Here is a 69,705-nt window from a genome sequence, read left to right on the forward strand (position 1 = left end):
TGAAAAAGGACCACGATAATTTTATGTCTGATAAACTCAAAGATATCAGTTTGGGGCACAAGAAATCACACTATGACACTATGCTGGGAAAACTGGTAGAAACAGGTACAGACCAACATGTCCCACCATATACCAAGATAAGGTCAAAAATTGGAGCATGATATGGACATAAAGGGCAAAGGGAGCATGAAACCTTTTATCCATCACATCCAGAGATGAGGGAAGAACTGATGACCAAAGAGGAGATAGCAAGTGTTACAAGGTGTAAAATGTATGCTTTTGATGACATTAGATTAAAAAGGATTTGCACAAACAAAACCAATCCAGCCAAAATTAGAAGAAAAGCAGAAAGCTGGGGAACAATCTTGGGAGTCCGTGCCTCTGATAAAGCCTCATTTATCTAATAGAAAAGTGGGTCACCCCCCCATGCTAGATGCTGCTTCGCATGGTGTCTTTCTCACTGAGAGCATGAGCTCCTTGAGAGCTATCTCCCCATTAATAATCCCAGCACTTCATCAGTCTACAAGTATTAATTGAGCCCACTGCACTGTGCTGATCACTGAAGATATAAAGAAAAAAGGAGGAACAGTGTGCCCCAGGAGAAGACAACTGGGCAGTAGAGATAGAGACAGTGGAGAGCAATATTAGAGGAGGGATGGGCTGCAAGGTTTCTTATCAGTGCTTGTGCCTCTATGTTCTCTGCATGGGCATCCTATGCTGAACTCATTTCACAATTGCTCCTCATCAGTTGGACGATCTCTCTTAGAATTTGGTGACTGCCCCTCCATCCCAAGATTGATTGCAGGTTCCACCTGAGGGAATCTGGCTTGGTTCTTGACTTTGGCAGATGCCCCTCTCTCCTCTGCAGGTGGCTAGAAGAGTAGGAGGTCCTTCAGCCACAGACAGGATCCTACTGGACACCCTCTCCTGACCCCAGATGGCAGGGCCACCACTGCAGGGCTAATGGTCCCTCCCACTCAGGGAGAAGCCTCAAGAGAGGTACCCTGACCCCTTATTCCCTGTGGACCTGACATCTGCAGAACTGGGGCCTGGGAGTTGGCCCCAGAGAGTTCCACCTGCTTAATGAGGGAGATGGGGGAGAATCCTGGCAGGAAGATCAAAGCCAATGAAGTCAGGGTCTAGGGGAAAGGTTGCTTGACCACACCCAAGTGAGTGGGAATGCATTTCTGTCTAAAACCAAGAGTTTTCTTGTGTCTGCACCAGGTAAGAGAGACCCATCCTCGTGGAGCTGATCAGCCTGGTCTTTGGAGGTCATGACTGTGAAACTCGGATATCATACTGGAAAATAGTTTCAAAAATTATGCTGTACTACAACAGAAGGTGTAGTCATTGTCACTGCACAAACCTGGAGTTAGATTTGAACCCATGAAGAGAAGAGCAATAAATGGGCAGCTAGAGGAGCCCTTCTGCCCTGGAATCAGGGCCCAGCCTGGATCTCTGGTACCAAACCAGAACAGACTGGATGAAATGATGAAAGAACTCCACTCAAAGGCAATCTGACTGAAGGGAAAAGCAAGAAGACCCAGATGCTCTCCAAGGTAAACAGCCCACTTTCCTGGGACAAGGTTGTAGGTCAGAAACTTTGAGGGGAGATGGAGATGTTTTGGCAGGAGGAACTCTAGGTATGGGGAGCCTGAGGAGGAAGGAAGGGACCTTGGCTCAAAATCCACAAGAAAGCAGAAATTACTGAACCTAGTTAATAATTACTATTAATTACTAAACTAAAGCCCTGAGGTGAGAATGAAAAAGAAAGTTCCATGGAATAGATGAAATAGGCAAGAGCTGTTTGTTTCTGATTATTTTCCCTGAATTCTCCCCTTTGCCATTCCTTACTTCACTCCAGTCCTGGATTCACTTTCAGGGATAGGGATCTCTTTGCTACGGTAGAAAACAAATGGCCCTGGCCCCATCTCCTTGCCCCTCCATCCCTCCCTGCTTGTTTTTGAAGGAGAGGAAAGAGGAAGAAGAGAGAAAAAAATCGGAGAAGCTAATTCATGTATCCCCAAATGCACCTATCCCCAGGGCAGCTTTTCAGGCTGTGGCTTCCGCTCTCCAAAGAACAGGGAAAGTTGTATCTCTATCAAGGAGATAAATCATCATGGGACACCCTCAGCCTTCAGAAAGCCACTGGGCTGGGGTCGGCTCCCCATTCTCTTCTGGGGACCAGGTGCAGTGTTCTTTGGGTTTTTCCTGTCCCAGTCCAAGTCAGGCTTTGCTTTCTTCCCTCTGCCCCCATTTCAGGGCATCTCTCCAGGTTCTCCCTTTCTCCCCCCTGCTTGTTTCTTCTTACCATGAAGAAATATTCTATTACATTTAGGAACCTCTCGGGGTGGAGATGTTCCCAGACCACTAGACAGAGACTTCATGTTCAGCTGCCATTGAATGGGCCAAAGCCACAAATGGAGTACCCTCCCCCACCCCCACTACCCCATTGATGGAGAATAGAGAGCTAAGCCTTGGAAGGCAGCATCCCCTCAAGTCAGTTTCAAAGGAAGCCCTGGACATCAGAAAGGCCACTTCATCCCCATCTCACCAGCAAAGATGAGAGAAGGTGGAAATTTAGAGTTGGAACTGGGATGGGGTTCCAGGAAGCTGGTGGAGCTGGGAATACATCTGACAGCTTTGGAAAACAATGGGAAATTGTAAGCTATGTCACCTTTAACCCAGGTCCTCAGGTTCACAAAGCAGAACTGAAGTCCAACTTGACTTGCTCATTTTACAGATGAGGAAACTGAGGCCCTGAGGCAAAGCAGATGGGAGCCCCCCCAACTCCCATAGTCATGGGGAAGGGAGTGGTTGCAGGATCTTCCCTCCATTTTGCTGATTTCTAGAGAGATCCTAGTGGGTGGGCCTTGCCGACCTTTCCATGGAGTCAACAGATACCCACAGAGCTTGGAATCCAGACCACTGACCCCCCCCCAACCATGGGATTAACCAAGCAGCAAGATCCCCTGGATGTTTCTTTCCAAACCAAATTCAATCAACGGACAGAGCACGTGTATGATGCTGGTCCTGCCTGAACTGGAACTTCTGACTAGATGCAGAGTACTGGACTTGGAGTCCAAAGGCTTGGGCTAGACCCTCACTCTTACTGCAACCTTGGCTTCTTCCTCCATCAAGTGAGGAGCTTGGGCGGGATCCTTCCAGCTGCCCCAGTTCTTTCCAGGGTGCCCGTTGCCTCATCCACTAGAGGGCAACGTTGGTCCACGACTGGCCTCGGAGGCAGGGGCTAGCCTGCTCCCTGTGGGCTGGGCTGCTTGGGCCCATCTTGAGAACTGGAGATTTTCACAGATGTTCACTCACCCACCAGGACCCCGACCCAGATCAGGAGAAATTGGACAAGGCAGCTCCAAAGCACGAACCCTTGACTGCTAGCCCTGGCAGAACAAAGGTAGAGCATGGCAGGGCCTGCCCACAAGAGCTGCCCTGCTGCCAGGAAAGACAACCTGGCCAGCCTACGGACTCCCTTGGCAGCCTCTTGTCAGCTGGCGTGAGTATGTGGGGAGGAGAGGCTGAAATCTGGGGCTGGGGGATGCCAATGCTGATCACTGCCCCTCAGAGGGGATGTTTGGAAGTCACTTGGATTGAAATGCTCCACAAGCTTAGGAAGAGGTGCTAGGGCTGGTTTCCAGAGGCTCCGAAGTGGGGGAGGGGGTGGCAGCCACAAAATGATCACACTTGTTGCTGGCTCTTGGGGCAACCTTAAAGGATGGCCTCAGGAGTCCCAGAGAAGGCTCGGGACCTACACACAGGAATGCAACAGTCCTGGCAGGGGCAGCTACTAGAGGAAGGGTGGATCTGGTCAGAAGTTGTCTGGAGGATGCCGTCTTTGAGCTGAACTAAGGCCAGACAGAGATTGTGGTACTTGCTCCTAGGGCTAGTCATGAGCCCCTGAGGCCTGGCCTGCTCAGAGTGGCCCGCTCAGGCTCCCTGAACACTAAAAAAATCTTGCTGGCATCTGGGTGAAGGATGAAGGTGAGTGGAGAGGCAGAGAGAGCAAAGAGGCTGCTGCAGTGGTTCAGATGAGAAGCTGGAGGGAGCAAGCATTGATTAAACACCTACTGTATATCAGACACCATGGCACCAAGTGCCGAGGAGCGCCCGCTCGAATGAGGAGAAAACATGCACAAGAGAAAAGGAACAGTGGGGGTGGAGAGTAATGGTGACGCAGAAGGCTTCCTAGCCTGGCCCCATCCCCAGGGCAGGGCCCAGACTGGACAGGATGGACAGAGGAAGAAATGAGATCTGGCAGCTCTTGAGCTTCCAGAAGTAAGCAGGCCCAGGAGTTGGGGATTAGAAGCAGAGGGAAGGATAGTAGTGCCTTGACTGGAAGAAGGAAGACAGATGGGAGCCCTTCTCAGTCTCTCCTGTTCAGGCCCTCACGGCACCCTTTCCTCCCCAGCCTCCTGATCTCAGCCTCCCCCACCCAACTGCCCAAAGGTTAGGTGGGATCCTGTCAAGGTTCTCTATGGCCTGCCTTCAGGATCAAATAGCAAGTGGCCCCCAGGCTCCCTTTGGTCTCCCCCAGCACCCTTCAAAGCCAGACCACATTGCCTGGTCATTTGGTTGTATCCCCTAGGGAAAATGTAAGCACCAGGGAGGTCGCTATTGGCACTGCCCCCTTCAGTGGTAGAGACAGAAACAAGCTGGTCCCCAGGCAGACCCCTTCTGGTCTTCTGGTGTCCCAAAGGAAGTAGGGTGTGTGTGGGGAGGCGAATTATGGGGGTGGGTGGGTGTGATGTTCTGGTTATATGCTGATGGCCCAGGGGCAAGGCTTGGCTCATTTTCCTTTGTGGGCCCAGGATTGAGCTTTGGGTCTGGAAGGAGCATTGTAGAGGTCACACAAATGTTTGATCAACTCAAGTCAAGTGAAGCTCTTTGTGCCCCGCCTCCTCCTCCCCTCCCCCCCCCAGTCCCTGCAATGTGATTCCAGGCCCTGGGGGAAGCAGGGCCTTCCATCAGACTGATTTCAGGCGCCCCCAAAGTTCCTGGCAGACTCCCGAACTTCTATAGCAATGCCGGGCTGATTTCCTTCCAAAGCTGCTTCCTGGCAGGCCATCCTGACCCACCTGGGCCAGGCCATCCCTGGTCAAGGCCCTCCCCAATCCCCTACCTGAGCAAGCACCCCTTGGGGCATAAGTCCATGATGATCTCCCACTGGGACACTGGGGCCTGCCAGTCCTGCCCACCCCTAAAGGACTCTGTCCATGAGGACCTTTTATGGGCAAGCAGAGGGATCTGAAGAGGGGATGGGTTCATCCGGGGCCAGTATTCTCCTCTGACACGAGAGGGTGCCCTCAGCCACTTCCTCAGGGCTCATTCACCTTTTAGTCAGTCTGCTTGTTCTGTTGGACTAAGTCAATGGGCAACTCCATGAGGGGGTAGCCAACCCAGTGTCAGGAGGACTCGAGTTCAAATCCTGCCTCAGAAGCTTACTAGCTGTGTGACCCTGAGCTTCACCTCTGCCTCAGTTTCCTTCCCTCCCAGGTTCTGTGAGGATCCAATGAGATGTCACTGAAGTGCTCTGCATGTACCTAGCACACCGCAGGTGGTACAGACCTGAGAAGTATTGATAGTATTGCCCTAGAGAGAAGACAGGGTCATCTCCACACTGGTCATTTGGTTGTATCCCCTAGGAAAAATGTAAGCATCAGAGAGATTGCCCAAGGGCCAGGCAGGGAGCTTTGGCTCGGGGGAGGAAGAGGATGGTGGAAGCAGGGGCCTTCACAAGGAGCTCCATTTCAAGCTTTCTCTTCAAGCCTGCTGGATGACCAGGCTGGCAGGCTCGGGTTCTGGTCCTGCCCAGGGCGGTCCCACTTCCCCTCCCAAACAAAGAGTCACACCCAAAGGGAGTCTGGCCTAGCATCTTTTATGTACAAATGGGCATTGCCACGGGTGGAGTCACATTACCTTATAAATAGCTAAAGCAAGTTCTCTAAAAAGAGACCAGCCATCCCTGGAGGGAACTGAACCTGCCTGTCTGTGGCCCCCGGGGAGAATAGCCCGGTCACAGCTTGGGCACTCGGGGGAGGGGGGCTAGGCAGGGTGACTGCAGTCCCCGGTCCTCCCATCTGATTCAGTGAAGGCTCTTTATATTCAGTGACCCTGGGATGGCATTGGATGGGACCCTCCCAGGGAAGGACATGATCTCATAGCACCAATGTCTGCCTTCTTTCCCCGCCTGCCTGCTCCAATTCAGTCGCACTTCCTCATCATTACTGCCAAGGCCATCCCCATGTCTGAGAGGGGCTGCCCTGGGGGGCTCTGGCCTCTCCTTGGGCAGCCCAGGGGACCAGGATCGGGCTGTCACTCAAAGCGCCGAAGGTGGTTATACAGAGACTGCACATATGTGAAGACACACATGGGGTCGGGCTTGCGTCCCATCACCATCATGTCATCCACCTCGATGAGCCGCTCACACTGGGCCAGGTTCCTAGAATATATAACCAATCAGTTAGGAACAGCATTCACCATGGGCCTGGCTACCCCAGGAGTTAGGGAGTGCAGAGCTTAAAAGCTGTCACCGGGCTCAGCCCATTTCACAGAAGAGAAGACTGAGGAAGCCAGTCCATTGGAGCAGGATTCAAAGCAGGCCGTGGCCCTCCTCCAAAGCCAACTTTCACTTCCCATCAACATGCCCTATTTGTAGACACTTCCCACAGTCCTGTATTGGGGGTGCCCAGGAAAGGATGAGCTCCTGGGGCGGTGTGGGGGAAGGCCTGAGAAGCAGCCAAATGGGTGATGATGCCTCCTTCAAGGTGTCCCATAGATGTGGCTGCTGCTGGGCTGCTGCTCTGGGAGCTGGGGCCTGGGGTCCACTTAAACACCCCCCCCAGCCTGCCCTGAGACAAAGACTGTAACCTAATCCCCAGCGACGTGCTCGGCAGGCCCTGGCTGGGGCCCAGGATGCCACCAAAAACCAAAGGTCACAACGAAATTGAGCCATCTGTCACAGACTGTCCCCATGGCTCCTATTTGAGGCTCAGCTGCCCCCCACCCCCGGGGACTGCAAGTGACTCCGCAAGGAAATGGCTGGATCAGGGCCAGTGACCCCAGACCCCCTCCCCCCAGAGGCCCATGCCAAGTTCTGTCCCAAGGAACAAGAGCTCCCAGTCCATCTTGCAGTCCGGGCATCTTCTGTGGCAGCCCCGCCCCCTTGCCTGGAGTGCTCCACTCCTCCTTGTCCTCCTCCTCTCCATCTCTGGTTTCCTTCTAGTCCCCACTTCTCCAAAATCCAGACTTCCCTGAATGCCAAGGCCTTCTCCAGTTGACTATATCCAGTCTATGGGAACAAAGGTGTTTGCTTCTCCCCCCTCAGACTGGGGGGGGGGGGCTCCTTGAGGGTAGGAGTGCTTTTGCCTTTCTTTGTATTCCCAACATTTAGCACACAGCAGGTGCTTAATAAATGCTTAGAGCCTGATTCAGGTGCTGGTGTCTGTTGAAGGAACTTCAGCTCAGAGAGATTCCAGCCACCAGCACCCCATCTTTCCCAGATTCAGCAACCCTGGATTGGGGCTCCAGGGGTGTCCCAAGTCCATGACCCTGGGAGCCTCAGTTTGCTCACTGCAACAATAGGGAGGAGTCTCTCCTTCCAGTGCTGGGCCTCCTGGGGCAGTGGGGAGGGGGAAGGGCCTTGAGGGATCAGGCCAGCAGCTGGTGGCGGGGCAGGGGGGAGTGTTTCTTAGGAAGAATTTTCCAAGTGTGTTAGGAAACTTGACGAGCTCAGTTCAGTTTTCACCAGAGACACATGGAAACCACAAATAGCCATGCCCGGCAGCCGCTGCCCCCTTAGTTATTCCCGTTGTAACCAGAGAAACCGAAACACATTCCTGGCAGGGTGAGCATGAAGCTCCCTTCACTCAACCCCTCGCCCTGGAAGCTGCTCAGTGGGGGCTGGGGCTCCATTCTGGGCAAGGCTAGGCTGAACCCTGTCTCTTGGTGGGGAGGGGGGCTGCCCTGCCAGTGCTGCCCCCTGGCAGCCCCTACCTCTCCCCCAAGCAGACGTCTTCAGCCGCTCTCTCGTTTGTGCAAGGGTTTGTACAAGTGGTTCCCACTTCCTCTCTTCTCTCTTCCCAGTCCTCTGTCCTGCGGCCATCCTAGGGCTCCTCTCCTCCCTCTGAGCTCCCTTCGGCAACCCCAGCAACTCCCATAGATATGGTCACATCCATGGACACGATGCTCCCCTCCACCTCCAGCCTGCCCTCGCCACTTGCCACTGCCTTCTGAGACTACCCTCCATTAGCACCACATATTTCTAGGATGTACGGGTTGCTGGCTTCTGGTCTCCACCAGGAGAACGGATCTCCCCGAGAGCAGGACCTTGGAGCTGGGCCCAGCACCAACCTCAATGGCTGGCATACTCTAAACCCTAGGTTTGCTGACAGATTTCCCTTTTCATTCCAGGTCCCCATCCCCATCTGCTGTTGAAGGGCAGTGGCCTGAGGCCCAGGGGCCCTCTCCACCAGGGCCCAGGGAAGAGCTAGCTTCCATAGTCTCGGCTCCCATTCACAGAATAATGAGAACTAGCTTTCCTCACATCAGCTTTGGGATTCTCCCACACACAGATGAGGAAATTGAGGCACAACAGACTAATGTTTGCTCTCTGAAGAGTCATCAGTGCTTCCCACTGGACTGTCCTGGGAAAACCCATGGAGCTCCAGCTATAATCTAAAAAAATGTCCCCAAAGAGAGCACTCAGGTGACGACCAAAAGACCCTCTCCCCTTGGCAACCTGAAGGTGGTTTCAGATGTGGTAACTGATTCTGCCCTGGCTATTCCTCCTCCCCAGGCCCTCCAGGACAGTGGACAGGAGCAAGCCAAGCTTTGATTGGGAAGGAGAGGGGTGAGGTCAGGAACAGGAGAGAGGAAACCTCTGCTGGGTCCCATCTGTCTCTGAATGCCGGGGAGCTCTGATCTCCTAGGAGGGAGAGGCCGAGCACTCCTCTGCCATGAAACAAGGGGGGTTTTCTCATTTCTGTCTCAGGACCAACTGGTCACTCCTAGCTTGGGCTTGGGCAGGCCAGGGCCTCGTTGGGCTTACTTCACTTTCTATCGGTTCATATCACATGCACTGTTTCTTAGGATTAGGAAGTCATTACATAATGATCCTCAACATGGTCATTCCCCAATGAATGGGTGGGGACAGACTGGGGGGCCCCCAAGGCGTCTGGGATTCATGGGGACGGGATGAAATGGGGAGACTAATGATAATGAGCCAAGACCACAGGTCAGCTGGGACTCTCAGTTCATGTTCCTGCCCAGCTCACAGCATGAAGTCCCAGCCCTTGGGGTCCAGCCCCCAGCTAGGTTTCTGAACTGAATCGTCCACTATCTCGGCCAGTCCCCTTTAAGAGCAGGATACAGAGTGACTGTCCAGTAAAAGGGCATCGGGGGGAGGGACCAACCTATGACTAGAGACTAGGACCAAGAAAAGTGAGCCACCCAGGCACTATCCTTGACTTCACCTACTCTCTGATCTGACCCAAATAAGATTGCTGAGTCAAGGAAACTGAGTCAGTCCAGAGAGCACTGAGGGTCAGTGGGAACTATAGCAGGATTGTGTCTGCCCCTAGCCCCAGAAGCTTCTTCAGAAGACCATCTGGGGCAGCGCCCTGAGCCAATGCCCTGGTAGCCCTACTCCAGGAAAAGGCAACGGGTCAGACAGGACCCCTGAGGACAGTGTGAGGTGATCCTGCTCCCTGAGCAGCCCTAGCCCTTGGCAGTGAAGTTGGGGAGGCCTCCTACCCCAGGCAGCAGGATGGGGGCAGCAGTCAAAGTCAGCCTGGAGGAGTCAGAGCTTCTAGTCTGATCCCCTTCCCAGTCCTGACCCTCCTCCCTCTCACTGGCCTTCACACCCCACCCCCACCCATGCCCTTGGACTGGATAGCCCAAAGACAGACTGAAGAGGTCCCATGAAGGCCAAGTGGTTTGTCTAAAAAATTCAAAGATGGGCAGCATCACATTACTTTGAACACATAACCTTCCCCACCAGTCATCAACCTAGTGACCCCCTCCCCAGGATCTTGGGCTCTGGGCGGTGAACTCTCACCTCACTGTGCCACAAACAGGCCTCTGGGGTACCTTCTGACCACCCCACCCCCATTGTCTCTCTCTCTCTCACACACACACACACACACACACACACACACACACACACACACACAAACACACACACAATGGGCCCTCTGTCCAGTTTCTCCATATATATATGTATATATATATATATATATATATATATATATATATATATATATATATATATATATATATGAACTCCTTGAGCCCAGGACTTCCCTGCTTATCAATTTTGTCTCTGTCCCTCTACCCTCTTTGTTTCTCTGCCCCCACCACTAGCTCCCCAGACCCATGAGCACCTGTTCAAAGGGTGAGCAGACCAAATCTGACCCAAAGATGGCACCCCTCCTTAGTGCTTGGACACCACAGGCCAGACATTCTGGGAAAGAAAAAAGGGCCCAAAGGCCCAGCCACCCACCCCTCGAGTCAACAGCACAGGATAGTCAGCATTTCCACTGTGATTTGGAAATCGGAATCTGGCCCAGCCTCAGCCTGGCCTAGGCCCACCATCACCCATAGTGTTGCTCACATGGGCATGCAGGAAGGCGCTCTAGGCCAGCCCAGGACCTGTAGGACTTGGGCTCCCCTCATTCAGTACTCACTCGGCCATGGTGAAGGCCAACTCAAAATTCTTCTTCCGCTCACTGGGGTTCAAGGTCTTATAGTCAAAGGCTTCTGGGAAGAAGGAGTGGATGAGGGCACAGAAGGCCATGCCATCACTCCAGCTAGAGGAGAAGTTCTGAAGATCGACGTGCTGCCAAGTCCCAGAAAGAGAAGGAGAGAATGGTGAGGGCCTGTCCCAGCCCAGAACACAATGGGAAAGAAATGGGGTGGTCCCCCTCTCCCACCCCAGGGGCACTGCCTATTCCTCTTGGCCCTCGAATCAAATTCCACGCCAGTGCTTGGCACTTAATCTAAGCATCAGTTTTCCCACATGCAATAGGGGGGAGTCAAGTACTGCCTCTGACTGACCCTGGCTGTGTCACCCCGGCACCTCCTGAACCCACCTCCTCCAGACAACTCATTTAGAATGTGAGGTCTAGGCCTCACAACAGTGGGGGAATTTTCCTCACTAGACTGAGCAAGGCCGGCCTCCCCGATGAGGTGCTGTGGTCGGGTGATGCTCAGGACCCCAACCCTAAGTCCTGCCAGGAACCTTCTTCTTGACCCCCATTGCCTTGGTATCTCCCGCTCAGACAACTGCCCCCCCTTCCTCAGTGGCTGCCCTTCCCACTTGTCTGTACACACACTCAAAGCAGTAGCTCACCTGGTAGCCAATGGTCTTGGAGCGACACCACTCCAACAGAATCTGCTTGATGCTGCTTGCACTGGCCACACCAAAGCTCTGGGAGCGCTTCAGCTTGGCCCGGGACTCCCCTCGGCCCCTGGGAGACAGACCAGATGCGAGGGATGCAAGGCCAGCCTTTCCCTAGCAAGCAGGCATCTATTCCACCCTCTTCCTAAGGAGCCACCAAGAGCCAGAGAACCCAGGACCGGCTCCTCAACCACCAACCAACCAGGGCCTCTCCCCTGCCACCATCCGGCCATGACTGGGCTGCCCTGCCTCCAAGGCTCCAGAGCTAGACAATCACAAAAAGCCTCCGGAAGTCCCCCTGAGCCCACTGTGGTCCTGTCTGCCCGTACTTGCCAGCATCTTGTTCCCATTTCTCAAAAAGCGCTTTGCGAGCCTGTGCTCCTGAAGTCCGCGGCAGTGTCTGGGATCTCACCAGCTCCCTGCGCCGCTCCCCCTGCCGATGGCTGACCGATGGCGGAGGTGGGGATGGAGATTTTGGAGGTGTCGTCTGCTGGATGCTGGTAGACAGAAGGCTGCTCTGATCCAGGAGGGAAGGAAGTCCCCTCCCCACCTATGGGGAACCCCACACTCCCATGGTGAACCCCAGAAGGCCAGAGGGTCCCCTTGGGCAGGAACTTTGGGCCAAGGAAGGGGCCCTTGGCTCAAGTTTGTGACGGGTTGCCCAGTCTTTCCTTTGAGCAGCCAGAGGCCCAGGAGAAGCCGCCCATGTCTCCACCTGGGGCAGAGACCCCAAGGATGGGCCTGGGCTCTGAGAGGCCATTTGGAAGGAATAGCATCAGGGCAGGAACACATTCCCCACAAGACCTCCAACAAAGCTCCTCCCCTTTCCAGGAGAGGAAGTCAATTGAATCACCTCTTTTATTTAGCACCAGTAAAGCCCAGTCTAAGGTAGTCCTCACCCCTCCTTGGCTGGAAGGAATGGACTCCAGGGACCTGACCAGCCTACAGCAGATCAGCCCCAAAAGCAGTAGTTCCCCTGAACCACAGTAGGTACCTCAGGACCAAGAGGCCGAGACTACTGTTACAAACAGAAAACTAATTGCCTAAATGGGAAAGCAAGGGAAGCTGGGTCTCAGGCTACAGTGCAAGACTAGAGACCCTGGTGGCTAGGAACAGTTTAGGATGGCAGTGGGTGGTCCTGGTGGCTGTGGGTGACCCATGGGTTGCTGCGGGTGGTCATGGTGGCTGTGGGTGGTCATAGGTGACTTGGGGGGCCAACTTACCTTTCATTGTTGACAAAGACACTGGTCATCCCAAAGCTGGTGACTGAGGAGGACCTGGTGACCCTGAGACTTTTCTCTGAATGGCAGAAGACAAGACAGCACCCCAGAAGCCTCCCTTGATGACTGTGACTGCTTTGGGGCACCTGCCCAGCAGCCCAAGTTCATTTAGACACTCTCCCCATCCCAGGCACAGATTATCTTGCCACTGCTCATGCTTGAACAGGACCTGCCCCACCCCTGTTTCCCCAGGCCTCAGCCCAGGGGAGACCAAAGGGTCCCCAGAACTCTGAACTAAAAGGGACTGGGCAGGCAGACAGCACCAGAGATCTGAGGGAGAGCCAGCCGAACCAGGTAAGTTTTCTACCCCTGCCACCAACCAGCTCTCTCCCTGGGTGAGCCTGGGCAGGGCCAAAAAAATCTCTAGGCTCAGCTGAAGGGAGAGCTCAAGATCAGGGAAGGCACCAACCGGGCCTGAAGAGAGCTTACTACCATTCAAGTCAAAGAAAGGACACAGATAACCAGAATACAATTCTCCCCATTAAAAGGGAAAACTGAGCCTTGGGGACACGCAGTTAGTGTGTGCTGGAGGCATAGAACCCTTCTGTCTGACCCCAGGATCCCTGGTTATAAAATGAGAAGACCGAGCCAGACATGTCCAACACGGCCCCTCAGCCGAAATAATACTCAAAACGAAAATAACCATAACACCACAATGATAATATATTAAATTGTCAAATATTATTTTTAAAAAATTTTAAATGAAATACTTCTAACAATACCAACACTGATGCTCTAAGGTTTGCATTCTCCTTATTCCTCATATCTACCCTAGGAGTGAGCTTTGTCATGAGGAAGAAACTGAGGCAGGGGTTAAGTGACTTGTCCAGAGTACACAGCTGGATTTGAACTCAGTCTTCCTGACTCCAGGTCTGGCTCTCTGGCACTATGACAGCCACCTAGGATATTTGGGGAGGAGGGTGGATACACTGGGGGTTGGAGACCCTACAGGAGGGAGGACTCCACTCCATGAGGGCCTTCACCTTGTCTTACCTGGCTGACTAGACAGCTTGACCATCTCACTGGGGCTTGCGCCATGCCCCTGGCTGCCTGGGGAGACCAGAGTTGGGGACACGCTTTCCCCAGACACCTTCTCTGGGCCCCGGGTGATGGCAGTGACGGGCTGGTGGGGCATGCAGAGAGCTACACTCGGGGGGTGGGGTTCGAGGGTCTCAGAGACCTCTGGGGATTGGTGCCCTGGACCTGGAGAGAACAGAGAGGAGAAGAGTAGGGCTTCCGTGCAGCAGTGAGTCAGAAGCCAAGGCCTCACCTGGCCCAGATGAGCTCTGGGCTGCTCCCCGACCTGGGCCTCAACCTCACCAATCCAAGAGAGCTGAAGGAGCCATGGGGCCCAAACCAAGGCCCCCACAGTCTTCCTGGGCCAGCCAACTGAGCTTGTCATTGGGTCAACACTGACCAACCCCCTCCAAGTAAACAGAGGAGCAAGGTGCTCACTCACCTGCCATCACCTGATGCCCATTCTCCAAAGCTTGAGAGACTCTCTTAATATCTGAATTAGCCCATTCCTCCTGGTCCTGGCTCTGAAAAGACAAAGAACCATGTCTGTGTGTCCCAGCCCCTGCCAGTCTGTCCCAGCCTCTCTGGGCTCCCCTAGATCCAGTCCATGGAACTCCTTCTCTCAGTGGTTTCCTGCTGCCCACCACCTCCCCTGATCCTCATAACACTCCTTCTTGTCCTTTAGGGAGGACAAATGGGTTCAAAGAAGAAAGAATTCTGATTTCAGCTATGTAGGGAGTCAAAGGCAGAGCTAGAGATAGGACAGCACCAGGCTGCCCAGCTCCCAAGCCAGGATTCCGATCATAGACAACAGCTGATATCTAATATCCAAAGGCATCATATCTGTCTCCCCCCACCCCCACCCCAGGGTAAGTCAGCGTCTGCTGCCTCAGTGGGATGGACCAATTCCTCAAGGCCCAATGACTAAGAAACCTAAGAAGCCAAACTCCTGGGGAAGGGTCCCTCTTCCCCCAGAATCGAGGCTGAGACAAACCCCTCTATCACAGGCCAGACCTGGTTTTAAGCAACCAATACAAAAAGAAAGGGGAAAGGGCAAAGAAGGGATAGGGGTTGTCAAAGAAAAAAGAAAGATGGTATCAAATTCAAAAGACTTCACCCAAAGGACACCAGAGCAGTTCGAATGTACAGAAACTTTACAGGAGAAAGTCAGCTCTGATAACTGAGGCCACAGAAGCACCAAGGAAACTGGCTTTGACTTCTCTCTGGATCCCCAGCACTTTAATGTGTGTGTGTGTGGGGCGGGGTTCCTCAAGGCTTGTCAACTGATTAACAGATCTGAAAATCAATGCAAAGGACCCAGACAACAGGAGATGAAGCCACATGAGCCTCTTCTCTTTGCAAAGTCACTGAGTCTGCTGCCTTTCCTTCACAGCTTGGCAACAATCGAATCTAAAAGTAAAGACACATTTGCTGAATTGTGGGGAGAGGGCAGCATAGGGATACATTGTACATAGTCAGGTCTGGGTTCAGATGCTGCTTTAGAAGTTCCAACTGGGCATCATCAATTCCCAAGTAGGGATGACTCTTGGACTCCATCTTTCCCCAAGCCAGTGAGAGCCAAGGGCTTTGTAAGCTCTTATCCCCTCCTCAGAATCCCTGGACCTGATCAGAGCACGGCCAGTAGGAGTGGGTAGCCTCCTTGGTGTACAAGCTCACCACACTCATGGCTTTGGTGGTGAGTCTGGCAGGGTCCACCGCACATGTGCCATCCTAATGGCCCATGGCCCAGATTCTTTTGTCCTATAACAAGATACATTCAATTGGTGGCCCACATCTATTCTGGGGCCTGGGGGTCAACATATCTGTACCAGGTCATTAAAAACTCCCCCCTTCAACCCAAAGTTGGGGCACCCCCCCAAGATGCCCCCCACATAGTCTCATATCTCACAAAAGGGGCAGATGGGGATGCAAACTGTTTTGGACCATCCCCACATGAGAGACCACACCCAGAGACATGCTCCATACATGGGGCCCTGAGGACATCTTCTCTAATCTCCTGCAGGTCCCAGAAAAGGCAAATTCTCAGGCTACACCCCCTCTCAGGCTACATCCCCCTCCAATAAACCCCAAACATCTCCGTTTCCTTGGGATTGGGGTCATATCAAATGATGCTAGCAAGAATAGACTCACATGTGGTGCCAGTGGGACATGACCACCTATTTCTTGGCAGTTCCAGTTGGAAGCAGCTCAGTTCCTTCTTTAGCCCAGAGGCTGTCCAAATTCAGGGCTCAGATCACCCTCTCCCATCCCCCCTGGAAGTCAACTAGTTAAAATGGTGCCAAGTGAGGCTTATGCCAATGGAGGTAAAATCATAGAAGGGTATCATGGATGTGATCAGGGCATCAGTGATCAGGGCAAGCCAGCATGGGTTCACTAAGAACACGACGTCCCATCCTGGAGCCCGCAAAGTTCCAGTCAGAAACTTAGGCATTTAAAAAAAATAGAAAATAGGACCATATCTCAAAGGGAAAGGGGTGATATTTTCATCTTAAAAGTAGGCATTAGTGGAGGTATTTGATTGCATAAAAATGATCATTTTCTTTAGAAGAAAATATTATTCAAGATAAAGAGAAAAAGGTCAAGTATGAAATATGCTTATGACTCACAAACAAGAGATGCCTATTTGACCCCCATAGCCACAAACTGATTAAAAAAAACCCTCTGGGGCTGACCCACTCTGAGATACACAAACTCTCTGGGATAGAAGGCCATTGGTGGCAGTCTGATCCAACTTCACCCACAAAAAAAGATAAGCCCCTGACAAGATCCCTGATGTGCCTCTGCCAGAAAGGACCTGAAGAAAAAGGGGTCCCCCATATCCCACTGGCATGCTCACTGAAAAATTCTGTTCTCTGAATCATCCTGCCCTTACTATGACCATCCCCTTGCCCTGGGGAGTGGAATCATAAAGATATTGGTGCAGGAGCATCTGTTACAGAAAAAGCAATGGGAATGTCCAGAGGCTGAGGAACAAGGAAGAAATGGGGACCTGTCTGTCTGTCTGCAGAACAATTAATCTGTAAGAAAAGAAATGATCAATGTGAAGAAAGCAGAGCCCACTGGCTAGTGGATATACCCCAACTGGGGGGGCATCTGAGAGAATGCAGTTGACCCTCCAAAATCTGTTGAAAGACAGACAAGGGCAATCACATGGGAAATGAAGGGAGCATCTGAGAAGTTGTTGGGGAACATTTTCATTGTTGAAATTTTAGGACCCAGAATAAGCAGGTTTCAAATAAGGCTGAGAAGTTTTGCTGATGTTTAAATTTCCATTCACAACCTGTCAGAGTTTTTAAATGGCCCCAGGGACAACCCAGACGCTGGCTCAGCACCCTCTCTTCTTCCTCCCTTCCTTGAGTGGGCTAGTGCTGGGAAAGAGCCACAAGCTTTCACTGGGCCTGCCAGCCCCCCCCAGACCATCCTGGCAGAACCTGCCTCAGTCTATGCCCCCAGCAAGGCCTCATCACCATCCCATCTAAAGGTGAGATCCCAATACATATGACCACAAACAGGGGGCTGAGCCTCATATCTTCCCCCTCTCCCACCCCCAACCCACTGCAATGTTCTATCTGCAGAGCCTCTAAAGTGCCTTGTATACAATTAGTATTTAATAAATGCTGACTGGTTGAGCTTTTATATTTCAGTAAATGAGGTATGGCAGTCTTGTCTTGATGGGCAAATAGATATGCTAATATGATCCATTGGAGTTACTCAGATCCAGTCAGGCTGGAGGCCTGGCTTAGCCTGTGCTTGAATTGCCCCCAATTCTTCACAAACCCCTTAGCCCAGAAGGACCAGTCTGAGGAGAGCCCCTCCCCCCTTAATTTAGAGAAGTTCTTAGAACTGGTTAGGTCCACACAGCATGGGGCCCTATGGACTGTGGAATCTGGGTCCCCCAGGGCTGTCTTTGTCAATCTATGAGACTGGTATTTCTGGGTCAGCCACATTGACAGGTTGAGAGCAAGTTTCAGTAAGATTCTCAGCCACAACATTTCATTTTTCTTGTAAGAAAAAAAAGAAACAAGGGGGGGGGAGGAAGAGAGAGAGATAGAAAGAAAGAGAGAGAGAGAGAGAGAGAGAGAGAGAGAGAGAGAGATACAGAAGGGGGTGGAGAGAGAAACCAAGGTCTTTGTTCATATCCTTTCTACAAATACTTCAATTAAACCTTGAAAATAGGCAGACATGCCAAACCAACTAGCTACACTTTTTTTGCTTTTATAATCTAAGAAATCAGAGACACATTTATTATCTTCCCTTGTAATGTATATAGTTTAATGTTCTTGACTAGTGTTTTTTCCCCATTTCATTTACCTTTTTACGTATCACTTGAATCTTTTATTTGAAGACCAAATTTTCTGTTCAGTTCTGGTCTTTTTAATCAGAAAAATTTGGAAGTGCTCTATTTCATTGAAAATTCATCTTTTCCCCTGATAGAATATGCTGAATTTTGCAGGGTATTTAATTCTTGGGTGTAATCCAAGTCCTTTACCCTCCAGATCATCATATTCCAGGTCCTCTGATCCTTTAATATTGAAAATGATAAATCTGATTGTGGCTCCTTGGGATTTAAATTGCTTCTTTTTGGCTGCTTGCAGTATTTTCTCTTTTAGCTGAGAATTGTGAAATTTGACTACAATATTCCTAGGAGTATTTATTCTGGGGTCTCTTTCTGGAGGTGATCAATGGATTTTTTTGAGGGCTTTTGTCTTCTTCTTGTAGGATATTAGGACAGTATTTCATAACTTCCTGAAAGATGATTCCCAGGCTCTTTTTTTTGATAAAGGTAGACCAATAATTCATAAATTATCTCTCTCAGCTCTATTTTCCAGGTCATTTGTTCTTCCTAAAAGATATTTTACATTTTCTTCTATTTTTTCAGCCTTTTGATTTTCTTTGATGGAATTTTGGTGTCCCATAGATTTGTCCAATCCTAACTTTTAGGATTTTATTTTCTTCAGTTAGTTTTTATTTCTTTTTCCAGATGTTTAGTTTTACTTTTAAATGAGTTATCTTCCTTTTCTAGTTGGTTGGTTTTATTTATTTTTTATTTTTTTAGATTTTTTGCAAGGTAATGGGGTTAAGTGGCTTGCCCAAGACAACACAGGTTGATTTTATTTTTGATGAGTTATATTCTTTCTCTAGTTAGTCATTTTTACTTTTAAAGTTTATTTCTTCAGTCAATTTTTCATAATTCTCCTTCATGACTCATTTCCAGTTCTCTTCTTTCTCTCTTCTTTGGTTTGAGCTCTTCCAAGAAAATTGGGACTTCCTAAAATCCTTTGAGGCTTCACATATGGGCAAGTTGTCACTGCTTTCATCTTCTAAGATGGCATTTTTATCGACCCTATCAGAATAGTAGTTTTCTATGGTTAGCTTTTTGATTTTTGCATTTTTTTTTTGATAGTTGAGCTGTTCCTGAGGGACAGGGAATATAGTCCCAAGCTTTTTGTGCTGAGGCTGGGATTTGGTCCCTGGCTTATCGCATGCCAAGGTGTTAACTATGCAGCCTAGGCATTGCCTATGCAGAGGTTTGTCACTGTCTTTATGGCAAGGCTTTGCCTATGTAGTAGTCTGTTTCCAACTGAATCTTGTCTGTTGCCCAGTGTTTCCAGGACTCAGACTTTGTCTGGGCAGTCGCCACAGGCAAGGGGAAGGAAGCAGATCCTCTGGGTTGGAAGATGATAGGACTTCCATCAACCAATCAACAAGTATCATGAAACAAAGATAAGAAAGGGATACCCCTACCCTCAAGGAACTTACTTTCTGATGGGGCGTGCACTATGTATAGAGTATATAGCAGTTAACATTTCTCTAATATTTTAAGGTTCAAAGAGAGAGAGAGAGAGAGAGAGAGAGAGAGAGAGAGAGAGAGAAGGAAGGGAGGGAAAGAGGGATGCATGAATGAAAGGATAAATGGATGGATAAATGGATAAATGGATGGAGACCTCCTAAGGGGATAGATGTGTCAATGGATATATGGATGGATTGGAAGATAGATAGATAGATAGATAGATAGATAGATAGATAGATAGATAGATAGATAGATAGATGGATGGATGGATGGAGGCCTCCTGAGTCAGGGGGACAGAGGGATGGATGGATGGTTAGTTGGATATACGGACAGAGGGATGGAGGTCTCCCAAGACAGAAAAAATTATTGGATACCTAGCTCAGAGGGGATAAGCATTTCCTGACCACAATAGATGGACCTGGAGCAGGTCACATCTTCCCTGTGGGATGTGGCCAATATGGGAATTTGCTCTGCTTGATTTTGTATGTTACTAGGGTTTTGTTCACTTTCTTTTGGGTGGGTGGGGATGATGGATAGAGAAAATAAATGCTTATACATTTAAATTTTAAATTAAAAGAAAAAAGGATAGCAGAAATGTTTCAAAGGAAGGAAGACAGAAAAGCAAAATCTGGAGGTTCTGTCTTGGAGAGGGAGAAGTTTTGCCTATCATTTCAAGAGGGGCTATGAAATAACCCAGGGTGGGAATGAGCAAATGAGAAGACATGTGAGGTCATCTCTGTGTGATGGAGAAGCATGGAAGACTGCCCAGCTGCCTTCTCATCATGAGTTCACATGGGCCTAGATGGTGCAACCAGAAGGAAGCCAGGGTGGTGGGGAGGGGGGCACTGGGCAGGATGGTGGAGCCATGGGCCAGACATAGAGACCAGAGAGTGTTCTTATCCTTGCAGCTGACTGAAGGCCAGATCTGAGCAGTGAATAGCTGGATAAAGATGGAGGTCTCTAGGGATGGGGGCTGGACTTTCAGATAAAAGTGTTTAACTTGGACAGGAGCTCTGGACTAAGGGGAAAATGTCTTATTTGCCCAGAATCTTGCAGATCCATTCCCAAGGACCCCAAACTGAACTGGAAAACAGGAGAAATTACTCAGGAATGGCCAGGCCCTCTGATACAGGACACCTCCACAAACCCACTGAGAGGGTGCCTGCCTGGAGAAAGATGGGTTCAGATCCTAAGTCATCCAGAGATGAACCTGAGGGAGAGCGCAGAGCAAGGGTCCCAGAGCTGGGGTCCCAAACTTCAGGAAGTCCCCAGATCTTCCTGGCTTGGAACTCAGGTCTATCCATTCTGCCTCTCCACAACCACAGATCAGGAACAGGAAATGATTGTTCACCGAAAGAAAATGGGGAGCAGGGGGACAGTCATGAGGAAAACCAGAGCCTCAGAAGAGAAGGAAGGAAGGAGAGAGTTGAGGGGGGGAATTCCCACCACTCAAAAGTAATCTCCAACTGAACTAATGATTCGGTACACCCTCAAGCTTGCCAAGGTCTGGCCAGGAGCTGGCATCACCATCACCCCAGTCATCACAAGTTCCCTCATCTCCCTCCACCATCTGGGTCAAATGTCTACAATATTGAGGAACAGACCAAAAAATCTCAGCTCCACACCTTTGCTGAAGTTGATTCCCTGCCTGGAATGCAGACCTCCCTGCCCCCTCCCCAAAGCTCTCCCTTCAAAGCTTAGCTCCAGGCCCATCTCCTTTAAGGAAGCCAATCCTGACCCCCCAATCATACCCACTTAATTGATTCTGTCATTCCCCCCACCCCAGGAAGAATGGTAGCTCCTTGAGGGCTATCCCCAGGATGGGACTAGTGTACATGAGGTGCTTAATTACTACTTGGCAAAATGAATATTTGTTGAACTGGATCAGTGTCCTGGTGGTTAAGTCAGCTTTGTACAGATGCCTGAACTTGAGGTGCCTGAGACCAAAGTGAGCCTAGAAAGGCAGTGGAGGAACCCAGGGGCTGCAGGGACAGGTCCTTTGGAGAGGTGCCAGTCAGGACTACCGCAAGCTCATCTTCAACTTGAGACTCCCTATGTTACTGTGAGCTGTCAGCATAAAAAAATAACAAATGAATTAAAAAATATTTATGAAGCAGAGAGCTGGGCTAAACTCTGACCAGTCTCTGACCTTTTACTAGGGATAAAGAATCCCAAATGGAGGGCAAGGAAGGGGAGAAAGGGTGGCTGCACTCTGGCACTGCCAACTGGAGAGAGTGAGAGCTCAATCGGGGACAGGAAGTCCTGGGAAGAGTATCTGGACATGAAGGCCAGAGCTGGAAAAGACTGAACTCAACCCTCTTGGTTCAGAGAGAGCAAAAGACTTGTCCACAGTCACACAGTTGGCCACAGCTTTCCTAATACTTGGAGTTTGGGCAGTTTCCTCCCTGGCTTTTTCACCTTCCCTGGTCTGCCTTCTTCCCAGGTCCTGTCTGTCTAATTCTCTCAGTCCATCTCTATGTGACTTTCTGTTTTTAACTAGATTCTCCACAGATAGATGTGGGGGTGGGGGTAAGGGGCCTGAAGCCTGGCCCTCCCCCTCCTGGAGCTGTCTGCTCCACCCAAGTCACCCAGGACTTCTTCACTCTCACCAGGCCTCAGAGTAACAAAGCCCCCTTGTTTTCATCCATTGCCAGAGGAGGGGCCAGCCCCCAGCCCCAGGAGAATCACATCATTGTCCTGCCAAGAGCTTCCTAGGCCCTGCTCTCTGGGAGCCTTCCTGCCACCTAGGGACAAACTCAGTGGGGCTGAGAAGCTCTGATGCCCACAGGGCCCCAGCCTGACCAGACCAAGCACCTCCCTTTCCTGTCCAGGGATGCTGCCCTCCTTTGAAGCCACCCATTCTTCCCTCCCCTCCGTCCTTCAGATGATTAGGGAGTTCCCAGGTTAACTTAGAAAGGAAAGAAGGGAAATATTTCCCTGAGACCTGCTGTCAGTCTCTAGGAAAGGGCTCCCTAACCCTTGGGCTACCTTATTTGAATTGGGTATCAGATGGGCCAGAAGGCAAAGACCAGGCAAGTCTCCCTGAAGTCAAGGAGGGAGTCTTTAGCCATAGCATGGCCAACAATGGCCAAGGATCCTGGGCCAGAAAGTAGGAAAACAGGTCAGAACCATGTGGCTGTGTGAGCAATCCCCCGGGAATCAGGGGGATGATACTCAGCCACTCTCTAACTTTAATAGAAGATCCCATTGGAGCACCTGTCATCAAAGTCAATCCTCTTCCAGAGTGTCCCAAGAGTCTCTGGAGAGCCCAGGATTCCAGGCAATTCCAAGGGCAATGAGAAAGTGCCCCCCACATCTTACAGGAGTGACAGAGCCCTGGGAGGCAATAGGGACAGAGAACCCTGGGCTCCAGGCAAAGGGGACCCATGTGGACCAGGACCAGGACAGACCCTGCTGCCCAGACCATTACCCAGGGCATCCCTCTAACAATAGCCTGGAGGAGTGACATCACCCCCACCTACAGGCCTACCCAGCCTTCCTCCTGGTTGGCATCATAGCTAGTAAGCATCAATGGCCTCTCCTCACCAAGGCTCCAGCTACTGCCTTCAAGGGAGCTACAAGTCATCAAAAGGCCTCATGATTCACCCCATGATGGAGGAGGAGGCCACTGAGGCTGCTGCAGAGCCATCCCAGTGGCGAAGGGGCTGCCTCCAGAAGGAGCGAGGGAGAGAGTGGCATGTCACAGACATGGGAGATTTTCCAGGACTGGCTTGTTGACCTGCATGGGATGTTGCTTGGACCAGAGATAGGAGAGGACAGGGATCCCAAGGGCAAGTGCTATCTCTACAATCCTTCAAAGTGGGGCCACCACTAACAGAATGGCTCTGGTGTGCCTCCAACTGTCAGTGAGTGAAGACAGCCGGGGAAGAATGTATCCTCTCTCACTATGGTGGCCTAAAAATGAGAGATTTTAGCTACACTGCTTACTGATCCCAGGGGGCGGGAGTGGGGCAGGGGAAGGGCTTCCCAACCCTCCTTCAGTGACTGACACTGATAGCAGATAAAATTTGTACAGTACTTCCAGTTTGAAAAGCTCTGTATACATGTTCTCATTTGGTAGTCATAGCAACCCCTGTGAGATAGGTGCTGCTATCCCCCTTTCCTTAATGAGGAAACTGAGGTAGACAGAGGCTAAGTGACTTACCCAGAAAATATGTGAGGCTGGATTTGAACTCAGGTCTATCCACTGAGACACTCAGTTACCTTGGTAGGTCTCGGACAGTGAATAATCCCCGTTTGCCTTCTTCAGAGAGTCACAGTAAAGATTCCAATAATGTGATTAATCATTTTGTAATTATGAATACTATTCTTATTAATAAGCTGTTACTGGTGACTACATTAACAGAAAGGAAAGAGCTCTAGGAAAGGAAGAACCAGAAATTATGGAGGCAGGCTCATGGGAGAGGAAGGGGAGGGGAGAGAACTTGGGGAAGGTCTGTCCAGAGAAAGAGTCTCACAAGTCCTTCTTTCCTCCTTCCCCCTTCCCATGCAGGGTGATCCTCATTATCTAAGGGCTATCCTGGAGACAGCTGTCTGGTCTCTGGAGTCTGACCTCCTCCCCAGACCTTGCTCCCACACTAGGTCCATGGCACCAAGAGACTTCAGGAAAAAGGGGAAGGCCTCCCAGAGGCTCCAGGGACCCTGGGCATCCCTCCCATCCCCCATCTGGCAAAAGAAGAGAAAGCACAGCCAGGACAAGCGGCCCAGGGCACAGCTCAAACAAGTCCAGGTTTTAAAAGCCAGGGCAGAAAAGTCCTATTACAATTTGGGCCGTGCCTCACCCTTCCACCTCAAGGGGAACAGAAGCACCCTGGGGCTCTTCCAGTCAGTTTTTTGATTAAAAAAAAAAACATGAATTGGCCTGAACTTCTGTCAGATACCCCCAGAGGCCATGGTTGCTTGAAGGGGGGATCCCATGGGATCCATCTGGAATAACAGCAAACTACATGACTGTCCCTAGAGCAGGCTGCTGGGAAACACGGTCGGAGGGAGAAATTGGGGAGTCCTCTTCCATAACAGACACTGGTAGATTCAGGTACTGAACTGGACTAGGAGTCATGACAAAGGGGAATCTTGGGAGACCCTTAGGGGCTGATACAAAGAGACCTGGGGAGGAACAGAACAATGGATCTAATCACAATGCCACCCTGCAGAGTTGAAGAACTCTGAGCCATGACCAAAGGTCTTTGGAAGCAGGCTGCCCCCCTCCAGTCCCCATGAGCTCAGATTGGCTACCCCCCCCAGGGTCCAAGGGGCTTAGGCTGCCCATCCCTCAACAGGGACCCATGGGTGGCTCACCCCCCACAGAGGGTTCACCCCCTGTGAAGACACCCACCACTAATGGGGGCATCTCTTTAACTTGATCATGAATGCTTTTACAAAGGTTTTGTTTTCTCTTTTTCTCCTGAGAGAGGAGGGGAGAAGGAGAAAGGGTCCAAGGACAGAGCTATTCTCCTTCAAAAAAGTACAAAAGGGAAAAGGTTCAAGGTTGCATTTCAAAAGACCTAGAAGAGAAGGCGGGCCCAAAGTACTGACTCCCAGACAAATGGAGCAGCTTGGAATCTCACCTGATGAATACCTTCTAGACTCTCAAAGGAAAGCAGCTTCTGCAGAGGGGAGCTAGGCTGAGGTCTTTCTGGGCTCTTTTACAGGGGAATGCCCTCGCTCCAGCTGGTGTTTCTTATCTGAAGACTTAGGGGGACAAGAAATGGAGGTACTGAGGCCAGGAAGGCCCTAAGGTCAGGGAGGCCCATGGCAGCTGTGCCTTTGGGGTATGTATTGAGGGCTCCCCACTCTAAGCATCTGGGTTTTAAAATGTTCAGTCCCCCATACAGATGTCTACACACTCCCCACACAGAGCTCTTTGGTGACCCTGGGTGCTCCCAGACTGGGTATCTTTCCCCACAAACAGAAGATGATGAACATATCCGCCTGGGCCCCCTTTCCTCAGCCCAGGGCTTTCAAGGACTTGATTTAAACCTCTCCCCAAAGTGGTTCACTTTGTTATAAAAATAACGTGGCTGGCGGGGAAGGCGAGATAAGGCCGAGCCTGGCTTGTCTCACACAAAGGCCGCAGAGTTCTCTGGCATTCCAGAAGGGCCAGGGGCCTCTCTCAGCTAATGGGGCTGGCAGGTGGGTTCAGGTAACTCCTCTGGAGAGCAGCCCAGGCTCCGGGGCCCATCCACAGTCAGGGAAGCCCCCTCTGTGGAGCCACCCCCAAGCCTGGGCTTGGATGGACAGAAATGGCTGGCTTTTCTCAGGCCTCCTCTGGCTCTCTGCTAATCCCCTTCTGAAATTCTAACAGAGCAGAGGAAACAGTGAAGGCCTGGAGGCCAAAGAAGTCGGCCAGGCCAACCACCTCATTTTACTTATAAGCAAACTGAGACTCAGGGGAGGTGACTTGCCTGAGATCACCCAGGCAGTAAACTGTACAGACAGAATTTGAACCCAAGTTTTAAACTTAAGAGCCAATGGAGTCCAGGCCTTGTGACATTCCATGGGTGTGTGTGTGTGGGGGGGGGGGGGATACATCCTACCCTTCACCATAAAGCCAAGGGTATTATTCTTAACCCCACAAGGAATCAGGCCAATTCCCCAGAGCAGGACTTTAGTCACCTCTCAGAGAAGGGACCCTCCACCTCATTGTGAACCCAAGAGTGTTCAGTGTGGTGGCAGCTGGGCCTGTAGATTGGGGGAGGTTAGTCTGGCAATGGGAGTTGGGAGGAGTGGCCACCCATGAGATCCACAGGGCTGGGCCCTGAGCAGTGAATCCAGAGCCCAGCATCAAGTTGCCCATTGGCCCCTAGGAAGTCTGGAATCTCCTAATCCTAGCCCCTCCATTCAGCCCATACCTCCAGGGTCCCTGGCCCTTCCTGCCTGGCAGGTGAGCACCCATGGGAGAAATTCTGGCTATTCAAGCCAGATCTTCCTTTAAAAAATGTCTTCATTGGACTCTGCCAGTCTCTAAAAGCAGCATGCCCTCCCTCACCTTTTCTGCCAAACTCCTGAGCACCAACTTACCTTTACTTTTTGACCTTTTGGCACCTTTTCTAGGACCCTACCCTCCAGACAGCACCTCCAATGAGCACCCCAAAAAGTCGGAAAGTCCTCTGTGTCTGCAGCAAGATGAAGACTTTCCTTGGAGCCACCTGTGGTGGGCACCCAAGTCCTCCAGAGGGAGATAGGGGTTCAATAATATTATCTAAAGCCTAAACCTCCTTCTTGGTGGTGCTCCTAGTTACTGCTTCCAAACCAACTGACTCGTCCTCATAAGCAGACTACCTGCCAGACACCCAGGGACCATCACGTTCAGCTCCTTCAAGTGCTCCTCTAGTGTCCAGGCCTCCAGTTCTTCCCCAGCCATTCCCTCATCTTGCTCAAGCTTTTCCTACACTGGTGCCTCTCCTGTGCCTTCCGGGCCAGATCCCACTCAGTACTCCTCCTTGCTCTCTGATATCTCAGTCACTTCCCTCTCCAAGTGAGACTCGGGCCGCACTCAAGCTCTAGCCTCTCTGACCACACAAGTGTCAATGAGTTCCCCATAGTCACGGATCTCCTTGGCCAGTTTGCTGGATGGCCCCACCAGCTCCCCCTCCTCTGCTGCCAAGCCCTCTCACCTGATCTCTTTACTGACACATCCAACAAGGCAGCCTTATTTATAGGAAGACAGATCCCTGCCTCCTGCTCAGGGAGCCAAGGACAGAATTCACAAACAAGAGAAGTCCTTTTCAGGTAATAATAGTCTGTCCTTCATTTTCAAAGAAGACCATGCAGGGAGGTGATGTCATGACAAGCACATGAATCGGATTGGCGGGGAGGACTATGCTACGTCACCAGCCTCACTTTGTTCTCCACAGCCATCTGGGTCAGTGGTCTGATATGAATCAGGATCACTGGAGATGGCCCTGAATGCCAGGCAATGAGGGTTAAGTGACTTGCACAAGATCACACAGCTAGTTAGAGTCACGTGTCTGAGATCAGATTCAAACTCCTGGCCTCCTGACTCCAAGGCCAGTGCTCCATCCACTGCAGCACCTACCTGGTCCTAGGTAAGGTCTAAAAGGCAGAAGATAACCCATTACCAATGAATCAGGGAAGGCTTTTTCCAGGGGATCCATTTGTGTGGTGCTGCAGAGAAGTCAAGAGACTGAACAGGGAGGGATAGGAGGAAGGAAGCTCCCCTGGCCCAAGAAGATGAGGGTTGGTAAATGAACCCATCGGGCTAGTATGGAGGAGGCAGAGGAGAGGAAAGGGACAAAGGGACACGTTGACTGAAGTCAAGGAAGAGGCAAGAGAAAGAGAAAAGACCCCTGGGATTAGGCCTTGAGAGGGGGAACAGGAGGAGGAGAAGCAGAACAAGGAGAGCAGAGGAGGAGTGACCCAGATGTTTGGCAGCTGTGGGCTTTGGAGGATGAGACCAGTCTCTAGGCTCCCTAGGTCCCAGCCAAGGGAGCCTGTGAGAACACACAGGAACGTTCCCTTATTTCCAGCCTTTTCCTCCTTCTTCACCCTGGAGACAGTCTAGTGGTAGCAACACCTAGAAGGTCTCAGCTCACCTCCCACCTCAGGGGATCCGGATCTTCTCACAGGGCTCCTTGTCCTCACACAGTCTGACCACCAGGACTACGGTTAGTTAAAAGACTGACTTAATGGCTGCGGGGGGGTGGGGGGGTGGGGGGGTGGAGAGTGGAATCCAAGAAAAGATGGGAAGGAGGAAGAAGGGGAGCAGAGAGGAAAGCTGCTGGGGGGAGGCTTAGAGAACTTGGAACTTGAGGGAGTGACCTATAAAATGGAAGGCAGGCTGAGAGCTAGACAGGGGCAGTCTATTGTTCTGGACCAAACTGCTCCTAGAAAGGAGGCAGGTAAAGCTAAGGCAGTGTGGCTGGGAGGGAGGCAGGAAAAGCCTAGCTCTGGAAGCTTGCCTTCTGTCTTTCTCCCTAGGATTCCCCAGGATTCTCCAGGCTGACGTTCCAGGGCTGTGGGGATTTGCCAGGACCTGAGGTCCCCATAGATGACCCAGGTTTGACACCTCACTTTGGCTGGGGGGGGGGGGGTTCTGGAGCATGAGAACTGCCCCGCTCCTCCAATATTGTTCACTGCCCCAACCCACCAACCTACCTGCTCGGGGAGTATCCCTCCCCAGGTGCCCCTCCAGCCTGGGAGTTTCTGGGAGAATCAGGAAGGGTCAGGCCCAATCTCCTCCTCTAGCTTCAACACTCTTGGCCCTTCTCCAAGCCCACCCCTTCCATTCCGAGAGGCCTCCCAAAACGCCCTCCCTCTCAGAAAGAGGAGGCTGAGGAGAAGGCTCCCCCCCATTCTCCCCCACACACATCAGATTCAATCCCTTGAAGCTGAGAGACAGGTGGACTCAGAGCCGGCCAGTCCCGGACCAGGCTCTCCCCCAAGCCCCTCCCCCACTGCTCTGATCAACCCCCCCCACAAACCCCTGCCCCCACAAGTCCCTGCCCCCACTGCTCTAATGAGCCACACAAGCTCCCTCCCTCCCTCACTGCTGTGAACACACACACTCTCACACGCACACTCCCGCTCACGTCTGCACACGCACCCTCTCACACACGCGTGCACACACATGCACGCACACGCACACACACTCTCATACATGCACGCACACTCTCTCTCTCTCTCTCTCTCTCTCTCTCTCTCTCTCTCTCTCTCTCACTCACACTCTCACACACCCTCTCCGGGTCCCTGTGGAGGCGCCTGCCTTCTGCAGCGGGGCCACGGCTCTTTATGATCCCTTAGGCTTCCCTTCGGTGGTCCGCTGCCCACCCCCACCCCCGGAGCCCTCCACTCGGCCTCCAGGCCTGGATCCCAAAGCCCCGCCCAGCTCCCGGCCCAACCTGGGACTCGGGGGGAACCCCAAGAGCACGAGCGAGGGCCCCACTCTAGAGCCTGGAGGTCGGCCCCACCCTCTGCCAGGGAAAAAGCCGGGGAAACCGAGGCAGGCCCACGCGGAAGGCGCTGCCACCGGCCCCCGGGGGCGAGAGGCTGGCCAAGGGGCGGTCGAGGCCAGGGGTCCTCTCCGCGCTGGCCCCCCGCCCCCCGCCCTGGCCCGTCACTCACCTGGGCCCGGCCCGACAGCGAGAAGACGGCGCGGCTGGCGAAGCGCGGGGGCTCCCGGGCGCCTGGGGGCCCCGGCTCGGCCCCGCCGTCCAGGGGCAGGCCGGTGGCGCGCGCCAGCGCCTCCACGTGGCGCGCCAGCTGCCCCAGGTGGGCCCGCAGCCGCTCGTGCTCGGCCTGCAGCTCGGCCACGGTGCGCGCCAGGGGCCCGGCCAGCCCCAGCGCCTCGGCCAGCCTGCGCTCCACGCCGCCCTGGAAGCGCGCCACGTCCGCGCGCAGGGCGCGCATCGCCTGGCGCAGCCCGCCCCCCGCCTCCTCCGCCTCGACCCCCAGCTCCGCCTCAGCCGCCGCCCCGCTCGCCATGGCCCGGACGGCGCGGACTGGCGCCCCGGCCCCGCAGCCGGGATTTCAGGAGGGGCCCGAAGGGGAGGGCGGGGGGCGGAGGAGGGGAGGAGCCGCCCGGGGGGAGGGCCGGCGGAGAGAACGCGGTGGGCGGGGGGGCCGGGCTGCGGGGGCTCCCCCCGGCCCCCTGGGGCGCCCCAGCCAAAGTCAACAGACCTTATCGCTCCCGGGAGGAAGGGGGAGGGGGGGACGCTGACGGGCTGGCTCGGGGAGGGGCTGGAGAAGAGGGGGGAGGGTCCCTGCAAGCCCCCTTGGGCTACCCGGCCCCGACCAGCCAGCGGCGGGAGGGAGGGAGGGGGGCGGTAAAGCACCTAACTCTCCTCCCGGGGGCCGGCTCCGGCCCTCCCCCTGCGCCGGGGTCCCCTGGCTCAGACCCCCACCCCCCTCCGGCCTACGGAGGCGGGCAGGTGCAGGGGGCGGGGCAGGGAGGAGGAGCTGGGCAGCGGGGCGGGAGGGGGCGCGGAGTCGGAGCCCCCCCCCCCCCAAGCAGCCCGGCCGGACCGCAGGCTCCCACCGGCGGGGCCCGGGCGCTTCGCCTTTTTCCTTCCTTTGCTTTCTTTTGGTTTTTTCCCCCCTCGGAGACATTTTGTAAAGGAAGTACACGGACTCACAGAGCCTCGCCTCCTTCACACACGCACACGCACGCACACACACACGCACACACACACACAGACACAGACACACACGCGCGCACACACACACACACAGACACACGCGCGCGCGCACACACAGACACAGACACACACGCATGCACACACACGCACGTGCACACACAGACACACACACACACACACACACACACGCACGCACGCACAGCCCTGGGACATCCAAGGCGGTGGAGACTTAAAATGTAACATCAGCACACCTCCAAAGCTGGGCCTGGGCCGCACGTAGGTGCTATTGGAACCGATGCACATTAAGGGGACCACCACGTGGGAGTAGGGAGAGAATCTCGAGGGCCAGCCGTAGTTGGGGGATGCAACAAGGAGGATGAAAGACTTTGACAAGAGGCAACAGAACAGGAGACCGAGGATCCGGAGGTGAGCACTGTCGGTGCTGCGGGGGCCACCACAAGGAGAGAGAGAGAGAGAAAGTGGTGGCATTTGGCGGGGAAAAGATCACTAGAAACCTGGGAGAGGGAGAGTTCAGCTGAGACACAAGTTACACTGGAGAGGAGGGGAGGGGAAGCCCAAAGGAAATCAATGTTCTAGCAAGGCACTGAGAAAAAAAGGCAAAGAGGGGGTTAGTGAGGGCTCCTCCAGACCTTCCTCCCTGTGCTGGCAGGAAGGGAACTTGCTGGTACAAAAGAGGAGCTTGGAAAGTGGGCAGTAAAGGCTGGTGCTAGTCAACCAGCCTTTATGAAGGGCTTCCTCTGGGACTTGCCCTGGTGTCACCTTGTGTTCTGCTGTCACCCAGTTTTCCTGTGTTGATAAAAACTGACATTTGATTAACTTCCTCCAAATAGCATGTTGTTGATCCTCATGACAACCCTGGGAGCTTGGGTGCTTGCTTACACTATCCCCATTTGACAGAGGACTCAATGGAACAAACAGAGGTTAAGTCACATTTGCCCAGAGTCATTTAGCGTCTGGGGCTGGATTTGAGATCAGGTCTGTCATTTAGGTAAGTCAGGTACTCTGGCCACTGAGCCACCCAGCTACCCCAATCCCGGTCTTTGCCGGTTTCACACTGCATCATCTCTATTACTGTGTCACCTAGCTTTTGCCCACTCCTAGATGACATCTTCTCACCCAGCTGCTGTAGTCCAATTGGGTGTCCCATTGTATTATTCTTACTCTTATTTGATGTTACATTGTGTCCCCTAATATCACTCTCCTAACCTGTGTCCTCCTTACCTTCACCCAGTCCCTTCTCACCCTCCCCTGTGCTACACTGTAGCGCTCCATTATGTCACCTAGGGGCACTCTGCCCTCTGCTCTGTCTCTCTTCTATCGCCCTATGCTCCCCTGTTTTCTACTGTAACGCCATTTCTGTCATGCGTTGTAGTCCCTAGTTCCTTTTCCTTGTAGGGGGCCACAACACCCTGATTTTCCTCCTCTTCCTTACACTGGATCATCAAGTTCCTGCTCTAGGTTCTACGGTTACACCACCCCTTCCCCAAAAGTTCTTCCCAGCCTCTGATGAGAAAACGCAAACAAGATGAACTGTGATGTCAATAAAAGTCCATTCCTGATTCAACAAATAAATACGAAGAGATGCTAGAAGACAGGTTCCGTGGGGAAACTAAGACTCAGAGGTTCCCAGTCCAGTGTAGAGCTCTATCCTCATCACTGTGAGTCAGACTTAGCCATTGCCTTGGAGGACAATGAGTGACAGTGCTAAATCAGATTATTCCAAGGAGACTGGAGAGTAGAGACCTAAGGGATGGGGAGCTCATTACCAGTCAACATTTATTGTTCTGAACAGCTCTTGAGTGATAGAAAGTATATCTTTAGGTGGAACAGTAATCAACTCCCCTCAGACTTTGATCCTTTGCTGCCAGTTCTGTCTTCCAAGACTAAGCAGAACAGGGCTCCCAATGTCTCTCACCTCTTCCATGTGACCGCCTGTGATTGTCCCTCCCTGCTTCACCCTCACATCTTCTCTGACCTCAGAATGCTCCATCCCTCTGGGGGATTCTGAAACAGTATAGTTTGCCATCCCTTTTCTGCCTAGGATATGGCTTAGCTTTTCAGTCCATATAAGGCCCCTCCGGGTGTCTCTCCTTCTAGAGCACATAGTTAAGAAAGCTTAAGATCCAACTGAGTTTGGGGAAGCCCATCATCTGATGCCTTCCTAAACACATCACTCCTGAACTTCCATGGAGATGCTGTGATTGGGTGGGTCTGGGGACTCAGGCTGTGGGAGTGCCTTCACCAGGAAGTTCCTATCCAGGTTGAGGACAGATTCCTCATGCAAAGGAAACAAGTGGACAAGTAAAATAAAACAGAAATTGTAGGTCTTGGCATGGAAGCAGAAACCAGGCTAAAACCAGATGGGGACAGATTTGGAAGGGATTCAGGAGGTTTTTCCCCAAAGAGAGTAAAAAAAGAAGTTTGTAGGATGCCATAGTCAGGGGGTTCCTGCTTTGGCCCATCCCTTCCAATGCCCCACTTACAGAATTTTTTGTGCTGCCCCTGGAGGTAGATGGATCTGCTTGGACTCTCAGAAGGTAAAGAATTGTGGATCCTCCTGACGCAGCAGCTGGTGCTCCTCCACTGTGACTCCTCAGAATCCCCATGGGGGTTGGGCCACCCAGCAATTTGTCAGAAGCTCATGATCTCCTTGAAAATAAATCTCTGATATGGAGCTACAGCCAGAACAAACTGATGAAGCAGAGTGGGCTAGTGGTTGCTACTACATACAAGCCCCACAGGGGCCAAGAAGAAAAGAAATCAAGGCACCTGTGGGCAGCAGCCTCTAGGAGTTTATTCACAAAAAGACAAGACTTAGGATGGTGACTGGGCAGTAGATATGGCCTAAGAGAACTTTCTTTGAGACCAGGGGAGATATGGGTATATTTGTAGGCAGTAGGGAAGCAAGCAAGGAGGCTGGGAGTCTGAGAGGGTCAATAGGGAATGATGGACAGTGCAGTTCCTGGAGAAGACAGGATGGATCCTTCCATCACCAAGAGTTGGCTACCATAGAAGTCAATATATAAAGATGGAGGGCAGGGGGAATGCTCCTCCAACTTTTTAGAGTCATCAGACAGACCTAAATACTGACCCAGCAGTCTCAGGGCCTAAATTGGTGTTGGTACAAGGCCTGTTGGCAAAGTCTCATAGTGGGATTGAAACAAAGGTCAAACATGTCACCAGAAATGATCAGACTTCACTCCACAGTGTCCAGCTCCACGTGGCTGTCCTCTGATGGACCAATCCATTTTTCCAGAACCAGAAGCCAATGACCCCCCCCCCACAAGGGTCACCATGCTGGATGGAGTAGACTTGGTAGAGTGAGAGGCCACCCTATGGGAGACACAGGTAAAGAAGGAGGGCATGATGGGAGAGGAGGATGAGGACAAGGGGGGGAGGACTTCATGGCAAATGGACTCAAAGTTTTCTATGAAATAGAAGACTAGAGTCTCAGTTGAAGGGGAGGTCTTAGGGGAGATGAGAAGATCTGAAGAGTCACGATGGCGAGTAGGATGGTGAACCAGGACTTGGAGAGAAGCCAAAGGATTTCAGTGATCTCTGACATTGTGTTTACTTCCACTTACATGACCTTGTACAAGTCACTTCAACTCTCTGGACCTTGGCTTCCCCTTTGGAAAAGGAGAGGATGTAACAACTGACCTCTAAGGTCACAGAAGTCCAGGGAGCAGAGACTGTCCAGAGCTGGACACAGAGACCCAGTGCCTGGGTCATTTGGACTTCTCCATGCCTCCCCCAGCTTGGCTCCTGACTCTGGGTCCTCTGCCACATTCCTCCTAGACACCCTCTCCTCCCACCCCACCCTACTTCTGTGGGCACAGTGCCTGGTCCCTACAAGAGCTTGACATATGCGCATTGGCTTGGCTTGAATGGATGGGGTGGCTTCAGGGACCGAAGGACCCAGGGATGTGGCTGCAAGGGTCTTGGAACCCACATACAGTAGAGGGAGATGACTGTTGATGCAATTCTATGCTCTTTCACACCACCACAATTTCTTTTGGGGAATTCAGGCTCAGTCTAAGACTGGAGGAAGCAAGTACCCAGCAGGTCAAGCCTGGCCTCCTCCCTCAGCAGAGGTGGGAAGGAAGGATCCTGAGTGGATACATATGTGGATTTTACATATGTGGATATCCCAGGTCTCTCCCAAACCAACCCCTTACCACCACTCTCTCCCCAGGGCAATGCCAACCCTGGCACTGATCTAGAAGTAGCTTGACTCTTTGGTCTCTATTTGTCCCACTGGAAAATCTCTAGGTTCCTCTCACATTCATTCCATTGGCACTTGTAAGGCTTCTACTACCAATGGAATTCATGGCTAATTACATTAGTAAAAGTCTGATAAAATCAGGAAAACTCAGTAGAAGCCAACATAGCTGTCCCTTCCCTTTGGGGGCAGGGTGACTGCAGGCAGGCCCATGGAAATGATGGAGTTGGGCAGACCCCACCATTTTTTTTTGCAAGGCAATGAAGTTAAATGATTTCCCCGAGGTCACAGAGCTAGGTAACTATTAAGTGACCAAGGCTGGATTTGAATTCAGGTCCTCCTGACTCCAGGGCCAGTGCTCTATCCACTGTGCCATCTAGCTGTCCCCAGACCCCACTATTTTGATCACCACCTTCCCTCAGGGAAGATAGCCCAAGCCTGGGGTTAGCAGGCCATAGCTTAGCCTCTACAGCAACCCCCTGTGCAGCAGCCACAGGTACTGAGGACCCAGAAAAGAAACTTTACACCAAAAACCATGATCTTGTCCAGTGGTTCAACATGGAAAATGACCTGGTTTTATTAATGGAAGTGACGCCTCTCCAGAGATGTATTCCCATCTGCCCTATAGATTTCCCTAGCAGCCCAGGGACTCCCAAAGTCCCCTGGGAGTTCTTTGAAGACTGGCTTGGCTTGTTTTTCTCTTTGTATGTATGCAGTAAGTGTTTAATCAATGTTTTTTTCACCCATTAGTAATGATGCCCTGTGAGCTTCTCCCAACTCCTAGGGAAAAGGATGGAAGGTGGTGATCAAAATAGTTCACCATCATCCAAGACCATTTCTTTGTCCAGGGGTGAGTCAGCTTCCCAACTTGGAGGAAATGTTCATGGTCACTCTTGAGAGCTAGTAAGCACCAGGATGGGCTGCAATCACCAGATTCCCCTAGAAAGCCCTCTGGCTCCTCCCCTGGACTCAACAGGTTCCAACAGGGATATTACTTACTGGCTACATCCACTTCCTTACCAGGTCAAGGGGATCCCCACCTGCCCCATGTCGGGATGAGAAAAGGGGACACCCTGCCCATGGCTATTTTGTCTCTCTTCAAGTTCATCACTCTCATACTTTGGCTGAGATCTGCAAGTCAGACTGTCTGGCCTGGGCTCACTTGAGAGTATTTGTAAAGTTAGGACAGTCACTGTGGAAACCCAGTTTCTGTCCCATCTCTTTGGGGACAGGGGGACTCCAAGCCAGCCTAGAGCAGGCATCTTTAGCCTTCAAGGTCAGCTTTAATCAAGCATCTCTGGTAACTTGCTCCATTTACTGGAACCCTAGCAAAGAAAGCAGTATGAGGTCATCTTCTGTGTTTTCCAGTGGCTAATTCATAGGGAAGTCATAGGTCGAGCGGAAGGGTGCACCAGTGTGTGTCTAAATGAGTAAATACATATGTATCAGGGCATGTATGTAGGGGTGTATGTTTATATATGTAAATCTAAGCATGTGTATGTCTGAGTGTAAGGGTATGTATGTGTAGTTGGCAAGTCCGTGTGAAGTTGTGTGTGTATCCATGTGTTAAGTGTGTGAGCGTATATGTGTTTATGTGTAAGCATGAGGTTATGGGTCTAAGGCGACACTCTGGGAGGGGGGTCAGATTTCTTTTCTGTGTGGAAGCCAGCCATTGACCCAGCTATACAGCGGCTCCCCTTGGCCCAAGATCATTGCATTTGCCATTATAACTGTGAAATCTTTGGCCCAGAGTTCATTGGAGAGACTCTGGCTCCATCCCAAAGCCCCAGGGCCCTTTCACCAGACCTACTCCATCGGGGAGGTCTTGCCTCTCTGTGGGTGGAGGAGAGGGGGGAGGAGGAGTTGGGGAGGGAGCCAGCTGGCAAGGGAGGGAGTCTCAGCCCCCTCCCACCCAGTGAAGAGGTAAGCTGGAGGGGGGACGGGAGGACTTGAGTGCCAGTGGTCAGGGCCAAGCAGCCTGGCCTCAGACCAAACCTGAGGGTCTGGGTTTCAGAACTTCCCACTTCCATCTCAGTGGGCTGTTCAGGATAGGGAGAGGACAGGAGACAGAAAAGATCTGGGTTTGTCTGTGTGGGTTGGCCACAATGTCTGCCAGCTGGGGCTGCTGGCCACAGGCTCAGAGTGCGGAATTCCACCCCTTAGCAGGTATAGTGCCACCCCAGCCAGGTTCTGAGACTAATCCCAGGTGCCAACTCAGAAGAGAAAGAAAAGGTGGGCTTTATGCGGTGAGCAATGGCTGGGAGCTCCTTAGTGGATATCATTTAATTCAACAGATGTTGACTAGGCCCTGACTATAGGCTGGTCCCTGAGCTGACTAGGGGGAAAAAATAGCAAAAGTAAGACTGGTAAGAAGCAGTTGTGGGGGAAGAAGGTATGCCCTTCCCCCCCCCTTTTCAAGTATACCTACCTTTTGGGAATCCCTTTCAAAGCAGTGCTTCCTTGGTGGTCATAGCAATCTTCTGAATTCAGTCAGCAGCATGCTGTACAGACAGCCAAGGCAAGCTTGTGGTGGGCCCCAACCCCATGAGATTCTCACCCACAGCCTCCTGTTTCCCTCAGACCCCCCAGGGAGGCTGGTGTACATGGGTACATGTCAATTCAGATGATCAGATTGTCAACTGCTCCCTTTCCTAACATGGCCAGCCTCTCCTCCTTTTCCAGGCACATTTAGAGCTCTCTAATGCCATCCTTGACCCAGCTTCTCCCATACTGTTCCTCATGAATGCCGGGTAACCAACCCACACCCATCCCACACATCTTCACTGCCCACAGCCAATGCTGGTCAGCATCATTGGGAGAATATGGATGTTTCAACTAGGGGAGGCAAGTTGCAGTCCCTAGTTCAAAAAAAAAAAAAAAAAAAGAGAGAGACAGACCTAGGAAAGAGGAGGACTGAAGCAGAGGACAATGCCTTCTGGGGTTTTATCCTGGCCTTTTCTCAGAGCCTGAGAGTCTTGCAGTCTTTGAAGAGTTTCTTGGTAGAGTCCTCTGTGGGGTTCCCCATTGTGAAGTTAGATGGTGGGACAAGTAATACTTTCCAATCCTAAGTTAGAAAGCAATCTGGGACAAAGATATGGATTCTCCTTAGCAGGAGGATAAAGATCCAAAAATCAGTTACTGCCTCCAGACCCCTTAGCTTCCTGGCTGCTCGGTATTCTGCAACAGCCTGAGCCTCGGCCGTGACAGCCTTCCTTCTGGAGAGGAAAGCCGAACTCAAGAACTGACAGGCTCCCCTCCCCCACCCCACTGAACACATGCAGCCAAGGGGTTTTCTTTGCTTCAAGACTGGAACAGGGAAGGGTGGAAGATCCTGCCTCCTAAATCTAGGAGGGAGATGGCAACCCCCCCTCCCTTTTCCATGGAAGAATCCTAAGTAGCGCTGTTTGAGACTCCAGCTGAATCTAGAAACTGGAAGCGGAGAGGAAGTTCCCCGTGATGGCCACAACAGAACCTTTCTGCCACCATCCCAGACCAGTAGGTGACTGTCACACAAGAGCAAAAGGAGCAGCCTGATGCCATCCTTAGAATGGGTTACCAGGTAGAAATGGCATGTGTATGCCTAAAGAGGAAACTAGAGGGTGTGGTGGGTGGATGTCTGAATCTGCATGGCCCTGGGCAGTCACTGAAGCTCTGCCTTAATTTCCTCATCTGTAAAATGGGAATAACAAAATCTATTCCCAGGATTGTTGTGAAGTTGAACTGAATAACCAAACCTTAAAGTGCTGCATATTATCTATTGCCATTATTATAGTAGATGATGATGATGATGATGATGATGATGTATGCCCTTTCCCCATTTGTTATGGTCCCATATATCCCTCACATGGGTGTCTTCCACAAACGTTCCCTAGGTGTATCCTCTCTCTGTACTGACTTGGTCATTATTTGTGAGGTGGAGGGACCCCGTGAATGGAGCTGTGTTCTATTATACATTTTTTCTTGCTTTGCTATTTTGCCAAATAACTTTTTTGTGAAGTAAATGAGTCCTCTGAATAACTAAAGCAAGAGCTCCATTGGTAAGACTCCTGAGTTCTGGTCTCTGGAGTGAAAGTGGGCCCGTGGAACCAGGCTGAACCTAGGCTAGTTTTCAAGGAGAGTTCTACACAGGAGAGGGGGCCAGCCAGGCAGCTCACAAGGGACACCTGGAGCATTTCTAAAAGCAGATCTTCCCATGTTCAATCCCAGGTCCAGTTCAGTGTTTCTATGAAGTTTCTTTCCAAGATATATACTGATAGGTCAGTCTGAGTAATTATCACTCTTCATCTACTTTGTCTTTCCTATGTGGATGGTTAGGCCAAACTCCTTAGAACAAGTGTAAATCTCAGGGCTTTCTGTGGTGTTCCTGGACTTGATGTCAGCAAGTGGGAGTATCTAGAAGACCTCAGTGTTCCCAGAAAATGCCTGTTCAATTTAATCTCCTTATGCTCCTCATACAGGCAGTCAGGTGGTTCTGGGCCTGGAATCAGGAGGCCTGCCTGAGTTCAAATCCAGTCACAAACACTTGCCAACCATGTAACCCTGGGAAAGCTATTCAACTTCTGCATGCCTCAGTTTCCCCAACTGAGAGGAAAATATAATATTAAAATAGGAACAATAATAGAACTACTCCAAGGGTTGTTCTGAGAATCAAATGAGATATTTGTAAAGCTCAGTTGCTGGCACACACCAGGTCTCTCCCCATCCCACCACACTCATCATGTTTGTCCTTTCTCAGGAGGAAAGAACAGAGGGGTAGGAGGTAGACTGGATTCAGGATGAACCTACAGCAGGAAAGTCATGAAGGGAGAATATAGGGAGAGAAGAGTCATCAGTGTCCTTATTTGCAGAGAGGTTCTGAAGTGTGAGAAGACATCATCTTCTGGAAGTAGGGGAGCAGTCACTGGTAACCTCTGAGAGAGTGCTTCAGAGGGATGGTGGCAATGGAAATCAAGTGTAAGAGGTTGGGGCAACAATGAATGGTGGCAAAATGGAGGATGTGGACCAGAGCTGGTATGGAAGGAGGGAGGGAAGGAGGGAGGGAGGGAGGGGGAGAGAGAGAGAGAGAGAGAGAGAGAGAGAGAGAGAGAGAGAGAGAGAGAGAGAGAGAGAGGAGGGGAAAAAGGAAAGGAAAGGAAGGAAAAAAGAAAGAAAAGGAGAGAGAAAAGAAAAAGAAAGGAAAGAGGGAGGGGAGGGAGAAAGGAAGAGGAGGTGGAAAGAGAGGAAGGAAGAGAGGGAGAGAGGAAGGAAAGGAGGAAGAAGGATAGAAGGGAGGGAGGGAGAGAGAGAGGAAGGAAAGTAGGAGGGGAGAAATAAAAGAAATAAGAAAAGGGAAAGGAGCTCAATGGAACTGGGGCACTAGTTATTGAGTCTAATGTCTATGGCAGTAGAAGAGCCACACTACAAATACCTCAGAGCTCAGGAAAATGACCCAGGACCCACTCCAAATCCTTTCTGAATGAACAAATTAATGAATTGGTGAGTGAGTGAGTGAGTGAGTGAGTGAGTGAGTGAGTGAGTGAGTGAGTGAAGAAGACTGGTTTTATGAAGGAACAGGATCAAGCAAAGGCTTTTTCTTGTCTCCTTTTTAGGATGGAGAGACTTGAGAGAGCTTGTAGGCAGAAGGAAGTGAGCACCTGAGAGAGAGAGAGAGACACTTTGAGGACTGGACACAGGGTCAGGAGGATGGATGCCTCAGAACTTGGTCAGCACCTCTACTGGTGGGGCTCAGGGTGGAAGGACCTCCTCCCCCCTCCCACCTCTGTGAGAATCAGACACAGATGGGGCCAGTTCCAGGCTCTGGAATCTGTTTCCTAACTCCCACAGGCTCCTCTTGGAACCCTCCCCATCCTACCATGCTCATCATGTTTGTCCTTTCTCAAAGAAGGCCATGACATCAGGGAGGTGGTGCCATGACAAGCACGTGAATTGGATTTGAGTGAGGGGATGCTATGCTAAGTCACCAACTTCACTTTCTCCTCCAAAGCCGTCAGGGTTCAGTGGCCAGATATAAACCAGACTGACTGGAAATGACCCAGGATTCAAGGCAATGAGAGTTAAGTGACTTGACCAAGGTCACACAGCTAGGTGGCAAGTGTTTGAGGCTGGATTCAAACTACCATTCTCCTGACACCTAGGTCAGTGCTCTATCCACTGTACCACCTAACTAACCCACACCGCCATACTCAATCCTCAGCCCTCCACATGGAGCTATAATTGGATACTGGCTCCTTCTGGGGATCTCTGGGAGAGCTCAGACATGTCCTAGGGAGAGACAGACCAGGTACCAGGCAGGAAGACATCTCCTGGGTCTCATCTGTGTCATAGAAAAGGGCCTCCCTCCCCATGCCCCAGCCCTGTAAACAGTTGCCTTTGGAGGGACCAATCTCCTTCCCAGGGCTGGGGGAGGAAACCTGTGCTGCCTTATCTTTGCTGACAGGCCTCAGTCTGGGCTCCCAGGGAGCCAAGACTTCTGATAAGGTGAGAACCAGAAGCCTGGAATGAGGATTCCAGTGGGAACTCCTGGGACAAGGCAGGCCTGAGAAAAGGGAAGGAGCAAGTGTGGGAAGGGCCTGAGAGTCTCTGGAGGGTCCCAAAACAGTCAGGTTCAGGGAGATTTTGGTAAAGGGCAGCCCTGTTTGCCTTCTCTCAGACCACACCTGCCTGGGCCCAGCAGAACAGGGAGATTGCTGGATTAGAACAACTTCAGTCCTCTAGTCAGTTCCTGAGGTTCTCTGGGTTTCTCCTCCTGATCCTCCAGCATTAGTTCAGAGAACATCCTTTGCATTCTCTTGCTTAGGTCTTGTTCATGCATGGCAGATATGTTTGTATGTGTTTGTGTGGGGTACACATGCTCTACCCCTCATCTCTCTCACCTTCAGTCTATCCCAAGCCCAAAAGACTTTTAAGGATGCCAAACCTCCCTTCTTGGGATTCATCCCCTGCAGGGGGTCCCCCAGCTCTGGCTAGATTCACTTGGCTCACCTTGGGCCAAGGGACAGGAAGGGCTCCTTCCACAGGATCAACTGAACTCAGAGTTTCCATTCCCAGTTTTCCATCCTCCATCAGGCCATTATCAGTCCCCCAGGCCAGGCCTTTATCTATGGCGATGGAGTCCTCCACCCACTGGACTTCCTCTTCTTCTTCTTCCTAGCCCCCCCTTCCCCTCCCTCAGTCCCTGCAGTTCCTGTGGCGGCTTAAGAGGTCTTTGTGTGTGTGTGTGTGTGTGTGTGTGTGTGTGTGTGTGTGTGTGTGTGTGTGACAGCTGGGACCTTTAGGTTTCAACCTGAATAATTGAAAGGAAACAGTGTGGGGAAGGCTTCCCCTACTCCCAGCAGGACAGTAGGACCTGAGAGATCAGGGTTGAGCCTCCAAGGGACAGGACTGCAGGGAGTCATCCCCACTCTCCCCTGGGGACTTAGCTCCTTTGGGTCCATCAGTGGAGGAGGGAGGAGAAAAGAAAGGAATAGGAGGAAAGAAGGACAGCCAGATGAAACTTAGGAAAGGGGGAGGAGAAAAGAGAGGAGAAGGTTGGAAGGGAGCCCCAGCTAAGCAGGATGGGCTCAGTTTTGCTGATTTGTTCCCAAAGACTAGCATTTCCCTCAGGAGACCCAGTCTGGAGCCACCTATCTGATTCTAAGGGGCTCTGAGGCTGTTGAAGTGGGAGCCTCTGGAAGGAGGAGTCAGTCTTCTCCTGGGAAAAGCATCAGAGGAGACAACTCTGGTCACTGCTCCCAGGGTTGAGGTCCTGCCTTGGGTAGGTCAGTTCCCTTTCCCAGATTTTCCTCCCTCCCCTCCCCTAACAAAGCTAACTCTCCTCCTTCCCACCCCGCTCCCCTACCATCAAAGCTAGTTCTATTCACTGTCCCCCCATCTACACCAGAACAATAGAGGTTGGGGAGTGGGGGGGTGCAGCTGAGGGTGGGGGCAAGGAACTATTTATAGGCAGTGATCAGGTCAGGACTAGAAGTCTTTCTTAAAGCCTCTCTGGACTCAGTGTCTTCTTTCAACCAGCAAAAGTCAATGCCAGTCAGAGTTTGGGCTTCAGAGAGTGGGGGGAGGAGAGGAGGAACCAGGTCCTGTCTTGGGGCCCTGGGGCCTGGAGATGAGGGTGGGAGGGTTGGGGTTGGAAGTAGGGGAAAGCATTCAGTCAGAACCTGACCCTCCCCCCCACAAAACCCCAATGGGCCAGCCTGCTCCCTGCCTCCCCCTCCCCCAGCCCCTGCTTCACAAAACCCCAACCATCCCCCCCTTCCCCTCTCCTCTTCCACTCCCTGACAAATCCCCACTTGGCCACCACTCCCTCCCCCCTCCCAACTGCACTGAGCCAAGAAGGGGAGAAGGGAGGCTGGCCCATCTAGGGGAGCTGCAGCAGGCTGCCTTCCTGGATGAGGCAGCTTGAATGCCTTTAGGGTGGGATCATCTGGGGGGCTTGGGTAGCTGCAGGCTGACTCATCTCTCTTCCTACCTCCTCCTAGTCAGACTAAGGAGAAGGGACTTGACATTTAAACTGAAGGCATTGCTCCCCAGTTCAGGTTCACCCTCTGGCCCTAAATCCGATTTCTTCTTCCTCACTTTAAAGCCCCCAAGGTGGGCCAGGCCAGAGCCCCAAAGGATGCCAGGGAAGGGGCCCCTGAATCTCAGGGTTATTCATGCCCACTAGGCACCCAGGTTTTAAAATTGTTGACATCCCCTACATTTCAGTATCTTGGCACAAAACCAAGTCCCCCACCTCCTCCCTCATCCAGGCCCTCAATTCTGGGAACCGTTCCCTTTCCAGCCTTTGGGGCTCTGGCCTGGTCAATCTTGCTGATGAGAAAACCAAGGTTTAGAGGGGTTCAGTGATGGGTCACCTGACCAGTTGGGAGAAGGTTCTGCACTTGGGTTCCTCTTCTCTCTCCTGCAGCCTGCATGGGCACTCAATCTTCCAAGATGGGCTGACCCCTCTCATGAAGATCCTGAGGACTCCCAGCCCATTCTGAGCTGGGGCCTCCTCTGGGTTCCTCAGCTTCAGCTTGTGGGCACTGGTTCATAATCAGCCCTCCATCATGTACAGCTCTTGGGAGCAGGGTTACTCCTGTAATTCCCTTAGCTTACTTTGGAGGCTTGTCCATCTCCCCAGCATGGGCAGCATTCTGAGGGCAGCAGGCTTGAGGTGAGAGACCTCAGAGATGTTTCACTTTCTGAACTGTCTAGTGCCTAAATTCTTTTTTTTTTTTTTTTAGATTTTTCAAGGCAATGGGGTTAAGTGGCTTGCCCAAGGCCACATGGCTAGGTAATTATTAAGTGTCTGAGGTAGGATTTGAACTCAGGTACTCCTGACTCCAAGGCCGGTGCTCTATCCACTGCGCCACCTAGCCACCCCCTAGTGCCTAAATTCTAACCCAAACTCTCACTTTACAATGAGAGGCTGTGTCTTTTTTCTCAGACCCACAGGATTAGAACCCAAGTTAGGAATTTGGGCTGCTTGTTGAAATTGGCCCCTAAGGTCTCTTCCGATTGGAAACTCAGACTCCCATAGAAGATCACTGGTGAAATGGGGTGGGTGTGTGGGAATTAGGGAAGATACATGTGCCCTGAAGCCCAGCCAGTCCAGACTAGGAGAGGACCCTTCTCCTACTTCGGGCTGGACCAGGCTAGGGACTTTCTCCTGCCTTAGGTTGCACTCTCAAAGGACTGGGGACGATGGGGTCACTTGATCGCCACCCCCACCCACTATCCTGCACTACTCTCATTCTTTCCAGATCAAAGTTCCTTTGGGCACAGCCGGGCAATAGGACACTGCTTCTCTTGGCCAGCTGGCCCCAGAAGGGTTCAGGCAAGGGCCTATATAGTGTCAACACCTGTCTCTGAGCTCCCTTGGACAGCTGGAGGGAGGAGGCATGGGCAAGCAAGGCCTGTCTGACTGCCTCCTTGTTCAGTCTATTCCTGCTTCCCTGTCTGTCCTCTCTACCCACCCTCCCTCCTATCTTTAAAATCTCCCAGGGGTCCTCACAGTGCCCATAGCCTTGACATACAGTTATGTTGGAAACCTCCTGGCCAGCTAGATGACTTTCATACCTTCTGTCCCTTTCTCCTCCTGTCCCAAGACTCCAGGATCATGTCTGAGGAGTCAATATTGTATTTTAGAGCTTGTGAAGAGGTGTAGACTTTCTGGAGCATGAGAGAGGTACATCAGATGAATGGAAGCCCCAAGATAGTAGTTTGTGAAGGCTATTGTGGAGAAAGGAGAGGCAGAGGTAGGGAGCTCAGTGGGTGTGAGGGGATGGGGCAGGGGCAGGAGCAGCCTTCTCAGACCCCTGCAGGAGGCCAGTTGTGGCTTCCCTCTCTCCAATTTTTCCTCAAGTGCCTTCTTGATGACTGATCCCTGGGTTTCCTGGAACCAGCCTGTGCCTGATTATTCCCAAGATATCATCAACTCTAAGGTATGAATGACCAATGAGAGCTGAATGGGGTGGTTCCCACTGGCAGGGGAGTCATTATTGGGGGGGAGTTGTTTTTGAGACTCCTCACAACATACTTCACAGGAAGGGGGTAGCCCAGAAGTAGGATCAGCTTGGCTTTCACACAATCAATCAATCTACTATCTGCTACCCTTTCTCCCAATGACACTTCTTACCCTCAAGAAGCCTACATTATAATGGAGGAGACAATAAGCAAACAAACTTATACAAAATAAGCTTTGGACAGGATCAATAAGAGACACTGAACAGAGGGCAAAACCCTGGAATTAAGAGCTAGGGGAAGACATTTTGGAGAAGCAGGGACTTGAGTTGGGACTTATAGGAAATCAGGGAGGTCAGGGTTTGGAGGGGAGGAGGGAGTGCAACCCCAGCATGAGGAGAAAACAACTGATGTAGAGAACAGGAAAAAGAAAAGAAAACATATGAAGTGTCAGAACAAGAGGGGAAAATAGAAATAGAAAATTATTCACTGATTAACACCTGAAAGGAATCCTAGAAGGAAAACTGAGAAGAATATCATAGTTAAATTCCTAAATCTCCAAGTTAAGGAAAAATATTAAGAACAAGAAAAATATTTCAAATATGGCAGAATCAGAATGAGAATTACACAAGACCTAGCAGCAGCTACTTTAAAAGGCAGCAGATCTAGGAACACCACATATCAAAGAGCAAAAGACATAAAGTTATGACTGAAAATATTATACCCAGCAAAGTTAAGCATAATGGTGATTGGAAAAAATGGACATTCAACAAATTGCCAGAATTTTGGAATTTCATTGCAAAAATACAAATTGTTTACTATTTATGAAAATGTAAACCATCTGTCCAAGACTGTTATTAGGAATTGGGTAGTTTGAAGGAAAGATGAAGGTATAACTAAGTAGGTTGGGATTCTTAAAAGTAAAATGATCTAGGAAAAGATTTTTTTAAAAAGTTATCATATACAAATATGGTATAAGAAGAAAAATTGATGCAGAGAAATTATTTGGGGAAGGAGATCTAGTTGTTTTGGAAATTATATATATGAACTTATATATGTATATCTATACATACATATGGCTATAAAGATCTTCTAAGAGGGTATATAGAAGGGTTTGTAGATTAATGGGGAGGGGGAATAGAAGGGGATGTGAGGGAGGGATTCTTTAAAGGGCAGATGATGAACGAACAGAAAGGCAAGGTAGATTAAGAAATAGAAGGGCAAGGTGGTGAGTAGAAGTAGAGTTGCTTTCAGCAAATGTTGTAAAAATGAGAGATAAACACAAAGCAAATATAAATCTATGCCCTTTCTGTGTATGTATGTATGTATTTAGGCTTGTGTGTGTAAATAAAATTATAAATGTTTATAAATAAGGGTGTTTGTGTATATGTATTTATATGTATGTATATATGTCTATGTCTATAGATATGTAAGCTTACCTAATTATAGCCATCCTGGGGGAGGTGAGAGGAAGAAAAAAATAAGGTAAATAGTGCACAGCAAGGAACAGAATAAAATCTACAAGGAAGTAAAGAAAAGATGGACAGTTTTGAATACTATATTTAATATTTATCATATAGGCTTTTTTGAAATCAAATTTTATTATTTTATGAATCCTCTATGTTTTGCTGCACATATGACAATTTTTTTTATTTTGTAAATTTGAGAGATAGAAAAAAATAAAGAAAATGCCCAAAGCTGAGAGATACAGGGGCTTGTTCATGTGGCAGCTGGGAGGCCAGTTGCTAGATGGAAAAGAATAGTTCAGGGAGCATAAGCAGACCATAGAGTATCAGAGCTTCAGTGTAACCAACAGTTCTCTGGCCATCCCAACCACCAGCTGGACCCCAGTCCCTACTGAGGACTCCCAGTCATGGAAGCTTACCTCTTCAGAAGACTGTCCATAGAGCAGGCCCTGAGATGATTCTAAGACTAAGAAACTTCTCCTTCCATGGAATCTCCATTGTCCTCTATAACACACATCCCCTGACATGGTTCATGCTTTTTTCTGTCTGCTAGACCCAAGTAGAATGACCCTAATCCCTCTTTAGGATGGAAGTACCAAGATCCTTCTCTTCTGTGGGTTAACTGTCCTCTATGTCTTCGAGTTCAAAGCTTGATCCATGCTGGGGACTCTTCTGCCTGGGATGGTTGCTAAATGGTGCTGCCGGCAGGAATCGATGACCTCCACTCAGTGACCTTTCTCCATGACATCCAATATCAGCTCATCCAAAAACTGGTTTTTTCATACCCCTTAATCTTCCTCAATCTTCCTCCTGCCTAATCTCAATCCTACCCATTATCTATAGTCCTAAAGTCAGAAGGAGCTGAGTTCAAATTCAGTCTTAGAAATTTGATACTCACTAGCTGTGTGACTGGGGAAGTCACTTAGCCCCGATGACCTCACATCTAGGGCCATCTCCAGTTTTCCTGATTCATATATGACCACTGGACCCAGAAAGTGAGGTTCCAATCCAATTGGCGTTCTTGTTGTGGCATCACCTCCCTAATGCCATGGTCTTTGAGAATGAAAAACAAACATCATCATCATCATCATCATCATCATCATCATCACCACCACCACTGTGTGCCAAACCTCTATGATTACTGAATGAGTTTCAAGGGCCCCCAGTCACACTCTCTGCTCAAGACTCCCCCAGTTTTAGTGTTGAAGGCTGGAGGTGTTTGTGGGAGGAAGGGAGACCTTGGAAAGGCTCCTTGGGGACCTAGGATGTGAGTGAGGAGGCCATGAAAGCCTGGGGGGAGATGGTTCCACCCCCTCCCCTACCTTGCAGTTGGGTCCTGACAAGCTTCATGGACAAAATGAACATGTCAGAACACAGTTTACAAGTTGCAGGAATGTTGGCTTGGACAGATAAGGTCAGTGAGGAGTCCTGGAAGACATGTTTGCTGCCTGAAGTGAGCCAGATGTTGGAGGAAGTCATCATCTTCCTCCTCCTTTCCACCCTTCCAAGAAACTGACTGCACCTCTACCCCTCAGAGTCCCCCACCCACCCAGAGCAGATGACCCTTGCCCTTCCAAGGCTGTCTCCCCTGTGGTGGAGTCTAAGGCAGGAGAACAGGTCTCAACTCATCTGGGGCCCCAGGGCTGCTTCCTTCCTCAGGGATGAAGAGGGGAGGGGAGGGAGATATCTCTGGGGCTAAAGAGGAGAAGGGGGGGCAGAGTCAGCTTCAAAGATAGAAAAGATTCATCCAGCATCCCCCTCCCCAGACCCATGAACCCCTGCCTTCTTCATTCCCTGACTTTATTCTTCTACTGTGGTCAACCAGCCCCCATTCATTGGATGATTAACTTAATTTAATATAAAGAGTGCAGCCTACATTTTGGCCAACAGATGGTGCCACAAAGCTCAAGGGGAAGTCCACGCAGCCACTTTTCCCAAGGGTTGCAGTTCTGGAAGTGACCACAAGCCAGTATCTGACCACTAAACTAGTTCTCTCACCAGCCATGCTCCACCTGGGGCTGCAATTGCAGCTTCACCACCTTCCCTCTAATGCTAGGAGGTGCAGTGGAAAGAGAGCTGGATGGCTGATTGGAAAAAGACTCAAGTTCTCCTCTTGACTCAGATGCCTAGCACTTGGATTTTCTGGAACGAGTCATCAAACTTGTCTGCTTCAATTTCTTCCTTTTTTCAAATGAGGATAAGGGAGCAGAAAAGTTTAGACCTGTTCTCGTCATGAGCAAACATATACCTTCTCCAAAAGAAGAATTTGTGAGGGGTTCTGATCCCTTTTCAGAGATACAGGTGTGGCAGCAGATGTGGAAGACCAGATCTGACCCAGGTTGGTCAGACTTAAGTTTGAGCATCAAACTGGTAACAAAAGGAGGTTTACTCAGCCAAAGCATATAAAGGACATTTAGCAAGGAGATCGCATGAATTATTTTGGGTGCAGTTTCTTTGAATTCACCATGGCAGCCACCATTCAGACTGAAGCCTGAGGAAGGAGCATGCTACTCACTGCTCATTGCTCACTTCTATGCCCACCCCTTCCTAGTGATTCTGAATCATCTCCACTTCCATTGTTTGAACCCCATTCTCCACTAACTTCTCCTCATTTCCAAAGTTGCCTACTTCTTCCTTTGTGCTCTCAGGCATACCTGCTCCACAGGTAAATCAGATTTCATCTTAAGCCTTGTCTATTTTCACTCCTTCCATCCTGCTTCTTCTTGGGGTTTGGTTCTCTGCTGGGGACACCATCTGAATGCCCTCCCTTTCCAGCACTGGCTGTACTTTCACTTAGTTCCCCAACTCATGTGTTGAGATAGGCAAGTTGGAAGGCTCCTCCATTCTCATTTCCACTTTCAGGTCCCACCACTATATGTGATTTCCCTTGCTTTTGTTTCTCTTCTCTTCTGGCATCCCTTGTTCCTAAAGCCTTCCAAGTTCAGATTGTCTCCATTTGCTTGGATCTTGCATGAAGTTGTTTACACATTGTCTCCCCCATTGAATGAGAACTCTTAAGGAGAGGGAGGTCTTTTGCTTTCCTAGCACATAACATACTTCATAATGCATAGTAGACACTCGTCATTCTCCACCTCAGGCAGATAAACAACACTATGAAAGGAGAATGGGCAAATAGGAGGATGACTCCTTCAAGGAAAGGGCAGAGAAAAAGGAAGACATTAATAACTAGAACAAGACTGTTCATGGCTGGATTGTGTCAACATAATAAAAATGAAATAGTCTAAATTGACATCTTGATGGGATACTGGGCCATTTAAACCACCAAAGATTATTTTCTGGAACCTGAAAAAATAATAGAAAAGTACATTGGGAAGAATAAAATAATGGAGGGAAATGGTAGAACAGAAAAGAGCATTAGCAAATCTCAAATTATATTATTAACAACCAACTTCTTAATACTGGTTGCCCCTGCCTGTTTCTGCTTCATCTCCAACCTTTCATCTTCTCTCTGTGTGTATCCCTCTGCTTCAAATGTGTTTCTTGGAAACAACATATTGGAGGACTCTGGTATTTGAGCCACTCTGATCTTACCCTTTTTGATCATGATTTTCGGGTTTTTCAAACCAATAATTTTTTTTTAGTTTTTGCAAGGCAATAGGGTTAAGTGACTTGCTAGGTAATTATTAAGCATATGAGGTCGGATTTGAACTCAAATACTCCTGACTCCAGGGCTCAGACCAATCATTCTTAAATTATCTCTTGTGGATATATTTTCCAGATCAGTTGTTTTGCCTATGAGATGCTTTCCATTTTCCTTTATTTTTTAGTACTTTGTGTGATGGACTCTTTTTAACATTTTGCTTAATCATTTTTTCCAATAACATGCAATAATAGTTTTCACTAATCATTTTTTTACAAAGTTTTGGATTTTACATTTTCCTCCCTCCCTCCCTTCCCTCCTCTCTCCCCCTGACAGAAAGTAATTAAATAGGCTCTATATATAATGAGGAATAAAATCCGATTGGAAAAAAATGCTACATAAGACAACTTTAAAAAATCGAAGATGGTAGGCTTTAGGCTGTATTTACATTTCTCAGTTCCTTCTCTGGATATGTTTGGTATTTTCCAATCACGAGTCTTTTAGAATTGTCTTTGATTATTGCACTGCTAAAGTGAACAAGTCCATGAAAGCTGATCATCACCCAATGTTCTTTTAGAGTGGACAATGCTCCTCTGGTTCTAGTCTGTGTGATGCCTTACACAATCATTAGTTTCCACTTGCCCAATTCTAAATTTTAAGGATTTATTTTTTCCAATTAGCTTTTGTATCTCCTTTTCCATTTGGCCAATTCTACTTTTAAAAGTATTGTGTTGTTTTTTTTCCCCAATGTACCATTTGATGAGTTGTTTTCTTCAACTTTTGTGCTTCCTTTTCCAAGCTGTTGACTTTTTTTCATAGTTGTCCTTCATAACTCTCATTTCTTTCCCCAGTTTTTCTTCTATATCTTTTTTTTTTAGGTTTTTGCAAGGCAAGCCCAAGGCCACACAGCTAGGTACTTATTAAGTGTCTGAGACCGAATTTGAACCCAGGTCCTCCTGACTCCAGGGCCAGTGCTTTATCCACTATGCCACCTAGCTGCCCATCTTCTGCCTCTCTTACTTGATTTTTTAAATCCTTTTTTGTCCCTTCCAAGAGGACTTTTTGGACTTGAGACCAATTCATAATCCCCTCTGAGGTTTTATATGTAGGCATTTTGCCACTGCTTCCCTCTTCCAAGGTGGCATTTTGATGTTCCCTGTCTCCATAGAAGCTTTCTATGGTTAGGGTTCTTTCTGTTTTGGTTTTTTGCTAATTTTTAAAAGTTTTGCTCTGCTTCTGGGGCATAGGGGGCACAGTCCTAAGGTTCTTGTGCTGGTGACCAGGAGCTTTCTGCACTGGGACCTCAAGTGTTGGCAATTTTCTCTCTTCACTGGAATAGCCTATTGCACAGGAGTTCTGGGGCTCAAAATAGGAGTCTGCATTGAGGCTGAAGCCCTCTCTGCTGACCTACTGTTCTGCTGGCCTGCTGAACTGGGGTCCAAGGGCTGTCTCCTGCTGCCTTCCTAACACCCAAGTGTGCTGGTTTGCCTTCTTTTACCCAAGTTAGACCTTTCCTGAAGTCCCTCATAGATACTTTCAGCTGGAACATTATTTTGCTGTCTTTTGGTGACAATCTGTCTAGAGGTTTCATTTAAAGTTGTTTCAGAAAGAAACTGGGAAAATCTCAAGGAACTTCCTGACTTCTCTCCACCATCTTGGTTCTGCTTCACTCTCTTTAATATTGATTAAAATATAGGAAAGTAGGTGAGTGGAACAGGCTGAAATAAGCAAAGTAAGTATTCAGAAGCAACTGAATACAGTAATTCAACACTTGATAAACCCAACATAAGATGGGGTTGGTCAACCAGTCAACAAACATTTAAGTGTCTATTAGTGCCAAATATTTACAATTATTATTTCATTTGCTTCTCACATATCCTCCAAGGTATTTCACATTTCACAGATGAGGAATATGAGGCAAATAGGATGAAGTGACTTATCCAGGTTTACATAGCTAGTAAGGGTCTGAGGCTGAGAAATTCCAGAACTCCCAAGTCTGGGAGAAAATATTACAAGTAGATAGAAAGAAAGAATTCAAATATCCTAGAGCTATAGTCAGGATAACACAAGATTTAGCAGCATCTACATTAAGGGCATGTAGAGGGTAGAATATGATATTCCAGAAGGCAAAAGAGTTTGGATTACAACTGAGAATCAACTCCCCAGCAAAACTGAACACGCTCTTTCAGGGGAAAAGATGGATATTCAGTGAAAGAAGGGACTCTCAAACTTTCCTGATGAAAGGACCAAAGCTGAACAGAAAGTTTGATTCTGAAGTACAAGTGAAGCATAGATAGAGTGGATGAGAAGGGCAAATCATGAAGGGCTTAACTATTTTCCTGCATTGGAAAATGATATTGATAACTCATATGAACCCCAATCATTTATGGTGGCTCTTAGAAGGACCATATATATAGACAAGACATAGGAGGGAGTTGAACTTGAAGGTATGATAATTAAAAAATGGAGTTAATGAGGAATTAAGAGTGTACTGGGAGAGAGAGGAGAGGTAGAATGGGTTAAATTATTCACATAAAAGAGGCAAGAGAGTGGCTAGGTGGCACAGTAGATAGAGCACTGGCCCTGGAGTCAGGAGTACCTGAGTTCAAATCCAGCCTCAGACACTTAATAATTACCTAGCTGTGTGGCCTTGGGCAAGTCACTTAACCCCATTTGCCTTGCAAAAGCCTGAAAAAAAAAGAATGCTATCCATCCCAAAGACAGTGTCTGAATACAAACTGAAACATACTTTTTTCCCCTCACTTTTTCATTAGGTTTTTCTTTGGGGGAGATTATGTATACATTTACAACCTAACTAGTGTAGTACTGTTCTTCATGGCTACACATTTTTTTTATTTTTTTTTTTTTTGCAAGGCAATGGAGTTAAGGTTGGATTTGAACTCAGATCTCCCTGACTCCAGGACTTCTATCCACTTCCCCACCTAGGTGCCCCATGGCTTCATATTTTTAACCAAAGAGGAGAGTGGGGTGGGAGGAAGGGAGAGAATTTGGAAATCAAAATCTTAGATGTTGAAACTTGCTTATTTAATATATTTAAAAATATAATAATTGAAATAGGAAACAAAATTAAAAACATTTAAAAAATAAGTGTCTGAAGTTGAATTTGAACACAGGTCTTCCGGATCCCAGACCCAGCATTATTCATTACACCACCTAGCTGCCCTCAATAAAAAAGATCCCTGCTCCTAAGGAGTTCACAGGTTAGTTAATAAAGTAATCAATTTGAGGGAAATAGTGCAGGCTGAAAGCCAGCTGAGTTTGGAGCCAGAAGACCTTGGGAAAGTCACTTACTGCCTCTGGGTTTGAACTAAATGATGTTAATTCCATTCCAGCTCTAAATCTGTAAACCCAGGAGACTCTGAATCAGTCAGATAAAATTAGAGGCAGGGGCCTCCGTCCAGAGGCACCCAAGGGGACCACCTTCAGGAGAAGAGTGTGTTTGGCTTCTAAGCATATCAGAAACTCCTGGGTGGTCCCAGATGCCCTCCTAGCTGTGACTTGGTGCCTGGACTCTTCACACCTTCTACCTGTTCTGGGTTTCTACCCACTAGGATAGCCAGCCACAGGCACAGCAGGAGAAGAGAGCAGGCCTGCACCTGGGAGGGGAGGGGGGGAGATAGCCTGCTGGGCCTGGGAATAGCTCCTTGGGAAGTCACTGGGACTGAGAGGAGAGATCCTCAGGGTGGACTTGCCCAAAAGGTGGGAGGGCAGGAGGCAGGACAGGACGTGTTCATTCACTTGACCCTCTACTCATGAATTCTTTTTTTTTCTACTCATGAATTCTTAAGATTGAGAACTCAAGGACAAGAGACAGAAAGAGACAGAGACAGACACAGAGACAAAAAGAGGCACATATAAAATTCAAAGTTTTACTCTTATATAGACATTTAACTAGAATAAAGTAATTGCCATAAGGAGGAAACCAAAGGTTCCCTATAATCACCCTAGACTTGGGTCTACTTGTTAGAGACTAAATGAGCCAAGACAGTCATTAAAGCTTTTTCATGAATCTCTAGGATTTAGGGGACCCTTTGTCAAGTCACTTGTAAAATTCCATAAGAATTCTCAGTTTTAGGGCAGTTAGGTGGTACAGTGGGTACAGCACTGGCCCTGGAGTCAGGAGAACCTGAGTTCAAATCCAACCTCAGATATTTAATAATTGCCTAGCTGTGTAACCTTGGGCAAGTCTGTTAACCCCATCACCTTAAATAGATAATAATTAAAAAAAGAATTCTCAGTTTTCCGAAAAAGTCAGTCAGTCGATAAGCATTTATTCAGGATGGGCTCTGAGTCAGGCACTGGCACAGGGTATACCAAGAGGGGCAGAAGATAGTCTCTTCCCTCAAGGAGTACACAATCCAAGAGGGAAAACAACATGCAAAAACCCATATCCATACAAGATAGAGTAGAAAATGATTACCAGCATCCAAGGGATAGGGAAAGTCGTGTGGTAGAAGGTGGGATTCTCAGTGAGGCATGAAACCAGGAAATCCTAGAGGTCAAGAGGAGGAGGGAGAGCATTCCAAGCATGGGGGATAGCCAGTGGCCCTGTCTGGAGTTTGCAAATGGAGCATCTCATTTGAGGAAGAGCCAAGCAGCCAGTCACTGGATCGCAGAAGACATTACTGGGCACTCTGGAAAGGTGAAGGGGGACCAAGTTGTGAAGGGCTTTGCCAACAGATGATTTAGCATGGTAAATATCTATTTTTAGATGTATCTCCTTTTATTTTAATTATACAATGTCTATTTAATTTATTTTACATATGATAGCTCACATCATATCATAGGGAGCCCCTGGAGGGACAGTATCAGACCTGCGCTTTAGGAGATCACTTTGGTGACTGAATGGAGGATGAACTAGAGTGGGGAGAGAGTTGAAACAGGCTAACCCACCCCAGGCTACTGCAGTTGTCCAGGTGTGAGATGAGGAACTGTACCAAGTTGGGGCAGCACCAGAGGACAGAAGGGACTCTATCTGAGAGATGATGTAGCAGAGGTGAGAACGACAGGCCTTGGTAACATATTGGAGCCAGGAGCTAAGAGAGAGGGACTGAGAGGATGGTATTGCTCTCCAGTCAGAAGAAGGTAGTGGGAGGAGAAGGAGAAAGAGAAAAAGTTCTATTTTCTGCATTTTGAGTTTCATGTCTACTGGAAGTCCAGTTTGATGTGCCTGAATGGCAGTTGGAAATGTGAGATTGGAGGTCAGCAGAGAGACTGAGGCAGGAAAGGAAGCTCTGAGAATCATCACCACAGACATGTTCACTGAATCCAAGGGAGCTGATGAGATCACCCAGTGATATAGCATAGAGAGAGCAGAGGGCCCAGGACAGAACCCGGGGGGACACACAGAGGCCATGACCCAGAGAAGGTGCCAACAGAGGAGACTGAAAGGGGATGGTAAAATGGACAGGTGAAGAATCAGGATGGTGTCTGATGTCCTGAAAACTGAGAGAGAAGGGAGTCTCCAGGAGGAGAGAGTGACCAACGTTGTCCAAGGCTGCAGAGAGGTCAGAGAAATGACAAAAAAGTTATTGGTGAAAAGGACTCACAAGGAAAATGGCATCTATCTCCAAAGGGAAAACCGATGAACTCTGAGTGCAAAGTGAAGTAGAATTTCTTTCCTCTTCCTGTTTTTTTTTAAAAAGCTGACTAATGTGGACATGGAATCTGCAGAACTTCCCATTTCTAGCTGCTATCATCTCAGATTGCTTCCTTCTCAGTGGTAGGGGAGGGAGAGAAAAAAAATTTTAAATGATGAAATAAAGTAGCCATTAAGGAGAAAGAGAGAAAAGGCCACCAGATGTGGCAGCTAACAGGTCCCTTTGGGTAGAGCAGGATGGGTAAGGTCAGAAACTGAATTGGTAGGGGCAGAGAAGAAACAGCATTGAGTGTAGACATCGTTTTGAGGAGTTTGGCCACAAAGGGCAGAAGGGTAGGACAGTCAGTGGCGTTGGAGGGATGAAGGGAGGATGGTTTACTTCACCACCACCAACGTGGGAAAGGGGATGGGAATGCCAGGGGAGCAGCAGAGGGAGAGAGGGAAGGGAGCCAAGACTTCCGAGAGGCCATGGGGAGGAGGGCTGGGAGGCCTGTCTAGGGAAGGGCCCAGAGACAGGCCGAGACCAGCCGGTCAATGCCCAGTTTTGGCTGGCATGGGCAATCACATGACAGACATCAGGTGCCCTCCACTCCTCCGATGGCGTGGTCAGTGCTTGGGGTTCGCCCGACTCGCAGCCTTGGGGAGCCCCCTGGTGGTCATCAGGTCAGAGCTGGGCTCTAGGGTAGTCACGGAGGCAGTAGAGGACAGCAGGAGAGGAGAGGGAGGCTCGAACACTCAGCCATTCAGTTTAACAGGCATTTATTACACGCCTTTTGTGTACATGAAGTCCTGAACACGAGTTATCCACCTCGGACACACGAGAACAAGAGAGACAAGCCCTGGTCCCAGGGCACACAGCCCCCGAGGGGAAGCTGGAAGGGGGCAGGGTGGAACGGGAGGGCACCCCGAACATCCTGGCATCTCGCTCAGCCCCAGAAAGGTCGCAGATGGCAGAGAGTCTGGCCCAAGACTCGGGCACCTGGGGCTCTGGGTGCCTCCGAGCCCTGGAGCAGGTTTCTGCTCCCTCCGGGCCGCAGGCCAGGCCAGAAGCTCCCGGGGCGCACAATCCCCTCCAGGGGCCCTTCCTCGCCTCTGTCCTCCCAGTCCGGCTCAGGCCCTCTTACTGCTCCCCTCGGCCCACGTTCCCCCACGGCAGGCCCAGAGCTGCGGGGTCTCTCAGCCCGAGGGCCCAGGCCCTCCTCCGGCTGCGGCCAAGGGCTCCCCGGACAGGCCGCCTGTGGGGTGGAGACGGAGGCCCCGGCCCGCAGCCCCCGGCTCGCAGGCTTGGCTCCTACATCGGGGCCTGCAGGGACTTCGGGACCACGCGGCCAAGGCCAAGGCTGGGGCTGAGGCCCGGCGAGGCTGGCCCGGCCTTCTCTCGGGGAGCTGGAGCACAGCCCGCCCGGGGCTCGGGCAGCTGCTCCCAGCCCAGCTGGGGGCCGGGCCGGGAGGGACCGTGGGTTACCCCCCAGCTCCCCCTTCCCGAGCAGCCCCGGCCGCCGCGCCACAAGCCGGGGGCTTGCGGGAAGCGCTCGGAGCCTCCGGACCGGGCCTCCCCGGGGCCCAGGAGCGGCCGCGGATCGGGGGCCAGCCAATGACCGCCGGCGGCGCTGGCCACACGCCGTCGGAGACCCCGCCCCACCCCAGTCGTGCCCTCCTATTGGCCGCGTCCTCTCCACAGCCAGAGGCTCCGCCTCTATCCCCGGGTGCGCCCTCCTATTGGCCGCGTCCTCTCCACAGCCAGAGACCCCGCCCCTATTCCCGGATGCGCCCTCCTATTGGCCGCGTCCTCTCCACAGCCAGAGACCCCGCCCCTATTCCCGGATGCGCCCTCCTATTGGCCGCGTCCTCTCCACAGCCAGAGACCACGCCCCTATTCCCGGATGCGCCCTCCCATTGGCCGCGTCCTCTCACGGGCCGGAGGCCCCGCCTCCACCGCAGTCGTCCCCTGCTATGGGCTGCTCCTTGGCCCAGGCCTCGCTCCGGGGCTCGTCGGCCCCCTAGCTTTCCACGCCGGCGAGGCGTGTCTCGTCGCCTTAGCCGCAGTCCCCTCCATTGGGACCCCGGGTCGCCCCGGAAGGGGGAGGGAGGGACCCCACGCGGGACGGAGGAGGCGGCTGAGGGGCGCGGCGCAGGCGCGGGAGCTGGGGAAGCCGTGGCCATGGCAACGGCCCCGCCCCCCCCGGCCGGGGCGGAGCCCGGCGCCGTGCTCGGGGCCGCTCTGGGCCGCCGGGGCCTCATCTCGATGGTACGTCGGCGGCGCTCTGGGCGGCGCGCCGGCTCTCGCTGGTGCGTGCGCGTGCGTGCGGCGGCGCTCTGGGCGGCGCGCCGGCTCTCGCTGGTGCGTGCGCGTGCGTGCGGCGGCGCTCTGGGCGGCGCGCCCGCTCTCGCTGACCCGGCTGGAGGGCGGGCGGACGGAGGCGGCGGCGGCGGCGCCATGGCGGCCGTGCGCGGCCTGCGGGTGTCGGTGAAGGCCGAGGCGGCGGCGGGGTCGGCCCTGGGGCTGCTGGGGCCGGGCCCGGAGCGGGGCGAGCCCGAGCCCATGGAGGTGGAGGAGGGCGAGCTGGAGGCCGCGCCGGCGCGGCGGCCGCTGCTGCCGGTAGGACGCCGGGGCCGTTGGGCGGCGGGGCCGGGGCCGGGGCCGGGGCCGGGGCCGGGGCCGGGGCCGGGGCCGGGGCCGGGGCGGCCCTCACCGCCCGTCTCGTTCCAGGACACGAGCCGCCGCTACGAGAACAAGGCGGGGAGCTTCATCACGGGCATCGACGTCACCTCCAAGGTGGGGCCCGGGGCGCTCCCCGGGGCGGGGGCGGGCCGGGCTCGCGGATACTTTGTTGCCTTGCGCCCTCCCACGATGCACCTCCGGGCGGGCCCGGACTCCGGGGCCCCGGGGGCCGGGCCGGGCCGGGCCGGGGCAGCCAGAGGGCCCGCAGCGCCGGGCCGAGCTCCGGCTGCTCCCGCAGACCACCCTGGCTGCGCCCCTCCTTGTCTCGTAGCCCCCCGCCTTGCAGGGACGCGGCAGGTGCCCAACCGCTGCCCCCTTCTTGGGCTCCGCTTTGTGGGGAATCGGGCCGGACCCCAGGGCGGGGCAGCTGTGGAGGAGGGGGCTCCCCTTGGCCTGGGGGGCAGGAGGCCATCCTCCTGGCTTGAATCCCGCCCCCTGAGCCTCTTCCCGGCAGGTGGGGCCAGGGCTGTGCAGACTCCCACCTGCTGGCCTTGCTGCCCCCCTCCTTCCCTCCTTCCTCTTTCTCCTCTTCCCTTTGCTGTTAGCGGCCCTTGCCTCAGTGGCCGGGAGTGGGCAGCCTCCTCATTTGGCCCTGCGGGCCTTTTCCTCCGGTAGTCAGGCCATAATCACTTCTTGGGGGCGGGCTACCAGATGGGGCTAGGTGTGGGAGCACTCGATGAGGACCCAGCTCTTGCCCTTTGCTGGTCCTTGGGCTTTTTGACTGCCCTCCGGCCTTCTGGAAGCCCCTGCCCTGCAGACCGTTCCCAGTCCGGGCTCCCACTGGCTTCGGCAGCTGGACGGGCCCCCTCCCACCAGTCTTAAGGGAGCCACCCCTGGCCTCCCTTCACAGACCAGCACCCCTCCCCAGCCTTGTCCCCAGGTGGAAGTCTTCCTCTCTTCCCCCCCCCCCAACCAGGTGGGCCACACAGCCCTCCACCCCTTTGAGTGCTACCCTTGGATTTAGGTGGGTGGGCTCTAAGCCAGACCCAAGGTCTCCCCTTGCTTGGAATTGGAAGTCGAATATTTTGGAGGGAAGGGAGTTACCAAATGGGATGGGATAGGAAGTGGAAGGGTTTTGTCCTGGTAAACATTTCGGATAAGGGCTCCACCTGGCCACCCAAGCCAGGTCTTGGTGGCATGCAAATTGGACTCTCTGCCTTGACCTGGATCTTTGGAAAGAGTGCTGCCCGCCCACCCGCCTACTTAGTTCCTGAATTGGCTTTCTTTTCGTCCTCTCATTCTTTGCCGTTCCACACACCCTTAAGGAAGCCATCCAGAAGAAAGAGCAGCGAGCCAAGCGCTTTCACTTCCGAGCCGAAGTCAACCTCGCCCAGAGGAATGTGGCTTTGGACCGAGACATGATGAAGAAAGGTAGGATACCCCAAAGCAGCTGCGGCACCCCCTTCATCTCTGGTCCTGTGGATGTTGGCGTGATGCTGAAATGAAGTGAAATTAGGGGTACTGCAGAATAAGAGATGGGCCTCAAGTGGGTGGGAAGCGATAGAGCCTCAATGAAGGAGCACTCTCTTCTGAGAGAAATTGAATTGGCCAGACACCAACACCCCCTACACTGCTGTGAGGAAGAATAACCTTCCCCTGACACCAGTGGAAGAGAGCCCAGAAGGCCAAGACTATAGCAGAGAAACAAAGTGTTTGGAAATTCTGGGATGCTTTGAAGGAAAAAGTAAGATGAGGGAGGCAACCCTGTCTTCCTAGTCCTTCAGGAGTTTTAGGTCCTAGCATATCATATCTAGGCGGTCCTCATTTCCCACCTTGGAGGAACTGAAAACAAACTGTGGCGTGAACCCTGGATTCCTGTTGCTACATTCCTTCAGTGACAGCATTAGGCCTCTCTATTCTGAGGATCTCAGACTCTTAAGAGCATGGAGCTAGAAACAACCTCAGAAGACACTGAATTCAAATTCCTCCCCTAGGCTGGCCTGGGCAGTCCTTCAGGGAATCTTTCTGGAGGTGCAGGTCCTTCTCAGTTCACCCAGGTCCTCTTCCAGGGGTCCCCCAATATGATGGGGATGACCTTTGGATCTTGTGATTTTTTTCATGTCAAATACAGGAACGACTCCTAGGTAGTCCACCTCTCGTGAACACTCCAACCATCAGGGGCTTCTTACATACTTCTCCTTGATGCTGACTTCACTTCAGCCAAGAGATACAACAAGATGGGGGCTTAGAACCACCATGCCTGGTACCCCCCTGGCTGCAGCCACACAGTGCAGGCCAGACAGTGCCTCTTGAGGCCCTTGCCTCTTGGTTTCTTCAGCCTTTGCCAGGTGGTTTTCCGGTCCATATTGCTCCTTTCACTTGATCTCTGACCACAGAAGTTTCCTCATTTCTTTTGGCCAAGATAACCTATCCTCGAGTTAGGCTCTACAAAAGGAACTGCTAATGTCTATATAGACACATACTACATATCTCTTATATCTTTGAGGCATAGACCAGGGCAGAGGTCGCATTGAGCGACCCATCTTCTGAAATCTGTGAGCACTTCCCTTCCTGGGATCTCTCTCCTCTAACTCATTGTTAACCCCAACCTTGTCTGTTGTCACAGCAAACTTGTCTCCTTTTTGTTGTTGTTGTTGTGTTTGTTTTTTCCCTTGATCTCTGGGCCCACTAGCTATCGTAGGTCTGGACTCTCATGCGAGTATAAATTCAGTCTGTTAATCCAGTCCCAGACTCTCTGCTGACCTCCAGCCTTACATTTCCAACTAGATGTCCAGCAAACATCCTTTTTTAAGTTTTTGCAAGGTAACAGGGTTAAGTGACTTGCTCAAGGCCACACAGCTAGGTAATTAAGTGTCTGAGACCAGATTTGAACTCGGGTACTCCTGACTCCAGGGCCCGTGCTCTATCCACTGCTGTACCTAGCCGTCCCAACAAACATCTTAAACCTAGTCTGTTCAAAACAGACCTCAAGTTCTTCTCCCCCACCTGCCCCTCCCACCCCTCCTCTTCCCAGGCTCAGAGCCTAAAGGTCATCCTGGACCCCTGGCTCTCACCGCTCGCTCCCCTTGGACCCAGCCTGGAGCCCGGCCTGCAGGGGGATACCTCCACGTAGCACTCGTCTGTGGCAGCAGCTCTTGTCTATTGCGCTTCTGGTCTGTTTCACTCCTTTGCAACATCCCACCCCCACCCCCACCCCAAACAGACCCTCCTCACCTCGCACTTGGATGTGATCGCACACTCCAGGCTGCTGGTTTGAGTCTGCCCTCCTCCAGTCTTTCCTTCTACTCCATCCTCCATTCATCAAAGTGGTTTTTCTAAAGCAAAGGTCCAACCAGCTTGTGCTACTCCAGGACTTTCTATTGCCTCTAGGATCAAATACAAAACACTGATATTCAAATCCCTCCATAACCTATTCCCTCCCACCTTTCTAATCCTATGCTTTCCACATTTTCTGATTCAGGGATCCCAAGACACTCCCATCTTCTGACCCCAGGCTTTTTGTTCTGACTCTTCCTCACATCTGGAATGCTCTTTTCCAACTGTCAATTCAAATCCCCCATTTTTAGGGGGCCTCCTTAATCTTCATGCCTTCTTTCTGAGATGTTCTCCCAAAGTATCTGCATCTTCATTGTACCTAGTCTGTGTGTCATCTCTCCATTAGACTGAGAATTTCTCAAAGGCCAGGGTTATCTTTTGCCTCTTTGCATCCCCAGAGCTTTGCCCAGGGCCTGGCATGTGGCAGATGCTTAGTCAGTGCTTGAGGACCATGGTTGGAGGTGTTGGTCTAAGGAAGTCCCTTTCAGAGCCACATCTGAGCCCTTGATTATGCCCTCAGAAATGAGCACAGTGGCTGTTTCATGCTTGTTCCTCTTGGATTCGAGGCATTTCAGGGGGTGGTAATAAGGGAACTGGGGCTTAGGTGGAAGAATCCCCAACTCAGCAGGAGCCACTGCCTGGGCAGCGCCAGAAGTGAGGGAACATAGAGGAGGTGGGAGAATCCTTGTCTCTCATTTGCTGGGATGACGACCAGCAGTCATTCTAGGATGTGGAGGTCTGAGCTGGTGGTAACTACCCACTTCCATCTGTGCCTTCGCAGCCATCCCCAAAGTGAGACTGGAAACCATCTATGTCTGTGGAGTCGATGAGATGAGCACCCAGGACATCTTTGCCTACTTCAAGGAGTACCCCCCTGCTCACATTGAGTGGCTGGATGATACCTCCTGTAAGTGTTGACTGGCACCAGCTTGCTGAGGTGCGGTGTTTGGGGAAGCAGGCCAGAAAGCATGCCCTCTCACATGGGGAGAGGTTCAGGCTTCCAGACTGTAGCCTTAAAGTTGCAGCTGAGAAAGGGTCCATCAAACATTTGGTAGAGCTGGGTTGAGGTGAGGAGTGCGGGGCCAGAGGCTGATGTGCCCAAATGGTCCCCCAGATGTGTGTGGGAGCCGTGCAATTCCTTGTGACCATCCTGTCCACCACCTAGTGGGTCTTCTCCTGATCATGGGAAAGGTCAGGGATAGCCAGGTTTTCTTATCCCCAATCAACAAATGGAAGACCCAGAGTGAGGCCCAGGGTGCTAAAGCGGGTCTCTAAGCCTGCATCACTCTTGTCTTCCTCGAGCAATGTGCCAGGCCAAGATGGCCTCAGTTGATTGATTTTCATCCTAACCTTGGGAGGGTGAGAGAAGTGCGTAAATGTGAAGAAAGTCTGAGCTTGAGACTCAAAGGCCTGTGACCTCTAACTTGATGGGTCCTCAGAGGCTCCCTTCTTCAGCACAGCATTCTTGCCACCGGGCGCCCCTAGTCTGGCTCAATCTCCAGCAGAGCACCCCCTGTCATGGAAGCTCTTGGGAGAAGCTTTCTGGGTTTCCCAAGGTTTTGGCAAGTACTTGTGGGGATTTGGAGTTAGGATGAAAGCCCTGGATCCATAGGCTCATGGACAAGCCCACATTCACACATGTGCATGCACACATACATAGCAGCCTTCTTAAGACTTTAGATGACCCTAAGGTGGTGTACTGCATCCCTGGGAGGATATCACCTTTCTCATAGCTCCTTTAGCCAATTCACAGGCCCCTTCTGGGAAGTGGCCTTCCTTGAGCACTGCTCAGGGTCTGAACTACAACTCACTCCAAGCATTGTTGAGTGGATGGCTGCTCTGTAGCATCTCTCCCTTTGTTTCATGGAAGAAAATGAGGGAAGGCTTGGCCTTAATTCTGAAACAGCGCCCCCCCCCTTGTGTTTCATGGTTCACATTCTGGGGTGAGGCTGCTGGCTTCCCCTTCCATGGCTCCTCCAAGACCTAAATAGAGGCCCCATGCTAGGTATCTGCTGCCTTTTTATTCAGCTCCACCATGTCTCACAGAGGGCCTTGAGTGGGGTTTTGAGGCTTTGTGCCCCGTCTATGTGGGCATATTGTAGCTGCTGGACACTCATGGGCACATCCTAAGGCTGAGGCCTCCTTGAGTCACCTGGATGTTTTACAAGAGGGTACCCATTCCCCATCAGGTAACGTAGTCTGGCTAGATGAGGTGACTGCGACGCGGGCCCTGATCAACATGAGCTCTCTGCCCAGCACAGATAAAGCTAAGATCCGAGAAGCCAGCGAGGAGAAGGCTTCTGAGAAGATGAGAAAAGGTAGCTGGGGGGGGTGGGGTATAAGTGTAGGTGTCAGACCCTTGAGGGGACCAGAATGGGGAATCTCCCATCTTCTCTGCTCCTTCCTCTAGACAAGCAGGACAGCTCTGATGATGAGACGGAGGAAGGAGAAGTTGAAGATGATACAGCAAGTGACCTAGAGGTCAGTTCAGAGGATACCAGGACCTTCAGCCACTAGTCAGGGGTGGATGTCCAGGCCATCCTGGAGCCTTGCTACATGGTGACACCAACCCTCAAACTCCTGAGAAGGTCTATGCCCTCCTTGGTGTGGATACTCCATCCCAGATGCAGATTGTAACCTTCTAGAACCATTTCATTCCTCCCTGACTGCCCAGGCTGACTGGAGGGGAGCCCTGGTTCTCCCCTGGCCCATGAGACATCTGGGAGGGGCCCAGACAGACAGCATGAGGACGTGGGATTCAGAATCCATATTTGGACAGGGGCATAGAGGGGAGTCAAGAGACAACACATGTTTTCTTTTGCAAATGTTTTTACGTTCTTAAGTTGGATGCACTGTCCCAAGTGGAAGAAGATTCCCTCTTACGGAATGATCTTCGTCCAGCCAACAAACTGGCCAAAGGGAACAAGCTGTTCATGCGATTTGCCACAAAAGGTAGGGGGGGGGCAGAGGCTGTGTTTTATTATGTGGGAGTGTGCATAGGGGTATATTTGTATGGGGGGGTTGAGGGAAGGAGGGATCTGGGGGTGGAGGTCTGGGACCAGGGGTTTGGATTCAGCTCTGTCTGTTCAGCAGGTCTGGCCTTCGGTGGAGGCCCAGCTGCTGTGGGGAACCTGGGGGGTGGACTTGCAGGTATTCCTGGGACTTAGAGCTAGACCTGTAAAAGCTCTGAGGTTGATCTCTGATCCCAGCCCCTGGCCCATCCTGGACTCTGGGTCCTCCTCGGGCCAAGTGGCTTGAAGTGGGCCGCACAGTGAGAGTAGACCCCGTCTGCTCAACTCTGCAGATGACAAGAAGGAGCTTGGGGCAGCACGGAGGAGCCAGTATTACATGAAATATGGGAACCCCAACTATGGTGGCATGAAGGGCATCCTCAGCAACTCCTGGTGAGGGCATTGGCCAACTGTTTGGGGCAGAGGGACTCTCCTCCACTTGACTCTCCCTCCCCACATCAGACCAGAGGACTCCTGTGTGTTGGCAGTGGCAGCATATGTGCGGGAAGGGGAGGAACATCAGGGCTAGCAGGGAGGCTTAGAAAGAATCTGTGAAGGGACCTGGCCCATATTGGGACTGGGAGGGAGACCACAGGCAATGCCTCGCCCTGGCTGAAGTGAGAATGTGGCAACTCCCTGCCAGTCTGTGACAGCCTCTGGCTGTCTCAAGATCAAGTGCCTGGGGGTTGAGATATCCAGAGGGAGGACCCTGGAAGCCAAGCTGGTGACCCAGGGCTAGAGGGAGCCTTTGGGAGGGGCCCCATGCCTTGGCTTGCTCTCCCCCCACCTTGGTTTGGGTCATTAAGAAATTGTGATGGGACCTACAAGTGTCCCCTATGCAAGCCAGGGACCCCCAGTGACTCGGGACATGGGAGTGAGGCACTAGACCCTCTTTAACTCAAGAGACCTTGACTCTCACCTTCAGTGGATTTTGGGGTCTACAACTGAAGTAAGAGTCTGCATGGCCCTTCTGGCCTCATCTGGAGACTGTGGTCAGTTTGTCATGGGAGCCACCACCAGAGCTAGAGACTGTCAGGACCAGGGAGACTGGGCTGGGCAGAAGGCTGGGAGACACTGGACATGGGGAGCCAGGGAAGGCCAGGCTTTGGGGGGGGCATTGGACCAGGGCAGGGCTACAGCTTACTCTGTGCTGCTGGGGAACCTGTTCAGGTGTGGCTGGGCCTTAGTGGAGCCATTTTCCCTGAATCTGCGACTCTGGAGCAGTACCCCAACCCGTGTGGCGGGACGGTTCTGATAATAGGGAGTGGGTGGAAGTGACTTTCCCTGATGGAGTCTGCCAGAGGTAGAGAAGGGTCAGCTCCTCCAAGGAAAGCCAGAAGCTCTGGGGTCCAGACAGACATCCTGGACCCCAGTCCCTGGACAGATGAAAACCATAGCTGAGTGTCTGTTCTGACAACGGCATAGGAAAAGAAGATACCATTCCCGCCGCATCCAGAGGGATGTGATGAGGAAGCGGACATTAATTGGTGAAGATGTTGGCCTGACCTTGACCCCACCTTACAAACACCGGCATGCAGGTACCCCGGGGGGTGCTCCCCTTCTCACTCTCCCCTCCTCCCTGTTTTGCCTGGGCTATGTGGACTTAGTAGAGTGGATCTAAAGCCCCCAATTGGGGTCCTGAGTCAAGGGTGAGCTCCCATGTGATACACTGAACATGATGGGGAGCCCTGAGTCATGGGGGGCTTTGTGAGAGAGCTACAAAGGTTGATACCTGGACAAGAGAGGACTGGGAGAGCTGCCTGAATGGGGAGTCAGCTTCCCCTCACATGAAGACTCTTGGAGAGTCCCTTCTGGCTCTGAAATGGCTGTATGAAAGACCAGGCTTCTGAGGGACCCCTGGAGGGGCATTGGGTGATGTCATCCCTCAGCCTAGCTTCAAGGGTGGTGGAACACATTGGCTCCTCAGCCACCATTGGGAGAAGCTCACTGCCTGGAGGTAAGGCCTGACCATGTCCTGTGGACACATTGGAGCCTAGGTAGGAAGCACCTCCTGTGGGCCTGGCCCAGGTCGTTTCCTTCGCCATGCCCATTGACAATGGGGGAGAGATCCAGGGTGTGTGCGCATGCATGCGCACACACATACCTGCCTGGCCCCTCCCATACACACAGACATGCTCATGTCCCACGAGGCCAGAGTTGAACTTGGATTCTCCAACTCCCCAGGAAAGGTTATTTGACTGGATGACTCTGAGACTCTCCTGGACTCCTTGCCTTTGGAGCATCTAGGAGGAGGGATGACCCAGCAGGAAAGACAGTACGGGACCTGTTGTTTCAGGCCTTCCTTCCTTTGCTCCCTTGATTGAATTTTGCCAGGTTTGGTGAATGTTCCAGAGGAACCTATTGAAGAAGAGGAGGAGGAAGAGGAGGAGGAAGAAGAAGACCAGGACATGGATGAAGATGACAGGATTGTGGTAGAGTACCGAGACGAACTGCAAGCCTTCAAGCAGGCGCGTGAACGAAGCACATCCCGTCGGCCCAGTGCCAGTGACTCGGCCTCGGACTCGGATGAGATGGATTATGATCTGGAGCTGAAGATGATCTCCACCCCCTCACCAAAGAAGAGTTTGAAGATGACCATGTATGCGGACGAGGTGGAGTCACAGTTGAGGAGCATCCGGTAAGGTCGGCAGGCCCCTGCGCCATTTGGGCTGGGACACCCAGGCCAGGCTTGGGGACTTTGCATGTTCCTCATCTCCCCTACACACACCTTCCCTAGGTGTGCACACATGCACACATACTAGCCATGGGGAGGTGAGGGCTGCATGTTTAGTCTGACTGTCCCCTTAGCAGGGAGTCCAGGCCTCTGGAAAGGAGGTAGCTGCAGCCTCGGGTCAGCCTCCCTGAGCCTTCTTGCTCAAAGGGACCTGCTGCCTCTGGTTAAGCCTGGGCAGTTGAGGGAGTGAGGGACAAGCCCATGCGATGTCACATGAGTTTTGGGACCACCCTGGAAGAAAGGTGGTAGGGTGGGCAAGGAAGCTGAAGCCAGAACCTGCTCCCTTCCTGATGGCACCTGCGTGGGTCCCTCTCCTAAGGCCCAGCTTCTACCTTGGGGAGGAGAGCACGAGCTCTTGCTCCTGGTGGTGCCTCACCCACGGGGCCAGACCGGACCCTGCTTGGGGGTTTGGTCACATCCCCAGATGAGAACTGGGGGCATCACTGCTTCCATGCAGGAACTCCATGAGGGCCGACAGTGTAACCACCAGCAACGTGAAAAACCGCATTGGGAACAAAGGGTCATCTGACAAGGTCGCTGACGTGCGGCTCCTGCTGGAGGAGAAGCGGCAAAGCACGGCACAGAGGCCGCCAGCCAGTAGCATCAGATCTGGTACGGCCCCAGAGACAGGAGGGAGAAGAGGGGAGACACGCGGGCCCTCCAAGTGAAGGCAGCTTCAAAAGTCCCCCAAAGGAATAAGGGGGGCGTTGCTCGTGCTCCCTGGAGGAGCACCACCTCTGGCCCGCCTCCCACTTCCTGAGCTCTCCATCTGGCCCAGGCTCACTCCCCATGGAAGGAAGCTGCTTCCTAGGGCTTGGGTGGGGGTGGGTTGGCCTCCCTTTCCTAAGGGAGCCCCCGCTGGAGCAACATAACCAGCCCGATCCCTGAGGCCTTTCCCTCCAACTTCCCAGATGTCCGGCAGAGATTAGGAAAGAGACCCCATTCTCCAGAGGTGAAGACCCTGAGCAGCACCTTCGCCCCCCGGAGAGAGCCGATGTCCGATGTACACAGTAGGCTCGGCATCCCTAGGCAGGACGTCAAGGGTCTCTACTCTGACAGCCGGGAGAAAAAATCAGGTGGGTCCTAGAGCCGGCTCTCCCCCGGCTGGTGCCACCCCCGTGCCCGCCCGCAGAAATGGCTTGTAGACCTGGCTCTGCTTCATTCAAATCTTGTCTCCCCTTCTGCTGATGCCTCCGTGCCGGGGTCCCTTTGGGGTGGCCCCCCACAATTCCCAGCTTCCCTGTGGGCAGTCTTCCCCTTTTATCTTGTAAGCTGCTGGACAGCTCATGGGCATTCATCTCCCCCTCCCTCTCTACTCTGTATTTACCCCGTATTCACAGAATGGAAGCTGCCAGAGACCAGGGCACACAATGGCCTTGGTGGGTCATCCCTGGGGGGGGGGTGGAGCGTGGATCCAGCACCCCAGGGTAACACCCCCCCCCCATCCCCACAGGCAGCTTGTGGACCCGCTTGGGATCAACCACAAAGGCCAAAGAGAAGGGGTCGGAGAAGGTGGATCCTGTGGCAGCGGCAGCCCCCGAGGAAGAAGACTCAGAGCTGCAACGGGCATGGGGCGCTCTGATCAAGGAGAAGGAGCAGTCGCACCAGAAGAAGAGCCGCTTGGAGCGGTTACCGTCTCTGCAGATTGAGATCAGTCGGCAGAGCAGCTCGGACTCAGACACGGAGTCCTGAAGCTGGACACCGTGTGGCCAGGTAGGATGGCACTGCCCTGGCACTCAGGCCTGGCATTGGTGGATCCTTCTTTCCTCCTATTTCCAGCAGGAAACGATGGCATACTGAACCTCTCCTCCTTGCCTTGGCCTTGACAGTCGTTGCTACCAGCACCTGCAACCTACACAAGCCCAAGGGAGCACTGGGGTTTCTGGGTCGCTGGCGCCTGCCGGGGAAGGACTCCCCCTGGAGCCATGCCCTGGGAGGGCATTTCACAGACCTGAC

At 51.5% G+C, this 69,705-nt stretch overlaps 2 protein-coding genes across 3 annotated transcripts in view; one reads left to right on the forward strand and one right to left on the reverse strand.

The window, feature by feature from the left end:
• Nucleotides 1–5,132: 5,132 nt before the first annotated feature.
• SMTNL2 (smoothelin like 2) lies at nt 5,133–29,983 on the reverse strand. The gene is made up of 8 exons (XM_074192487.1): nt 29,624–29,983; nt 14,150–14,231; nt 13,684–13,893; nt 12,634–12,709; nt 11,740–11,907; nt 11,363–11,480; nt 10,698–10,849; nt 5,133–6,454 (listed from the first exon to the last, which is right to left on the reverse strand). Exons 1-8 carry the CDS (start codon nt 29,981–29,983, stop codon nt 6,328–6,330), a joined length of 1,293 nt encoding a protein of 430 aa, XP_074048588.1. The 3' UTR covers nt 5,133–6,327.
• A 28,419-nt stretch (nt 29,984–58,402) lies between these two features.
• The window catches only part of NCBP3 (nuclear cap binding subunit 3), a 13,746-nt gene continuing 2,443 nt past the window's right edge, over nt 58,403–69,705 (forward strand). The window contains exons 1-14 of one of the 2 annotated variants that reach the window (XM_074190517.1): nt 58,403–58,605; nt 58,717–58,782; nt 59,994–60,099; nt 62,786–62,911; nt 64,194–64,322; nt 64,415–64,485; nt 64,848–64,956; nt 65,309–65,408; nt 66,441–66,553; nt 67,350–67,653; nt 68,207–68,361; nt 68,661–68,825; nt 69,203–69,462; nt 69,579–69,705. The exon at nt 69,579–69,705 is cut by the window's right edge and continues 2,443 nt beyond it. In XM_074190517.1, the coding sequence (XP_074046618.1) occupies nt 58,444–58,605; nt 58,717–58,782; nt 59,994–60,099; nt 62,786–62,911; nt 64,194–64,322; nt 64,415–64,485; nt 64,848–64,956; nt 65,309–65,408; nt 66,441–66,553; nt 67,350–67,653; nt 68,207–68,361; nt 68,661–68,825; nt 69,203–69,441 (1,845 nt within the window). In that variant the 5' untranslated portion in view covers nt 58,403–58,443 and the 3' untranslated portion in view covers nt 69,442–69,462; nt 69,579–69,705. Of the gene's footprint in view, nt 58,606–58,716; nt 58,783–59,993; nt 60,100–62,785; nt 62,912–64,193; nt 64,323–64,414; nt 64,486–64,847; nt 64,957–65,308; nt 65,409–66,440; nt 66,554–67,349; nt 67,654–68,206; nt 68,362–68,660; nt 68,826–69,202 lie in introns of both variants that reach the window. The other variant, XM_074190516.1, reaches the window with a different exon arrangement.

This window comes from Macrotis lagotis, chromosome 6 (assembly GCF_037893015.1).
Source record: "Macrotis lagotis isolate mMagLag1 chromosome 6, bilby.v1.9.chrom.fasta, whole genome shotgun sequence".
Lineage (NCBI taxonomy): Eukaryota > Metazoa > Chordata > Mammalia > Peramelemorphia > Peramelidae > Macrotis > Macrotis lagotis.

What these genes read in the sequence shown, in the direction of transcription:
- SMTNL2 (XM_074192487.1), bottom strand. Translation starts at nt 29,983, where the DNA reads ATGGCGAGCGGGGCGGCGGCTGAGGCGGAGCTGGGGGTCGAGGCGGAG. An exon ending in CGCTGTCGGGCCGGGCCCAG is followed by an intron (nt 14,232 to 29,623) that starts GTGAGTGACGGG and finishes TTGTCTTTTCAG; the next exon opens with AGCCAGGACCAGGAGGAATG. An exon ending in GTCTTTGTCAACAATGAAAG is followed by an intron (nt 11,908 to 12,633) that starts GTAAGTTGGCCC and finishes TCTGTCTACCAG; the next exon opens with CATCCAGCAGACGACACCTC.